Raw genomic sequence first — 72,089 nt, forward strand, 5'->3', positions numbered from 1 at the left:
GTTCTCTCCGAGGACGTAGTCTTCATAATGGAGACCTTCAGACCATTTTGAGTCCACCTCGACAACAATGAAAAACATTCATCCTTTGAATGGTCTGCATAATCTGTATGAACTCTTTGCCATGGCCTTTTTGGCCAGTCCCATGGATGGAATGATGCTAGGGGCAGCCGGTTTCAAACCTTTGCAAAAGCTGAACACATGCCTGTCTTCTCCTTGATTTCACTATCGAGCCATGCCCAGCAAAAATAGCTTTTGCCCATCTCCTTCATCTTTACTGTCCCAAAATTACCGTCATGAGATTGGTTTAGGACATGTTTTCTCAAAAATAGAAGAGAGATGACTCTCATACCCCAGAGGAGAAAAGCAGTCTGTACAGATAGTTCAATCTTCGGGCAAAATATGGTTTCAATTCCAGATTTCCTCTCTCGATCTTGCCACAAAGTATTCAGTCCATAATTTCTGACAGAAGTGGATTATTTCTGGTATACTTCTTATTTTTTCCTGTGATTACAGGAGTGTATGACTTTTTCAAGATAGAAAATATTACCACTCAAACTATTCATTGACGACTCGTTAAGTGAAGGTAATCTCGAGAGTCCGTCAGTATTTCTGTAGAGATTTGATTGACAATATTTTATCATGTATCTATGTGCTAACACCAGCAATGCCCATCTCTGCATCTGGCTTGCTGCTAGAGGTGGAATGCTGCCTGAGTATCATTGTCAGTGGTCGATGACCTGTGAGTAAAATAAATTTCCTTCCATGTTGGTATTGGTAAAAACATTTGATTCTGGAAATGATGCCTGGAACTTCCTTCTCTACCTGTGCTATTATGGGCCAGGGTTTAGAGAATCCCAAAGTGTATCAGTGAGTTCACCTGACCCACAACTTTTAATAGATTGTGGTATGGGGAGCACACGGCCCATTCTACAGGTGTGGTAGAGCAGAAATGGAAAAGTATTTTTTTAAAGCAAAACAATGTTTATTCTATGGACTCAAGTTAACCTTTTTAAAACATACAGTGAACATCTTAGCAATCATTAATTCAAATACAACCCTCAAAGAATACATCGCTAAGTCATCCTTTAAGCTTTCCTTTTAACATTCATAAGACTGAAAACACCTTTAACCAGAAGCACATCCGGTTACAGTCACTACTGTTATTAGTTTTAAATGACCAGGATCGATTTACAGTCTTTAAATATCAGAGAGAGACACTAATACACCTTCTGGCTGTGACTGCAGCTATCCAGCTCTGAAAATGAAACTAAAACACACCCTGCAGCAAACAGCCTAAAACGAAAGTAAAAAGCTGACAGAGAGCCCAGCTCCACCCCCTCTCTGACATCACTGCAGTAATAAACACCCATTTCTTAAAGGTACTCTCACTACAGATATTTCGATATATACCCATTTCTAAACACCCATTTCTGAAAGGTACTCTCGCATGACAGTGCATACTTCATTTCTGCTTTGTTCAGGGATCTTGATGCAAACGCTGTTGGCTTCTTTTCACCACTGGGAAGAAACCACTGCTCCCACCCCATAAGGTTACGCCTTGCAAGCCAGCTGCAAGGGTGGCGTTGGATCAAAATGTGTCAAGATTTCTGATTTAGTAGTCCCTCTTTAGATTGACTGAAGGCCTTCTCGCACTGATCCACCCATTTATATTTCCTGTTTTGTCACAATAAGTTGTGTAAAGGAATGAAAATAGTTGTTAGACTGGGAATAAACCTTCCATAATAGTTTAATAAACCTAAAAACGATCAAAGTTGATTTATGTTCTGAAGTGCAGGTGCCTCAGTTATGGCTTTTTCTTTTGAAGACCATTTGTGCAGTCTCTTTGCATCTGTGACATGCCCCAGGTATTCAATAGAAGAATTGAAGAATTCACATTTATCCTATCATACCTGTGGTCCATAATCTTTGAGTTTCTGGAGTTTAGCATCTAAATATTGAAGATGCGCTTCTTCATTCTTTCCAATAAGTAAGTATCTAAGTAGCACTTAACTCCTTTTGGTTTGCTTAGAATTTGATCCATGGCACAACACAGGTAAGAACATATGCTTTTGGTATTGTCTTTGAGGGTTTTAAGGTGATAATTTATACTTTCACTTGGGAAACAGTTGCGGGCACCAATGATGGCTGTGCCAGTGTCCACCTCCAGTTGTCTGTCCAGTAAAGGAGTGACCTAGTCACAGTATGTTGCACCTGTAATGGCCAGTACATTCAGCAATATTTAGTCATCTGATGTGACTCTGGACATTTTATGTGCCTCTTTTGGATCACACGGATCTTTTTCCCTCTATTTGGTCTTCCATTTGATATACTTGGTTTTTGATTTTTACAATTCTTGTTTGAAACTTTTTGTCTCTTTACCCAACACGCGCATTCTGGGTGCCCCCTTTTGACCACAATTCCTGCATTTTGCCTCTTTGCGCCAGCAGTCTGCTGCTGTCTGCCCAGTTTTTGCATGTCTATTCATGTCTGATCTGACATTTTATGGATTCTAGTGCTCAAATTTAATTGCTGTGCTTCCTTAGCTGCTAATTCCACAGAGATCATGACTTCTAAACCCTTCTTTAGGTTTAAATTACTTTCTGTTAACAGCCTCCAAATTCTCAATATTCAGCTAAATTTTTCAAAGTAGCTTGTAGCAAAGTGGTCGGAGCCCTAACTGACCCCAAACCTTAAAGTCAGGGGGCGGTATTCTCCCAGTCCTGGGCCGGGCCGGAGAATCCCCGCGAACGGGCAACGCGGCCGGCACGCGATTCTCCGCAGATCGTAGAATCGGTGCCATTGGCGCCAGCGAGGTTGGCGCGGCGCCGGTCACGGGCTGATCTCCGCTGCTGGCCCGCCGATTCTCTGGCCCAAATGGGCCCAGCGGCCGGAAGAAAAGAGCCGAGTCCCGCCGTCGCCGTTCTAACCTGCTCTGAGCCAGCGTGACCTCGCCGTTGAAGGATCGGGTGGCGGCCTGCGGGGAGGGTGGGGGGCTGCAGGGGTGCAGGGGTGTCTGACCCCGGGTGGGGGGTGAGGGGCGGGGGCCTCCGATGTGGCCTGGCCCGTGATCGGGGCCCACCGATCGGCGGGCCGGCCTCTGTGGCTGGGGGCCTCCTTTCCTGCACGCCGGCCCCTGTAGCCCTGCGCCATGTTGCGTCGGGGCTGGCTCATTGAAGGAGGCCACTGCGCATGCACGTGTTGGCGCCGGCGCAACTGCACATGCACGGATCCCGCGGTGTACAGTTCACGCCGGGGTCAGCAGCTGGAGTGGCGCGAACCGCTCCAGTGCCGTGCTGGCCCCCTGTAGGGGCCAGAATTAGTCCTGGGAGCGGCCCATTTTACGACGGTGTTTACGACGGTATGGACGCTCTACCGTGGGATTGGAGATCCCGCCCAGGATTTACTGTGGTCCGTCGAACCTGATGCACCCAACCTCCAAATCAAGATTGTTAAAGCATGGCAGCCAATTTTCAAACTTAATCGGTAACATGCCTCCCAATTCTCGCAAGAGTCTGGACTCTCGAGCATTCCTTGCCCGGCCCCCACTTCCCGAGTCGGTCAGGATAGATGACACACCATGCAATAGGATTGCTAAGGACCGAACACGTGCCCTAAACACGGAAATCGCTCTATCAAGTACCAGGTTTCTTTTCTGTGCTTGCACCATTTTCTCAAGGATATCATCATCCAAAACATCATTTGGAATGACAGTCATCATCCAGATACCTACAGCACCTCCGAGGCATAGGCCCGTTCACCAGCAAAATCGCTTCAGCATTCTGCACCCACCCCAGCCCTCTCCGACTGCCTCAGTTAAACAAGGATTCTCTTTGATCCCACTCGGCTCCCATTCCGAAACTCCAACCAGGACCATCCAGGGACATAGTGCAAGACATATATCCTAAAAAGGATAATTATGCATTGTAGAAAAGGATTAAAAGACGAATACAGCCAGAGCTCATGATAACGCAGCCTCTCCCGTGCTCACGTCACATTACCACACCCGTTCGTTTTCAGTGGGTATTACTGCAGATTAGATATTCATTCAACCATTATAGTTGATCCAGTTTTCTGCTCATAAACTGCACGCACATTGCCACATTAGGAAGAGCAATTTGCCATTCAGACTCTCTAGACTGCTCTGTCATTCAGTTAGATCTGTACCCGCCTGAGTCAAGTTATCAGTTGTGTAAACTTTAATTGTCCCAGCCTCTAACTAAGAGAGTTCTACAAATCTGTGACTCTTTGTATGAAAATGTGTTGAAGGGTCATTACCGAAAAGTGATTCGGAGCTGGAACCCAAGCTGATTCTGCCTTTCCCTGGGCCCAGAGTCCTCTCTCTGTATTCAGCTAACTCAGATAGCAAACCTGGAAGCTTCCACGTGGTTCTCAGGCATCACTGACACTGAGCACTGGACTCCCGTAAACCACACAAAAGTGCGGTTTTCTTTTTCCGTAACCAGGTTGAATCCAGCGCAAAATTAAGTTGAGTCAGATCGAAAAATGCCACTTTACAAGAAGACATTTTATAAATAGCCAATTGCGTGAGGTGAGGTGGAGCCTGCAAGGATATCAGAATCTTTTGCAGTGATGAAAATACTGCCCACAAAGGATGCTTGCACAGCTGCAGCAGGTTTAGCCCTCGGGCAGAAGTCCGGCCTAGCTCGCCTCCTCGCGAGGGTCATAAATAAATTTTAAATAAATGTTCAAGAAATCTTCAATGCCCGAGTGCAAAACCATGTTACTCACAGAAAAAAGAAGGCACACATTTTCTCAAACCGCATCGCAGTCTGCATGTTAATGAAAAGCGCTTGTACACTGCAGCATCCCGAGATAAGCAACTTTTGCATGACCTGAGTGGTTTTCATGTCTAAATATACTCATTGTGCACACTCAGCGTAAGGTGCCAGGGTGATTCATAACCACCACATTCATCACCATAGGGCAGGCTCAACGACGGGCCTTTGAGCCTTATTAGGCTGCTTGTGCATCACCACACCATTCACCACATGTTTGGCTTCCATGCCTCCTGCCGTCTATAGGCCCAAAGCTTTGGCATTCTATATTCCCCTGGCTCTCCTGTCCATTCCATTCATTTAAAGACTTTCCTCAAACCTGCCTGTTTGTCTCTGTTATGGGCAGCCTTCCCAAACTTTCCATCCTTCTGCCTCCCGCCCCACCCGTAAAGCATCTTGAACATTTCTCTAATTTAACATGTATATAAAAATTAAGCTTCTAATCTTTTGCAGCTGTTAAAATCTTTTTATTTCCCTCATGCGTGCTTTCTAAGACAAGATAAATTTTTAGCTCAAGTGACAGGTTATTTTCTTTGAGACCAGTTACTATGTTTTGAGTGAGGATAATGTTCCCTACAATTGGCGGGTTTTGTTTTTGCATTCTGGCCACTGGTTTCCCAGGATTTGGCGATGCTGAGTAGTACTCAGTCGGGTTTTTTATATTAGAAAATAAATTAATGTTTTACAGTTCTGAACGATAGTGACTTACAAAGGTGGTGGGCGACAATATCTGGCTATGGTCTGTAATCTTCATTTGATTGAATTTCATGGTGACGAGGTTCCCCTGCTAGTTTGCAGAAAGAGGGGTAACGGCATTACTAATTACAACAGAGTGGACAGCATCTGCGTGGAAGTATGAAGAGTGGCATAAATCAGTACAATAAAAATAGATCGCAAACCCCAGGAGGGTGGCACAGTGGTTAGCACTGCAGCCTCTCAGTGCCAGGTACCCAGGCTCAATTCCGGCCTTGGGTGACTGTCTGTGTGGAGTTTGTATGTTGTCCCCTCCCAATGACCAGGGGCGGGAATTCTCCGACCCCCCGCCGGGTCGGAGAATCGCCCAGTGGCCAGCGTCAAATCGCCCCCGCCGTGTCCCGAATTCTCCGCCACCCGAGATTCGGCGGGGTCGGGAATCGCGCCGCGCCGGTCGGCGGGCCCCCCGCGGCGATTCTCTGGCCCACGATGGGCCAAAGTCTCGCCGCTGACAAGCCTTTCCCGCCGGCGTGGATTAAACCACCTCCCGTACCAGCGGGATTGGCGGTGCGGGCAGGAACCGTGGTCCCGGGGGGGGGGGGGGGGCACGGGGCGATCTGACCGCGGGGGGCGGTGCCCCCACGGTGGCCTGGCCCGCGAATGGGGCCCACCGCCTCCCCTGCTCATGTGCCAGGATGACATCAGCAGCCGCTGACGCTGCGGCGCATGCGTGGACTTACGCCAGCCGGCGAAGTCCTTTCAGCCCCGGCTGGCGTGGCGCCAAAGGCCGTCCACACCAGCCGGCAGAGCCGGAGCCACACCGGCGCGGGCCTAGCCCCTCATTGTGAGGGCTTGGCCCCTAAAGGTGCGGAGACTTCCGCACCTTTGGGGAGGCCCAGTGCCGGAGTGGTTCACGCCGCTCCAATACGCCGGGACCCCCCGCCCCGCCTGGTGGGGGAGAATCCCGGCCCAGATGTCCATTTTCCCGCAGAATCGCAACCACCCCCACCCTCCCTTTCCAAGAGAACTGTGGAGGAGAGCTCCGAGGATGCCACCATCATTGCATCACGACTGACATCCCGACCCTTCACCAGCGCAGAGACACAAACCTCGGTGGGTGAAAGTAATGGACAGGATTCTGGGGCACATTGTGATGAGCAGATGCACATCAGGGGGAGGCAGGAACGTCCAGGGTAGGCAGCAGTCAGATGCTGAGCCTCTGGACAAGGCTATCATAGAGCAGATGCAGTCAATAGGGTGCAAACGGGGATGTCAGCAACACTCTAGCAGGTCCATAGCCAATTAGAAAAGTCCCAAAGGCTACAGGTGCAGGGGATGTGTGACACCGAGGCCAATGCTGCTAGGGCGGTGACTGCATTGGAGAGCCTGGAGCACGATGTCGGCAGTAAGACTGGTGGTTTGCAAGGAGTAGTTCAGTCAGAGAGGACCATGTCTGAGGGCCTCGACACCATTTCCCAGTCGCTAGGGGACAGTTCCCAGACACAGGTGGACCTTTCCAAGGCGCTGTGGAGCACGTGCCTGTCTCAGGTCGGACCTGAGCGTGTCCTGGTCACTGAGGACAGTGTCCCAGACATTGGTGCGGCACTGCAGAACATGGTCCGTTCACAGAGGAGCATCACAGCAGCATCGTCACCAGGGTGCAGACTTTAGGGAGCCACCAGGGCTGGCAGAACCAGATGATGCAGGGGAAGCCCAAACCCAATCCAGCTGCCCTTCCATCCCAAGATGACCCCGCAAGGCCCTACAGGCACCAGTCGGGAGGAGGGAGCACTGGAGGCCAACCCAGACCCCCCCTCTACAGAGAGAAGACAGCCCTCCTAGGTCCACCCTCCCCCTCGTAACCCCCCCTCCCCCCCCCACTGACAATGGCACATCTCAGGGTCAGCGTGTGGAACAGAGTGGTATGGCAAGGCATGTGCCACCAGCAAACTCGGCAGGGGCACTCTGGCCCCAAGCTTTCCAGAGGATGCCTGTCAGGGGCATCAAATGCCAAGAACACGATGGGCAGCAGGCTGCCTGCACCTCTGATGTGCATCGTAGGGAAACACCTAGATATAACAGCAGAGCTCAGAGGGTGTGGCGCTAACAATTATACTCAAAGCCGAGAGACTAGTACAATAGAGGCTTTATTGCTGTACGATGTTGTCCCTCCATCCGCAACTGTAGACTGAGGGTCTGAGCAGCTCTCATACATATTTATACACAAGCTCCCTGTGGGCGGAGCTAGCCGGCAGGGGCTGACCGGAGGAACCTGTATTACAGGTACAGGCATACATCCCCCTACTGCAGTACACATAACTACAGTGGTTATCTCACCACATTCACCCCCTGTAAAAAATGAGTCCGGCGGGGGTGACATGTAACTCTAATACAAAGGATGCTATTTACAAGAGGGTCCAACAAGGGAAATCAAGAGTCCATCCGGTTAGCAGGTTACAGGTTGAGCCGAATCGGTGGTTGGACGTTCCGCTGTGATCGGCGTAGCTGTGGTGGTGACGTCGGCACAGGCGGTGATGGCCCCGATGGTGCAGGTGCTGGCGGTGTTGGTGCTGGCTGCTGGCGGGATGACTCCGAGCGCAAGCCGAAATCTTCCATGTCCTCCAGGGTGGGCAGGGGGATGAGGGATGGACCTGATGGGGACGAATAGGGTGGCGCTGGGGTTGGCGCAGGAAGGGGTGTGGGCATGGGATCGGCACCTGAGGGAGCCAGGTCCCGGAGCGAGACTGTGTCCTGGCGGCCGTCGGGGAACTCCACGTAGGCATACTGAGGGTTGGCGTGGAGAAGGCGTACTTTGTCCACCAGAGGTTCCGCCTTGTGGTGCCGTACATGCCTACAGAGAAGGACTGGGCCCGGAGTCGTGAGCCAAGTCGGGAGCGACACTCCGGATGTGGACTTCCTCGGGAAGGCAAAAACACGTTCATGGGGTGTACTGTTAGTTGCGGTGCACAGTAGCGACCGAATGGAATGGAGCGCGTCAGGGAGGACCTGCTGCCAGCGAGCGGCTGGGAGGTTCCTGGACCGTAGGGCCAACTGGACGGCCCTCCATACCGTCCCGTTCTCCCTCTCTACCTGCCCGTTTCCCCGGGGGTTGTAGCTGGTCGTCCTGCTGGAGGCGATACCCCTGCTGAGCAGGAACTGACGCAGCTCATCGCTCATGAATGAGGATCCCCTGTCACTGTGGATATAGTCGGGGAAACCGAACAGGGCGAAAATGGAATCCAGGGCCTTGATGACGGTGGCAGACGTCATATCTGGGCATGGGATGGCAAAGGGGAACCTAGAAAATTCATCGACCACACTAAGGATGTAGGTGTTGCGGTCGGTAGAGGGAAGGGGCCCTTTGAAGTCCACGCTGAGGCGTTCACCAGGCGCGCGCGATCTGGCCGGTAGAAGTGCGGCTTGCACTCCGCACAGATCTGGCAGTCTCTGGTGACTGTCCGTACTTCCTCGACGGAGTAGGGCAGATTGCGGGCTTTGATCAGATGGTACAAGCGGGTGACCCCCGGATGGCAAAGGCTGTCGTGCAAGGCACGGAGCTGGTTCACTTGTGCACTGGCACATGTACCTCGGGAAAGGGCGTCTGGGGGCTCGTTGAGCTTGCCGGGGCGATACAAGATCTCGTAGTTAAAGGTGGAGAGCTCGATTCTCCACCGCAAGATTTTGTCATTCTTGATCTTGCCCCGCTGTGTGTTGTTGAACATGAAGGCTACCGACCGTTGGTCAGTGAGGAGAGTGAATCTCCTGCCGGCCAGGTAATGCCTCCAGTGCCGCACCGCTTCAACGATTGCCTGGGCTTCCTTTTCGACAGAGGAATGCCGAATTTCGGAGGCGTGGAGGGTGCGTGAAAAGAATACCACGGGTCTGCCGGCCTGATTCAGCGTGGCGGCAAGGGCGACATCTGAAGCGTCGCTCTCTACTTGGAAAGGCAGAGTCTCGTCTACGGCGTGCATCCCCGCCCTGGCTATGTCAGATTCAATGCAGGCGAAGGCCTGTTGTGCCTCGGCCGAGAGGGGAAAATGTGTGGACTGGATAAGTGGCCGGGCCTTGTCTGCGTATTGCGGGACCCACTGGGCGTAATAAGAGAAAAACCCAAGGCAGCGTTTGAGGGCCTTGGGGCAGTGGGGAATTGGGAGCTCCATGAGGGGGCGCATGCGGTCGGGATCGGGCCCCAGTAGTCCGTTTTGGACTACGTAGCCAAGGATGGCTAAGCGGTCTGTGCGGAACACGCATTTCTCCTTGTTGTACGTGAGATTAAGGAGAGATGCGGTGTGGAGGAATTTATAAAGGTTGGCATCATGGTCCTGCTGGTCATGGCCGCAGATGGTGACATTGTCGAGGTACGGGAAGGTGGCCTGCAATCCGTACCGGTCAACCATTCGGTCCATTTCTCGCTGAAAGACCGAGACCCCATTCGTGACGCCAAAGGGAACCCTCAGAAATTGGTACAGACGACCGTCCGCCTCAAAGGCAGTGTAGGGACGGTCCGATTTACGGATGGGGAGCTGGTGGTAGGCGGATTTCAGGTCAATAGTAGAGAAGACCCGGTACTGTGCAATCTGATTGACCATATCAGAAATGCGGGGGAGGGGGTACGCGTCGAGCTGCGTGTACCGGTTGATGGTCTGGCTGTAGTCCACGACCATCCTGTGCTTCTCCCCGGTCTTAACCACTACCACCTGGGCTCTCCAAGGGCTGTTGCTGGCCTCGATGATACCCTCCCGAAGCAGCCGCTGGACTTCGGACCTGATGAAGGCCTTGTCCTGGGTGCTGTACCGTCTGCTCCTGGTGGCGACGGGCTTGCAATCCACAGTCAGATTGGCAAAGAGGGAGGGGGGCTCGACCTTGAGGGTCGCGAGGCCGCAAACGGTGAGGGGAGGTAGGGGTCCACCGAATTTGAGGGTGAGGCTCTGGAGATTGCACTGGAAATCCAGGCCTAGTAGGAGTGAAGTGCAGAGGTCGGGGAGAATGTACAGACGGAAACGGTCGAATTCCACACCCTGTACAGTGAGTTTAACCAGGCAGAAACCCCGGATCGGGACAGAGTGGGAACCGGAGGCAAGGGAGATCTGCCGGTCGGCGGGATGGATCGCAAGGGAATAGCGCCTTACCGTGTCCGGGTGGACGAAGCTCTCGGTGCTCCCGGAGTCGATGAGGTAGGAGGTCACATGGCCGTTGACCAGCACCGATGTGGAAGAGGGTGCCAAGTTGCGAGGACGGGACTGGTCCGTAAATCGGACCGTCCCTACACTGCCTTTGAGGCGGACGGTCGTCTGTACCAATTTCTGAGGGTTCCCTTCGGCGTCACGAATGGGGTCACGGAGGCGAGCAGTGGTTGGTGGGTGGTTGAGTCAGATGAGTCCGACGAGGAGCGGTAGCGACCCGTGTCCCGTGATGGCGGCCCCTGGAGACGAGATGGCGGCATCCGCAGTACCTGTGGGTAAGATGGCGGCGTCCATGGCGCGCACGTTATGGGGTCGGAACAAAATTGCGGCGCCCATGGAATGCACATGGCTGTGGTGGATGAAGATGGCGGCGCCCATGGGGCGCACATGGCGGGGGCGGCAAAAGATGGCGGCGCCCACTGATTGCACGTGGGGTCGGGGGAAGCGGACGGCGGGGCCCATTGAGGGAGCGGCTGAGGCGTGGGGACCGGCGGCGCGATAGCGGCGACCATCCGGGACTGACACACCACTGCAAAGTGGCCTTTCTTGCCACAAGCTTTGCAGGTCGCTGTGCGGGCCGGGCAGCGTTGGCGAGGGTGCTTCTGTTGGCCGCAGAAGTAACAGTGGGGACCCCCAGGGGGTGCGGTGCGGCGGGCAGCGCAGGCATAGTGCGCGGGGGCGGCTGCTGGGGGGGCCGTTTGCGGGGTCCACGAGGGGTGGGACGGATGGGCCTGGGGAGCCGTTTGCGGGGTCCGCGAGGGGTAGGACGGGTGGGCCGAGTGGCTAGCGGAGTAAGTGTGCGCACTACGGGAGGCGGCCGTCATGGAGAGAGCCAGGGCCTTTGCGGCCGCGAGGTCGGGGGCAACCCCTTCCAGCAGTCGTTGCCGGATGGGGTCCGATGCAATGCCTGTAACGAAGGCATCGCGCATGAGTAAATCAGAATGTTCCGTGGCTGTGAGGGCCCGGCAGTCGCAGTCTCGTACCAGAGGTATAAGGGCCCTCCAGAAGTCCTCAATCGACTCACCCGGCTGCTGGACGCGAGTAGAAAGTTGATGCCTTGCAACCAGGGTGTTCGTCGATGGTGCATAGTTCTCCTTGAGCAGTTCCATAGCTGCGGTGTAGTCGGTCGCATCTCGAATGAGCGGAAAGACGCTGGAGCCAAGTCTGGAGTACAGGAGTTGCTTTTTCTGAGCCTCCGTCGGGGGAGGGTCTGCTGAAGAGATGTAGGCCTCTAAGACTGCGAGCCAGTGATCAAAGTCTTTTCTGGCGTGAGGCGAATGTGGATCCAGCTGCAGACGGTCAGGCTTGACTCTGATGTCCATGGTGACTGGGAAATCGTACAGCAATAAATTGTGGCGCTAACAATTATACTCAAAGCCGAGAGACTAGTACAATAGAGGCTTCATTGCTGTACGATGTTGTCCCTCCATCCGCCACTGTAGACTGAGGGTCTGAGCAGCTCTCATACATATTTATACACAAGCTCCCTGTGGGCGGAGCTAGCCGGCAGGGGCTGACCGGAGGAACCGGTATTACAGGTACAGGCATACATCCCCTACTGCAGTATACATAACTACAGTGGTTATCTCACCACAGAGGGCAAAGAAGATTGAGGATCATTGAGAGGGCACTGTTGGGGAGAGTGGTGGGGGGGGGGGGGGGCAGCACCATCAGTAGCTAGGGACCGTTGGGGTCACTATTGCACTGGTACACCATTAAACATACATTGCACCGAGATATGTGAAGCCTCTGTCGCGTTATTTCTCATTGCGGGCCGTCTGCACCCCCCTCCCTTATTTGCCTTCCGCCCTCCCCGGCACCAGCCCCTGAGCTCCTTCTATGAGACCTGTACACCCCCCTGAAATCCCAAATGCAGTTGATGGGTGTGAGTGAGCACTCAACAGACAGACATGAGTCAGACTATAGCATAGATTGAGGAGTACCAGAGCTCAACTCACAGTGGTTTATCATCACGCTCCTGCCTTGTATCTTAACCCACTAAAAGTGCCAATGCAGGCCCATCACTCTGGAGTGATGTAAAAGACCCGGGGAGGGTGGAACAGGGCAATGGGGTCGGGGGATGGGTGACCACATGGCCTCATTATAGCAGGTCTCTACAGTGGTCACCGGCCTTGGTACTGGCGTCATCAGCCAGGACCTAAGCGGGTAGCCCGTATCTCCCAAGAGCCAACCGGTCACCCTGGGGTGTCCCTTGAAGATGCCGGGGATGTCTGACTGCCCAGGATATAGTCGTCGTGCACACTCCATGGGAAACGTGCACACAAGTGCATGATCTTGTGGTGGCACACAAGCTGGATGTTCAGGGAATTAAACCCTTTCCTGTTACTGAAGGATGTTCCCAGACCACCTAGTGCACACAACACAACATGTGTGCCAATGTTCTATGTTCTATCTATTACCCCCTGGATCTGGGGCATCCCGGAGATGGCGGAGAATCCTGTTGCCTGGGCATCTTGTTGGGCTTAATCCATATCAAAGTTTATGTAGTGGCTGCAGGGGCAAGGATTGCCTGGCAGTTGTGTAGAACAAATGTAATTTACCACCTGTCAGCCCAAGCCTGGATATTGTCCAGGCCTTGCTGCATTTGGACATGGACTGCTTCATTATCTGAGGAGATGCAAATGGTGCTGAGCATTGTGCAGTCATTCACAAACATCCCCATTTCTGACCTTATGATGGAAGGGAGGTCATTGATGAAGCAGCTTAAGATGGTTGGGCCTAGGACACTATCCTGAGAAACTCCTGCAGTGATGTCATGGAGTTCGAATGATTGACCTCCAACCACCACAGCCATCCTTCTTTGTGCCAGGTATGACTCTAACAAGTGGAGAGTTTTCCCCCTGATTCCCATTGACTCCAGTTTAGCTATGGCTCCTTGATACCATACTTGGTCAAATGATGTCAAGGGCAGTCACTCTCACCTCCCCTCTGGCATTCAGCCGTTTCACAATGTCATGTGGAGTGAATCGTATTTGCTAAAGAATGACATCTGTGATGCTGGGGACCTCCGGAGGAGACCGAGATGGATCATCCACTTGGCACTTCTGGCTGAAGATTGTTGCGAATGCCTCAGCCTTGTCTTTTGCACAGATATGCTGGGCTCCTCCATCACTGAGGATGGGGATATTTGTGGAGCCTCCTCCTCCAGGGAGGTGTTTAATGGTCGACCACCATTTATGGTTGGATGTGGCAGGACTACAGAGCTTAGATCTGATGCGTTCATTGTGGAATCGCTTAGCCCTGTCTATTACTTGCTGCTTATGCTGTTTGGTACACAAGTGGTCTTGTGTTGTAGCTTCACCAGGTTGACACTGCATTTTTCGGTATGCCTGGTGTTGCTCCTGGCATGCTCTCTTACACTCTTCATTGAACCAGGGTTGACCCCCTGGCTTGGTGGTAATGGTAGAGTGGGGGATATGCCGGGCCATAAGGTTGAATACAATTCTGCTGCTGCTGATGGCCCACAGCGCCTCATTGGATACCCCATCTTGAGTTGCGAAATCTGTTTGAAATCTGTTTGATTTAGTACGGTGATAGTGCCACATAACATGATGGAGGGTATCCTCAGTGTGAAGACAGGACTTTGTCTCCACATGGACTGTGCGGTGGTCACTTCTACCAACACTGTTGTGGACAGATGCATCTGCAGCAGGCAAATTGATGAGGATGAGGTCAAGTATGTTTTTCCCTCTTGTTGGTTGCCTCACCACCTGCTGCAGTCCCAGTCTAGCAGCTATATCCTTGCCCCAGGGCACAGAGAAAGAGACAGTAACAGCAATGCATGACGTGAAACAGTGACTAGGCAGCTGTACCGTTAAAAGCACCAGCAAGCTGCAAAGCAGACTGCATACTTTCAGCAAGTCACTCAGGTAAAACAGCCGTCAACCATTTCCACTTCCTTCCTCAATTCAGGCAAAAGGAAAGAGGTGGCAGCAAGCAGACTCACAGGAACAGTAGTCCTCCAAGTAAGCAGACAGGGAGGCAGGCAGTTTTTAAATCCGGCCTCAGGATGAAACTCAGGCCAGGGCCTTCCCTGCAGAATGGCCTGTCCCTCTCTCTCTCTCCTCCCAGTAGTAGTCTCTCAGCAAATGGAATTGAGAGAAGGGAGAGAGAAAGAACTCCCCTTCCCCATCTCCTTGTTCAAAAACAGGCATCAGCAAATCTCTTCTTTCTTCACTATCTGTTTTCCAGGCTGTAGAAAACATCAGCTTGCAAACAGTTTGCAACCCCCCAGACATGAGCAGTCAGCAGACCCACCTTGTACAACCATTTGGGAGCTGTGAAGTGCCTCGTATTACTGGAATTGCCAATTTTCCATTAGTAATAACCTTCAGTTGAGCAGCCAGAGGTCGCCAGGTTCAATGGGAGTTAAAGGACGTATCGCCACGGGTAGGGCTCTGTTCCGAGTACGTTCGGTGGGACAGACAGGCAGCAGCTGGAGCTGCCCCCATTATGGGTATACACAATCCGGGTGGGCAGCATGCTAGGCCCATGGGCGCTGGGCCACCTGCCCCCCCCCCCTTCCCCACCCCCAGCCCAGGGACGACCCCCAAATGTTGGCCCACTGACCAAGCCTCCACCCCCCCTCCCCTCCCAGAGGTACCCCCACCCTCCTGCGCACCGGGGCAGCAGCACCAGTGCTCCTAGAATGACATTGAATTAGCTTTACCTCTACAGAAGCTACTTAAAAATAAATAAAATTATTGAAATCTGTCTCTCCCCAGCCCAGTCAATTGCCCTATTTGCCACTTCTATGCTATCCAAGATAGGAGCTGAGATGATGGTGAGTCAGTTGTGACTTAGAATGTGTTTGCACACAAACTCTACCCTCTTATCCATTCCTGAGTTCCTTCGACCCATTCTTGGTGACTGTGCTAGGTTCGCCTCAGGTCCCTATGGGCTAAGCCCTCGATCCTGAGAGGGAGTGCAGCATAGATTCAGTGAAATGGTACCTGGTCTCCAAGGATGAAGTTACAAGAAAAGATAAAACAAACTAGTGTTGTACAGGGTATTCCCTGGAATGTAGAAGGTGTGATAAAGGCTTTGCAATCTTAAAGGGAACAGATAGGAGGATATAAGGAAACTATTTCTATTGGTTCTCGGACTAAGAAATATAGTCAAAAAGAGTAGTGGCAGTCCTTCCAGGAGTGGAGCTGGGAAACAATTCTTCACACCAAGCTTGGGAGACGTTTCAGACTCTTCCACAAGAGGCAATTGATGTCAGATCAATTGTCCATTTCAAACCTGAGAATGGTAGGTATTAAGGGATTTAGAGCGAAAGTGGAAAATTAAGTTAACTTGCAGATCAGCCTTGATCTCATTGAATGACAGAGCCGACTCAAGGAACCATGGTCTACTCCTGTTCCGAAGCTCCTTCCTAAACATCTCTCTGCCCCTCTACATCTCTCTATTCCTTTAGGATGCTCCCAAAAACCTACCCCATTAATCCAGCACAAGTTTGTAGAGTTGAAAGAAAATATTTATTTACAATTTTATATATATAGCAGAAGGATTACTTCACCACTGCTTTACTCCTCTAGCTGGTACCACACTGCCCAGCTCTATTTATGGAGGTGAAACTGCTAACGATTTTCCTGTTACCCACCCCCCGCTTTATTGTGGGAGCTCATACTCCACCTGAGTAGCTCATGCCCAGAGGTGCAGGAGGGGATTCTGCCTCTGAGCTCCTGTTGCCTCTGCCTGTAACCCTGCTTCTGGACCTGGTGTACTATTCTGTATCCTGGCTGCCTTTTCTGGACATTGAAGCCTGGACTATGATGTACCATCTATTGGACGCGAGACATGGTGAAGGTCCAAACTTAGGCTTTAATCAGCTAGATGTTAGCCCGGTGGTCGACTACAGTGAAAGGCCGACCATCGGGACCTCTGGGTACTTATACCCCGCATTGGAGGCGGGGCCTACATGCCTCTCGACCAATTGGTGAGCAGTCACATGACTAGTCTCAGCCAATCAGCCGAGAGGCACATGACCAGCCAGAGCCAATGGGAAACCGGTGCTCTGCACCAATGGCAGCGCTCCTAGTCATACCACCACATTCACCCCTTGTGGAGAAAAAAGCCGGGGGGGGTAAGGGAAAAGAGGGGGGGGGTGCCGAGGACTGGTGGTATGAGTTGGGAATACCGAGATAAACGGTGGCTGCCCACTGGCTGGTGGGAAATGCGAACAGAATTAATCACAGTTGAATGCAAAAAAAAATGGTCCAATAGAGTTCAATGAAGTCCAATGGTGGCATCAGATGAACTCGATCAGCCTGTCGGGTGCCCGTGGTGTTCTGGCGGACCGCCGCAGTGGAGCCGGTGACGTCGGGCCGGTGATCATCCTTGACTCTGGGAGTGTCGGTCGTAGGTCTGCGTCCGTATCCCGGGCCGGTGGTGGAGATGCTGTGATCGGGGAAGGGGGGGTCTGTGCGCTGGGTCGTGGGGGCGCAGGGGGCGCTGGGAGGGAATCGGGATAGGGAGGGGGGTGGCGATGTGGGGGGGGAGGCCGCACACCGGCGCGTGCCAGATCCCAAAGCGAGACCGTATCCTGCCGACTGTCGGGATACTCCACGTACGCATACTGCGGGTTGGCGTGGAGTAACTGGACTCGCTCAACCAACAGGTCGGACCTGTGCACCCACACATGCTTCCGGAGCAAGATGGGCCCAGGGGTAGCCAGCCAGGTCGGGAGAGGGGGTCCTGAGGACGACTTCCTTGGGAAAACAAGAAGATGTTCATGAGGTGTTTGGTTAGTGGTGGTACAGAGGAAAGACCGGATTGAATGGAGGGCGTCGGGGATGACCTCTTGCCATCGGGAAACCGGGAGATCTCTGGACCGTAGTGCCAGTAGGATGGTCTTCCAGATGGTGTCATTCTCCCGCTCGACCTGCCCGTTACCCCAAGGGTTATAACTGGTCGTCCTGCTAGAGGCGATGCTCAATCTTATGTTTGACTGGATGGGGGCAGCACGGTGGCCTAGTAGTTAGCACAGCTGCCTCACGGCGCTGAGGTCCCAGGTTCGAATCCCGGCTCTGGGTCACTGTCCGTGTGGAGTTTGCACATTCTCCCCGTGTCTGCGTGGGTTTCGCCCCCACAACCCAAAAAATGTGCAGAGTAGGTGGATTTGCAACGCTAAATTGCCCCTTAATTGGAAAAAATAATTGGGTAATCTAAATTTAAAAAAAAAAAATGTTTGACTGGATGGACGGGGAGTGCGCAGCATCTTACCGTGTCGGGGTGGACGAAACTCTCTGTGCTCCCGGGGTCCAGCAGGCAACTCGTCTCGTGCCCATTAAGCTGGATCTGCGTCGTCGTCTTGGCGAGCGTGCGTGATCGCGACTGGTCGAGGGTGATTGAAGCAAGTCGTGGCGAGAGTTCCTGGTCGTCATCACTGGCAGAGTAGTCGCTGGCAGGGCCTTCTGTGTCGGCCCAAGATGGCGGCGCCCAGGACCCGCACGTGGAGCCGGGGCCCCAAAATGGCGGCGCCCGAGACCCACACGCGGCGTCTGGGGCCCAAGCTGGTGGCGCCCGTGGGACCCTCGTGGCAGTTGGGGGCAGGGTCAGCGGTGTCTGCAGGCCAATCGGGGCAGCCTGGAGCGGAGGCAGGGCGGCCCATGGGCCAGATGCGGGTGCCGGGAGGCAGGGTGGAGAGGCCTGTGCGCCGCGCTGGGCCCGGGGGGGCGGTCCGCGGTCGCTGCGCGGGGCAGCAGCGACCGACTTGGTCTGGCAGACCACAGCATAATGGCCCTTCTTCCTGCAGCTCTTGCACAGAGTGGAGCGGGCCGGACAGCACGGGCGGGGGTGTTTAGCTAGGCTGCAAAAATAACAGTGGGGCCCCGCAAGCTTGTCAGGGCGTACCGCAGCGTAGGCCTAAGGGGGGTCGGGGTCAGCGGAGGACGGGGAGGGTGCTTATAGGGCGGGGTCTACTTGCCTCTCGACCAATTGGTGAGCAGTCACATGACAAGTCTCAGCCAATCAGCCGAGAGGCACATGACCAGCCAGAGCCAATGGGAAACCGGTGCTCTGTACCAATGGCAGCGCTCCTAGTCATACCACCACAGACTACATCAAGGGGGAACAGTGCTACGACCAATTGAATGGTGGGAAAGGCGAGGCTGTTGCTTGCAAGAGGGAGAGTGGAGACTGCTTGCCTGCAGTTGCCACGCCTGGGACTCGTACCTGTCACTGGCTGCCTCTCTGCTTATTGGCTTGGAGTGGAGCGAGAAGCGGATCTTGGTTGGCCAGCTGACGGGCTGAAAGTGGATTGGAACGGACTCGCTTTTGCAATTCTGTACTGGATGGTATCTGGAGATCAGGTGCTGGGACTGTGAGAGCAGTAGGGCGGTGGCCCAATTGACTACGTGTACTGTCTGTACCAATTGGTACAATTGGTTGTGTTTTATCGTTGGGCAATTGTATGGTTATTATTGTATTTTTGTTGAGTATTGTTAGTTTGGGCTTAGCGCTGGGTGCTCGCCAGTTGTGACCCTCCTGCTTCTGTGCATTGAGGGTTGAGGGGCCCTTCCTAGTGTTAGTGAGGGGGAGGGGTGTTCTCCCTCTCTTTCTCTCTCTCTACTCATTCATGCACTGCCTGTCCCTTTATGGTGAACTGAGCTGCTTGCGGGCTCCTCTTCACCGACATGGGGATGTTGCTGGAGACAGAGGGGTGGGGGGGGGGGGGGGGGGCAGTAGCATGCACTGGCTTGAGTGCTGGAAGCTTTGATTTGTATTTAATTGTTTGTTGGGTGTCTTGTGGTTGCTCTGCATTTGTTTTTGTGAAGGGAAATCCCTCTCTCTCTCTTCTGCCATGCCATGTATCGGTGTGTTCTTTTCTGGTGGTCTGGGCTGTTGTTTTGGGTGCCTTTCCACCGATATGGGGCTACCATTGAGGAGGGCTGAGTGAGGGGGGTCGGGGGGGAACTGGCCATATGCACGCTTTGTCACTGGTGGCCTGTTTAAAGGAGCTGTTTTGGATTAAACTGTGGCCCCTTCTTGGGAGGAGAAGGGTGTTTTCTCTCTACCTCAAACTATGCCCTATGCCGGTGTGTCCTTTCCCGGTGGTCTGTGCTGCTCATTGTGCGCCATTCCGCCAATGTGGGGCTACCGTTGGGGACAGGGGGTGCTTGTGTGTATGTGCTGGCTGGAGAGCTGGTGGTTTTTGTATCTTGTAAATGCTTTTGGCATATTACTGTTTTTCGTGACTATGTTGTTTTTGCATGTTACTGACTCTTTTCGAGGCAACAGTATTCAGGCAGGTTCTAACACTTCTGTTATATTCTTTGTTGTAGCCACAAAGAGAGAGAATCAGAGATGGCACACGTTGGATTCATATAACATTGTGCAAGGGGTTTATTTACACGATTCTGGTCAGAGTAATGTGGTGAGCTCCTCAAAAGCCGCAAAATGCTCCGTTGACATCATTGCGTAAAACATGACATTATACCAGCCAATGGTGTTACTCTTACATCAAACCCCTCCCACTTTACTCCTTTAGTCTGCCCGGCATTTTTGCTTCAGCAAACACTTTAACACAGATCAAACACATTATGTCCTAACTAACATTGTTAAGTTATGGATACATATGGTCATGAGGCAGTCTCGTGGGTGTCTCATTTTGGCAGAATACAACATTCAGGAACTTGGCTCTGAGAGGGTTGCTAGGAGTGTCTTCCTGTCGGAGTTACATCAGGAGAAAGCAACTCAGGAACTGCCTCTGGCTGTGTGGATGATTCTGTCATTTTTGTTTTATAAGTTTAGAGTGCCCAATTGATTTTTTCCAACTAAAGGGCAATTTAGCGTGGCCAACCCACCTACCCTGCACATCTTTGGGAGCGAAACCCATGCAAATACGGGGAGAATGTGCAAACTCCACACGGATAGTGACCCAGAGCCGGGATTGAACCTGGAAACCCGGTGCCGTGAGGCAGCAATGCGAACCACTGCAGATGATTCTGTCATAACAGATTCCGTAATTGCGGCATTTGTAGTCATTTGTAAGTTAAGCTTGTCACTGTTCATACCCTCCATACACTCTGTGGTGAAACTATTTGGTACCAATTTTGCACTGTCTCTATGTGTAGAGAATAATTGGTCAGCGCGCTGACAGCAAATTTGTTCATCATCAGATTGAACAGTATAAGGAATTGGACTCATTTTAGCTATTCAATTGCCTGAGGTGTAATCTCTCGCAAGAACACATTCCACACAGACAAAGACATTGGGAGGGATTCTTTGTCCCGCCATGCCAGATTTCTGGTTCAGCACACCGGCGGGATGCTCCATTTCGCTGGCTGGTCAATGGGGTTTCCCATTGTGGGGCAGCCTCACGCCGTCGGGATATCCCCGGGTTGGCGGCAAAACACAGCATCCCGACGGTGGAGAATCCAACCCCTTGCTTTTGGAATGTTGTTCCTTTGTAGCCACTTGCATTTGATGTTGTTGCCTGACTATCTCTAGACTTGAAGAGAGTCAAAAGGTCGAACTGTGTGCGTAGTTTATTTTTGTACATCAGAATAGCCGGTGACCTTTGTGCTGTTGAATGCGCAATGTTTCTGTATGTCATTAGAAAACTACTCACACATTTTGGTAAACGGTCATTATCCCTCAACCTTCACTGCGTGCTTGAGCGATTGTACAAAATAGTCAGCTGAGCCATTGGTAGCCGGATGGTAAGGGACACATGAGATATGTCAGATTCCACACCCCTTCAGGTAGTCCTTGAATTCGGCCGATGTGAACTGAGTATCATTACCACTCATGAGTTGTTCAGGTTGTCTGAATCTTGCAAATACCTCCTCAAGCCTTTCTATGGTCTATTTCATAGTTGTCGATTTCATGATGGCAACCTCCAGCCACATCGAATGCTTGTCAACCATATTCAAAAACATGTATCCTTCGACTTGTTCTGCATAGTTGACGTAGATTCTTTGTCATTGCCTGGTGAGCCATTCAAATGAATGATTTAGCTTTAGTGTCATGCGGACCGAGGTGCAGTGAACAGTATTATTCTGTGTACAGTCCAGGCAGATCATTCCATATATGAAAAACATATATGATGAATACACAATGTAAATACATCGACATAAACGTCGGGTGAAGCATATGGAGTGAAGTCTACAACAGTAGAGATGTGTGAAGAGATCAGTTCAGTCCAAAAGAGGGTCATTCAGGAGTCTGGTAACAGTGAAGAACAAGCTGTTTTTGAATCTGTTGATGCGTGTTCTCAAACTTCTAGGGCAGGGCAGTTGCACAGTGGTTAGCACAGTTGATTCACAACTCCATGGTCCCAGGTTTGATTCCCAGCTTCGGTCACTGTGCGGAGTCTGTACGTCCTCCCCGTGTTTGCTTGGGTTTCCTCCGGGTGCTCCGGTTTGCTCCCACAGTCCAAAGGTATGCAGGTTTGATGGATTGGCTATGCTAAATTGCCCTTTGTGTCCAAAAAAGGTTAGGTGGGGTTACAGGGATAGGGTGAAGGTGTAGGGATAGGGTGGAGGTATGGGCTTAGGTAAGGTGCTCTTTCCAAGGGCCGGTGCACACTTGATGGGCCGAATGGCCTCCTTCTATGATTCTGTATCTTCTGCCCGATGGAAGAGGTTGGAAGAGAGGAAAACCCAGGTGGAAGGGGATCTTTGATTATGTTGCCCCCTTTCCCAAGGCAGCGGGAGGTGAACATAAAAATGAATGGATGGGAAGTGGGTTAGCGTGATGGACAGGGCTATGTTCACGACTCGCTGCATTTTCTTATGGTCTTGGGCTAAGCAGTCACCATACAAAGCTGTGATGCAGCCAGATAGAATGCCAAAAATTGGTAAGAGTCAGTGTGGACATGCCCGATTTCTTAGCTTCCTGGGAAATATTGTCACTGTTGTGCTTTCTTGGTCGCGTTGGGGCTGGAGACAACTGCTCCAACCCTATAGGATGATGCATTGCAAGCAAACTGCAGCTTCAATTTTGGGTTATAGTGGACCTATAACTCCGATTCCTGTAATTTTGTTTTTGACATTTTGGTAAGCATCCTCACAATCTTTCACCCAGAGTCAAATTTGTTTGTTACAAAGCAACGTGTGTAAGTGCGATACAAACTTTTCATATTAATTTAATAATTCTAGAAACTACCTAACTTCTCTGTAACTACCCACGTTCTGTGGGCGTAGAGCATCCAGGATATTCGACATCTTCTTGGGTTCTTGTGAAGACCCTCCTGGTCAATGATGTGTGCGAGATAATGAATAGAAGATTTAAAAAATTCGCACTTCTCTTTCTTGACCCTGAGATTATGTAGTTGCAGTCTTGTAAGAGTAGCTTCTAGGTTCTTTACATGCTCTGCATTGTTCGCATCTGTAATCAAAATGTCATCCAAGTAGCACATCTGATAACCGACTCAATTTCTGATCCAGAGATTGTTGGAAAAGAGCCAGTGCTGACAAACAGAAGCCTTCAATACTGAAACAGATACTTGTGTGTTTCTATGGCCAGAACAGTTCAGACTCAATTTCTACATTCATTTGCAGATAGGCTGGGAGAGATCAATTTTGGTGCATTTCTGGCCGTCTGGGAGGCCTGTAAAAAGATCTTTGATAAGTGGTAGAGGGTATTGATTAGCACATAATAAAGGGTTGATAGTTGCTTTGGAATCCCCGCATATTTGTACTGGACCATCCTTTTTTAAGACTGGGATGATTAGGGCTACCTAATCACTGGTGCCGACGGCCCCACTGCCACTCGCTCTGGGGAAGTATATGGGGTGCCCAGTGGTACAGTCAACAGTCAGGGTGTGGAATCAGCTGCGGAGACACTTTAAGTTGGAGGGGATGTCGGTACTGACACCGCTGTGCGGGAACCATAGGTTTTTAGCCAGCGGTGATGGATGGGATGTATGGGAAATGGAGGGTGTTGGAGCTGGTGAGAGCGAGGGACTCGGAAGGGAAGTTTTCAGATCTGGAGGAGTTGTGGGAGAGGTTTGAGCTGCTGAGGGGGAGTGAATTTAGATATATGCAGGTGAGGGACTTTGCACGGAAGTAGTGGAGAGCGTTTCCCAGGTTGCCAGAGTGCACTTTGCTGGAGCAACTGTCCCCTCAGGAGGGTTGGGAGTGAGTAGGAATGGGGATATATATGGGTGATTGGGGGATGCAGGTGGTGAGGATCAAGAACAAATGGGAGGAGCTGAGGGGGGGGGGGGAGAATTAGGATTGGGTCTGTGGTGCGAGGTGATGCGCAGGGTGAATTCAACCTCCTTGTGCGCGAGGGTGAGCTTGTGTGGGCGAGCGCTGGCCAGTCATGCGCACATGTTTTGGGGTTGCAGGAAGCTGGAGAGATACTGGGAGGTGGTGTTTGGGACGGTGTCTAAGATTGTGGGGGTGGAGGTCTTTGGGGTATCGGAAGTGCCGGAGCTGATGGAGGGGAAGGGGGCCGCTATGGTCGGAAAGATGAAGTTTGCGTTGAGGCGGTCAGTAGAGAGCTTCAAGACACGTTGGTAAGGGGGGAAGGTGTTCATGACAATGTTTGAGGAACTGTTTGTCGTGGGGGGAGGGGGTAAAAAGGAGAAAAATTGTACAAACTGTACACTGAGTATGTGGAGTGTCTTTTGGGTGTTGCTGTTTTTTACACGTTTGGAATAAAATACATTTTAAAAAAAACAACACTGAGCTTAAGTTCCTTCAACTGACTTGACATGTTGGTACTCGGTGAATCTTCAGTTGGATCACTTAACTGGTAAACTTACCTTTACTTTTGTGCTGATGAAGGTTGGTGTTTCTAACATGTTTTGGCAATGTGACTAACTTTTACCACAATCTTTGCATTTGTTCTCCTTGTTCCCAACAATCTCTAGCCATGTGTCCCACTTAGTTGCCAAGCTAGGTCTTTGTGGACTGCTTCTAACAGACTCCACCTTATGGACTTTAGCTCGATCTCCAATCAGTGAAGCTTCTCCGACAGCAAGTTCCATAGACATTGCGATTTCTATAGCGGATATTCAGCTTAATGCATTTTCAGTCAACAATTGCGTTTGGATGGCTTAATTCCTGAGGCCACAAACTAATCGGTGGCAAAATGTATCATCCAACGATTGGCCAAATTTGCAATACTTTGCTAGCTTTTACAGTGATGCAACAAATTGTTTCCCTTCCTCCTGTGCATAATGGTGAAAGCGGAATCGTTCAGCTATTAATAGGGGACAGGGAGAGAAATATTCTTGCAAGACCGTCATTAAATGAATTCTGTACTAACATAAATGTTTTGGCCACAACTGCGCTGAGAAAGCTCACAGTATTCAGGTCTGCTGATGTCTGATTGGCTTTAAGGACTGACAGGAACCTTTCCTCATAAGAGTTCCATGTCTCCTCCTCCTTATCAAACGTGTCCATTGCGTGTTTTCTTCCTGTCACTTTTGGATTTCAGCTCCCTAATCTGTGTTACTCAGCCTTCAGCTGTTTATTTTATTTTCTCTGCTTAAAGCAGACAAACTTATAGCGCACAAACGGATGAGCTGGATCTGTCCCTCACTATCGATCCCCAGGCAGTAGGTTGCAGAGTCGGCAGCCCCATAGATTTACGTTCCCATGGCCCTTTACAGTGCCTTATGTGTGGTGTCTGCAGCTCTACCCAATACAACGGTAAGTGTACTCAAAACTTCGGTCCTCCATTTGAGATAAGCCCCCGATAACTTGCAGTTGTCTGATAGTGTTTCTCCTTTTTTAAAACCCTTTCACTTGCACTAGTGGCTGTTGTGATCAATCAGATGGTTCGCTGACACCCCACTACAAATTGTACGGTGTCCAGGTATTTACCTGAGATTTGTTTTTACTTGCCACAATGAGATTTCGCCTTGGAAGTCGATGACATTTCTCCCGAACTCACTCCTGATGATATATGGGTCTGGATCTCCGTCGATGAATCCTTCTGACTCACAAAATCAGCGTTAAAAGTTGTTTTCTCCCTTTTTTTAAAAACGGCCCAGATCTCGTCGCCAGTTTCTCTTTTGTTATGTTCTTTGTAGTTGCCGCAAAGATAAAAAATCAGAGGTGACACACATCGAGTTTATATAGCATAGTGCAAGGTGTTAATTTACAAGATGCTGCTCCAACAGGGTACAATGGTGAGCTCCACAAAAGCCCGCAAAACACTGTGATGATGTCATTGCATAATGCATGACCATTACACCAGCCAATGGTGTTACTCTGATACACTTTAGTACATCATTGTATTCCATTTCAATGATTAAATATTGGGTATTCATACAGTTTATGACAAGTTCAAATCCCATTCATTGTGTTTACATCTCAAGCTAGCCAAAAAATATTTCATAACTCCTCTGTTTGCCCTTTGAGTGGGAGACGTTTCAACAGATTTATCCGCCCTTTAAGCAATGGCAATGATATAATTTCCGTTTGCAAGCATGAGAGTAATCCAACAATAAAATGATGCCATGCTTTTTATGATGAGTAATGAGCCTGGAAGGCTAATAATGTGGAACTGATCCAAACAGTCTAGTGTGGAAATCGCAAAGAAGTTTATTAACATGTACAGGCTCATCTGTTTTTTTTTTGTCAAAATATTCTTGACTTGGGTAGCTGGAACAATTTGAAGGATTATATCAATTTTCCACTGAGGAACTTTGTAAAAATCGTTATCACAAGTAGGCTTACATTAACACTGCAATGAAGTTACTGTGAAAATCCCCTCATCGCCACACTCGGGCCCCTGTCAGGGTACACAGCGGGAGAATTCAAAATGTCTAATTCACCTAACAAGAACGTCTTTCAGGACTTGTGGGAGGAAACTGGAGCACCCGGAGGAAACCCACGCAGACACGGGGAGAACATGCAGACTCTGTACAGACAGTGACCCAAGTCGTGAATCGAACCCATGACCCTGGTGCTGTAAAGCGACAGTGCTAACCACTGTGCTACCATTCCGCCCTTGTTGATTTCAACTTGGTTTCACCCATTCAAATTCAAAACCATTTCATGCCTCTGACATGGGACAATCATAAATTAGAAAATTAGAGGCAAAACATTGCAGATGCTGGAAATATGGGGTTGGATTCTCCATTGCCTGATGCCGGTATCGGTTTTCCGATCAGGTGGACGATGGATCGCTGGCCAAAAACCGGGACCAGCGGCAGATATTCCGCCCCCCCACCCCCATCACCCAACTGTGGTAGCAAGCTACGCACTCCATCTGATTAATGGGCTGGAAAACCGAGACACCACCACCCCCCCCCCCCCCCCCCCCCCCGGGCCCCATTATGCACTTACTCCCACAGCAGGAAGTCCTCCAGGCAGGAAATGGTGCAAGCTTTCCCAAGTATGTCCCTGATGCGGTGGACCCCGCAGTGGGTTAAGGGGTTCAGTACTTAACTGAAGATTCCCCCAAAAACCCTTCGGAAACTCTCCCCCCATAGCACAAATCCTGTCCCTTCTTTCCAAGCCCCACCACCACCAACCCGCCCGCTCCCTATCAAACTCTGCATGAGGCCCCCCCACATCAAACCATCCCTGCCATCAGACCCCCCCCACCCCCCCATCAGTCACCTCTGCCTGAAAGCTGAAGAGACATCCAGCCAATAGAGTGAAACATCATTTCATTTTCACTTACCCTTCCCTAAAACCTGTTGCCTCAGCCAAACATGTTTTAAACAGCAACTGTCAGAGGTTCTCGCGAAAGCCAAGTACACTTCAAAGGGCTTAATATTCCCGGACAGCTTTTAAAATTCAAACCGTCCATTTAATTTCACATAGCAATATATTACATTAGCTAATGATTGGCAGTTTAATTATTCCGGAAACAGGTGGTTTATTGATCTATCTTACATTTTATGCTTTTTTTATATAAATGTTTTTTATTGGGTTTTTGAACATAGTGGGTGGGATTCTCCGACCCCCCTCGCCGGGTCGGAGAATCGCCGGGGGGCAGCGGGAATCCCGCCCCCGCCGGCTGCCGATTTCTCCGGCGCCGGAGAATTGGCGGGGGCGGGAAATGCGCCGTGCCGGTCAGCGACCGCTCGCAGCGACCCCCCCCCCCCCCCCCAGCGATTCTCCGGCCCGCGATGGACTGAAGCCCCGCTCTTAATGTGCAATCACGCCGGCGGGACATGGTGCTGCGGGTGGTCTCCGGGGTCCTGGGGGGGGGGCATGGGGAGATCTGGCCCCGGGGGGTGCCCCCACGGTGGCCTGTCCCATGATCGGGGCCCACCAATCCGTGGGAGGCCTGTGCCGTGGGGGCACTCTTTTCCTACGTGCCGGCCACGTCAGCCTCCGCGATGGCCGACACTTAGGTGAACCCCCTGCACACATGCGCGGGGATGATGTCATTAGTCGCTGATGCTCCAGCGCATGCGCGGACCCACGCCGGCTGACGGAGTCCCTTCGGCCCCGGCTAGCGCGGTGCCAAAGGCCTTCCACACCGGCCCCAAACCACTCCGGCACCGGCCTAGCCCCTGAAGGTGTGGAGAATTCCGCCCTGTATATTTACAGTTATGTACACAGATTAAAATATATATATAAGGAAGAAAAAAAAAACTGGTATGATATTGTACACTAGCACAAAAACAACAACTCTGCATAGTCAGCAATTGTGGCCGGGATTCTCCCCAAGCCAGCGGGGTGGGCCACTCCAGTGCCAAAGAGTGGCGTGAACCACTCCGGTGTCGGGCCACCTGGAAGGTGCGGAATCCTCCGCACTTCCGGGGGCTAGGCAGGCGCTGGAGTGGTTGGCGCCGTGCCAACCGGCCCTGAAGGGCCTCTGGCGGCCGGCTGGTGTGATTCCTGCGCATGCGCAGGAGGTTTCTTCTCCGTGCCCGCCATCGCGGAGCTTTACACATGCCGGCGGGGAGGGAAAGAGTACCCCCACAGCACAGACCCGCCCGCGAATAGGTGGGACCCGATCGCGGGCCAGGCCACCGTGCGGGACCCCCCTGGGGCCGGATCCACCCGCGCTCGCCCGAGAACTCCACAGGGCGCCCTCAGAGCCAGGCCCCGCCAGTATGGACCTTGTGTATTTCACGCTGGTGGGACCGGCCGAAAACGGGCGGCTGCTTGGCCCATCCAGGCCCGGAGAATTGCCGGGGATGCCATTGCCAACCGGCCCCGAATGGCGCGACGTGATCCCCACCCCACCAAAAACCCGGCGCCGGAGAATTCGGCATTCACGCCGCCCCCCCCCCCCCCCCCCTCCCCCCCCGCGATTCTCCGACCCGGCAGGGAGGTCAGAGAATCCCACCCTCTTGCTCTCTGTTACTGAATTTGCCGAGTTTGTTGTCATTTCCTGTGCTCGCCTTCCGGCCTTCATTCCCTCGCCTCCCCCCCCCCCCCCCCCCCCCATCTCTGGTTCCCCTCTATTGTTCCCTGTCTCCTCCCTCTTCTCTCTTCCCCACCCTCCTCCTGCCCCCTTCTCCTGTGGTACATCTTTCTTTCCTCTTAGGTTTAGCTGTCCCATTTCTCCTCCCCCTCTTTCCCAGTCTATTCCTTCCTCTGACGCCTTGGCTACTTTCCCCTGATTCTTGAGTACTTGGCAATTCTTCTGCTTGCTTGTTGGCCACAAAACAGGTCCCGGAACAATTGGGTGAATGGCTCCCACATTCTGTGGAAGCCGTTGTCTGATCCTCGGATGGCGAATGTAATTTTCTCCATTTGGCAAGATTCTGAGTGGTCGGACAGCCAGTCTGCAGCTCTGGGTGGTGCTGCTGACCGCCAGCCAAACAGGATTCTCCGGCGGCCGATCAGGGAGACAAAGGCAAGGGCGTCCGCCCTCCTCCCCAGGAATAGATCTGGCTGGTCTGATGCCCCGAAGACCGCCACTTTCGGGCATGGCTCCACCCTCACCCCCACCACTTTGGACATTGACTCAAAGAAGGCAGCCCAGTACCCAACAAGTCTGGGGCAAGACCAGAACATGTGGGCGTGGTTGGCCGGGCCTCTTTGGCACCTTTCACATCTATCCTGCACCTCCAGGAAGAAACTACTCATTCGAGTTCTTGTTAAGTGGGCTCTATGTACCACTTTTAGTTATGTCAGGTTGAGCCTTGCGCGTGTGGAGTTGGAGTTGACCCTATGCAGTGCTTCGCTCCAGAGTCCCCAACCTATTTCAATCCCCAGGTCTTCCTCCCATTTCTTTCTTGTTGCGTCAAGTACGGTGTCGGCCCTTTCTATCGGTCAGTCATATATGTCGCTACAGCTCCCTTTATCTAGGCTGCTTGTGTCCAGTAACTCCTCCAGTAATGTCTGTCGTGATGGTTGTGGGTACGTCCTTGTCTCCTTTCATGGTAAGTTTTTGAGTTGCAGGTACCTTAGCTCCTTCCCCCTGGCTAGCTGAAATTTCTCAGTCAGTTTGTCCATTGTTGCGACCCTGCCGTCCGTGTATACGTCCCTAACTGTCAGTGTCCCTCCGTCCTGTCCCCACTTTTTTAAGGGTGTGTCAGTCATAGCTGGTGTGAACCTACAGTTGTTTCAGATGGGAGCTTTGTCCGACATTTTGGTCCGTCCAAATTGCTGCCGTAGTTGGTTCCAGGACTGGAGGGTGGCGATCACCACCGGGCTGCTGGAGTGTTTTTTGGGTGGGGATAGGAGAGCCGCTGTGGCGATGGCCCGGAGGGATGTCCTCTTGCAGGAAGCCTCCTCCACGCGCACCCACCCGGCTTCTTGCTCCTTGATCCATCCCCTTATCACATTTTATGCTTGAGGGCATCTCAAGAATTCTGCTGTGATGCTAATCGCAATGTTTTCAACACTCTTGCTATGATTGACAGCTCCTCACCACATCAAAAAGAGCTAAGTGCATTCTGTTGTGAAAAAGAGTAAGTGAAAGCACTGAGCTGCCTTTTAGAGCAGGCAGCCCTATACTGGGATTCCGCCAAAATCCAGTGAGCTCGCCTCCATTCATAAATTAGTATGGTAAAGAAGAAGGAATTGCATCTGGGCACCGCTGCTAGCTCCAACAAGGACCAATAGCGAGTCTCCACTGACAGGAGCACTTAAATCTGAAGCTGAGGATGTCTAGCACAGGGCTAATTCCCTGGCTTTGAAATTTCTGTAACAGCCTCCCCGAACAGGCGTAGGAATGTGGTGACTAGGGGCTTTTCACAGTAACTTGATTTGAAGCCTACTTGTGACAATAAGTGGTTTTCATTTTTCATTTCATCTCTAGAACAGTTGAAATAAAACTGAAGGTACTGAACATACTCAATGATTCAGGCAGCATCTGTGGAGAGATAAACACAGAGTTAACAGGCAGATTGTCGATCCAGTGACACCGAAATCATATAATCCGATAGGGCAATGAATCGCATGTGAGGTGAAACCCGTGGCTGGCGTCAGGTTCCAACGGATTGCCATGCTTAGGTGCCTCAGCAGTGGCATGAATGCATTCTACTCTGCACACACAGAAAATGCCAGTATTCTCCGGAATTCCCGCGATGCACTACCTCCACCAGGAGGAATTATCGTCAGCGGGTTTCACTTTCACAGAGTAGAATCCCTACAGTGCAGAAGGCAGGCATTCGGCCCATCGAGTCTGCACTGACCTTTTGAACACTACCTAGGTCCAATCCCCAGCCTATTCCTGGAACCCCACCCTAATGGGCAATTTTGCAAGGGCAGTCCGCCTAACTTGCACATCTTTGGACTGTGGGGAATCGGGAGCAACTGGAGGAAAGCCATGCAAACACGGGGAGAATGTGCAAATCTACAGTAACCTGAGGTTGGAATCGAACCCGGGTCCCTGGTGCTGTGAGGGGGCAGCAGTGCTAACCATTGTGTCAACGTGCCGCCCACTGTGTCGTTTTAAAAATCGAGAAACCCAGGCACCATGGCTGCTGAGGGAAAGTGAGGAGGGAGGGCATGTTCCTGGAGGCACATCCGTGGGCTGCCAATCCTAGTATGGCTCGCTGAGGGAGGGCATCTGCCAGGGCGGGGAGGAGCAGCAGGGGGTAACCAAGGAATAGGCTGTCGGGTTGGGCGAACGCCCTGGGACTGGAGTATCCAGGCACAGACAGCTATTGCCTTGACATGCAAGGCAGCCATTCTGCCTTGTACCCCAGTGACCGCCTACCGTGGGTCGTGGCTGTGCAGAGAGACACTGGCCATATGGGTGCCCCCACCACACCACTCCCGCACTTCACCCTCCACCCCACCCACCAAACCCCTCCAACCATGCGCCACCTGCTGGCGGGGCATCAAATGGCCAACCCAAGGGCAATGCCCACGGTAGACCCGAAGGAGGGTGCCTTTTGGTATGGTTGGAGCCAGCTACTGGTACCCTGCTTGCAGGGATGGGTCACGGTCAGCAGAGATGGGTGCTGGTGCCAGAGGTCCCTGCGATGCCAGGCGCTGACGAGGTCAGGGGAGCGGTGCGGAGGGCAGAGTTCCAGGGCGTACAGCTGGTGGTGAGCGTGGGGTGGGGAAGAAAAGTGGGGAAACGCACATGGGGGGGCTGCAGTGTAGACTGTGCCACATCACCCTGTGACTGGCTCAGTTCAACATACGACCAGGCGATGCCGCCGAGGCCCACAGCCATGACCTATTGTGGCTGGTTCAAGCTCTGGAGCACCACTGCAAAGTCCAGATGGCCCTGGTACATGGCTGCCATGCCATGTGTCTCGGCCACCACCCATGGCTGATACCTTCGCCCCTAAGACCTCCACCGCAGGTGCCACCCATGCGGTGTTGGCCTGGGTGGTACGCCTGCTCAGCACCGCCTCCTGTCCCTGCAGGCCATTGGATTCCTCCAACTGCACCTTCGGGTGCTGGATAATTGCTGACAGCCCCTCATGTAGTCACTATTGATGGGACCGCCCTTTTCAGAGGCCTGAAACCAATCTATGTAGCAGCTAGTTCCTGGGGTCGGGCCACCCTCCGATTGTCCGCGCCCTTGGGAATTCCTACCTCCACCTGATGTACCGCTGTATGTTTGTGGTGCACTCCAGATTGTGCCCCAGGAGCCTCTTGACTTTTAGGTTGAGTGTGGGACGGTGGGGGGAGGGGAGGGGGGGGGGGGGCTGCCTTTGGAGAAATGTTGTCTTCTCGCAGCTAAAAGGGAGAGTCGGGCTGGCTCTCTTCTTGCTGAGGGGAGTGTGGGAGTCCATTGTCCCTTGTGGGCAGAGTTCTGATCGGATACGTCATAAACTGTGAGAAGAGCATACTGCACAATCATCATTGTCTATGCTATAAGCAATTTTGTCAAAAGAAAACGCTACAAGTTGAGTTAGGTGCCCTGGACTCTGACATTGGCCCTGTTCCTGGGCCAGAATTGTCCGGCCATTGGGATTCTCTTTTCCCGTCGGCAGCGCACCGCTGCCTAGGGGTTTCCCAGCGTCATGCCGCGTTCAGTGGGAAATCCCATTGAAAAGCAAGCGAATGGGCTACCGCAGAGAAATAGGTGGCTGGGGGACTGGAGAATCCCACCCCTGTTGTTATCCTGGACCTTTGGATGCAGTGAACGACCTTTCCAGCAATCCTCTTATTTCGAAGGGTGGAATGTGTGGAGTACATGATTGGGATGTGAGTGCCCAAGGATGTGCAGGTTAGGTTAGGGTGATAAAGTGGGGTGAAGTGGGAAGCAAACCTTAGTAGAGTGCTCTTTTGGAGGGTCCCTGCAAACCTAATGATCTGAACAGCATACTTCTGCACTGTAGGGATTCTAGACCTGTAATGGTGTAGCAAGCGGCTCAGTTCAAGGGCAATTAAGGATGGGCAATAAATGCTGTCCCAGCCAGTGATAACCACGCCCATAAATAGAACTGAAATATGAATGTATACATGTATCTATGTCATTAGATGCAAATTTATATATTTATTCATTTACGGGATGTGGGCGTCGCTGGTTAGGCCAGCATTTATTGCCCATCCCTAGTTACCCTTCAGTAGGTAGTGGGAGTTGCCTTCTTGATCCATTGCAGTCCTTGAGCTGTATGTACACCCACTGTGCTCTTATGGAGTTCCAGGATTTTGCCCCAGCAAGAGTGAAGGAACAACAACATATTTCCAAGTCAAGGTGGTGAGTGACTTGGAGGGGAACCTCCAGGTGGTGGGGTTCCCAGGTTTCTGCTGTTCTTGTCCATCTAAATGGTAGTGGTTGTGGGTTTGGAAGGTGCTTTCTCAGGAACCTTGGTGAATTACTGCAGTGCACCTTGTAGATGGCACAGATGGCTGCCACTGTTCGTCGCTGGTGGAGGGTTTGAATGTTTGTGGAAGGGGGTAACAATCAAGGGGGCTGCTTTGTCCTGAATGGTATTGAGCCACTTGAGTGTTGTTGGAGCTGCACACATCCAGGCAAGTGGAGAGTATTCCATTACACTCCTTGCGTGTGCCTTCAGGAGGTGAGTTACTCGCCATAGGATACCTAGTCTTTGACATGTCTGGTAGCCACAGTGTAAATAGCTAGTCTAGTTCAGTTTCTGATCAACAGTAACCCCCAGGATGTTGATTGTGGGGCATTCAGCGATGATTATGCCATTGAATGTCAAGGTGCGGTAGTTAGATCCTCTCTTGTAGGCGATGGTCATTGCCTAGTGCAAATGTAACTTAGCACTTGTCAGTCCAAGTCTGGATATTGTCCAGGTTTGCTGTATTTGGACATGGACTGCTTCATTATCTGAGGATTCGCGAATGATGCTGGACATTGTGCAATCATCCACAAACATCCTCGCTTTTGACCTTACGATGGAAGGGAGGTCATTGATGAAGCAGCTGAAGACAGTTGGGCCTAGGACACAACCCTGAGGAACTCCTGCAGCGATGTCCTGGAGCTGAGATGATTGACCTCCAACCACCATAACCATCTACCTTTTTGGCAGATTGTCCAACCAGCGGAGAGTTGTCATCAGGATTCCTATTGACTCCAGTTTAGCGAGGGCTACTTGATGCCATACTCGGTCAAATGCTGCCTTAATGTCAAGGGTAGTCACTCTCACCTCACCTCTGGCATTCAGCTTTTTTGTCCATGTTTGAACCAAGGCTGCAATGGGTTCAGGAGCTGAGTGACCCTGGCGGAACCCAAACTGAGCATCTGTGAGCAGGTTATTGCTGAGTAAGTGCCACTTGACAGCACTGTTGATGACTCCTTCCATCATTTCACGTCAGGGCCCATAGCCTTTGCAGTATTATTGAGGCTGGGAAAAATAACCTTTCAATGTTTTATAAGTTTCTTTTTTTGCCGAGGAGAATATAAGCTGGAATATATATAAGAGAAGGGAGGGCCTGGTGCTTGGGAATGAGGTGAAACAAGTGGACCCGATAAGCAGGATTTTCCGACTCCACACTTTGTGCTTTCCAGCAGCAGAGACTGCTCAGTTTTTGGCCATCGACGGGATCTTCTGGTCCCTCCAAAGTCTACGGCATTTTCCGTGGCTTGCCCGTCCTGCCATTAGGGGTGCCACCACTGCTGGGGAGGTTGTCAGCAGGGCCGGAAGATTGTGCTTGCAGGATGGGCTGGAAAATTCCTCTCAGTATTAGTTGGGGAACATTCAGGGGACAGTGATCGTTGCACCAAACTTTTTAGGTTGGCGAACTAAAAGGTCAAGGAGCAATCCAGAATAAGAATACTTAACTGGGCAAAGCCAATTTCAATGGATCTGGTCCAGATAAAGTGGAAACAAAGATTGGCAAGCTAAACTGAAGCTGAACAATGAGCTAGCGTTAATGACGGGATAGTTCAAGTGCAGGCAAGATATATTCCCTCAAATCCAGAGCTCCCTGGATGATGAATGAGTCAGTGATGAAGATGAGTGGGAAAAGATTGCTAATGACAGATGGCAGATGGAAAATACAATTGAGAACAAGGATAAATATAGGCAGTTCATGGAGGAATTGAAAAAGGTAAATAAAAGAAGCAAACAGAGAGCATGAGAAGAGACTGACAGCCAGCATAACAAAGCCTTATATAGGCACATAAATAGTAACTTGATGCTAAAAGAGGAATATGACTGGTTAGGACACAAAAAGGGGATTTACACATGGTGGCAAGGGACATGATTGAGGCACGAAATGAATAGAACATAGAATATACAGTGCAGAAGGAGAGCATTCAGCCCATTAAGTCTGCACTGACCCACTTAAGCCCTCACTCCCACCTATCCCCGTAACCCAATAACCCCTCCTAACCTTTTTGGTCACTAAGGGCAATTTAGCATGGCCAATCCACCTAACCTGCACGCCTTTGGATTGTGGGAGGAAACCGGAGCACCCGGAGGAAACCCACGCAGATACGGGGAGAACGTGCAGACTCCACACAGACAGTGACCCAGCAGGGAATCGAACCTGGGTCCCTGGCTCTATCAAGCCACAGTGCTATCCACTTGTGCTACCGTGCTGCCCCTCTTTGCATTTGTGTTTAAAAAGAAACAAGATACTGCCCAGTGGATGGTGAAAGAAAAGGCAAGTCAGACATTTGAAGGGTTCAAGCAAGTTCCAGGATTTTGACCCAATGGCAGGAAAGGAAGAGTCATATAGTTCCAAGTCAGGATGGTACATGCCTTGAAAGGGAACTTGCAGGTGATGGTGTTCCCGTGCATCTGCTGCCCTTGTCCTTCTAGATGGTGGAGGTTGCAGATTTGGAAGCTACTGTTGAAGGAGCCTTGGTGAGTTGCTGCAATGCAGCTTGTGGAAAATACACGTTGCTGCCGCTGTGTGTTGCTTGTAGCAGGAGTAAACGTTCAAGGTGGTGGATGGGGTACCAGTCAAGCGAGCTGCACTTTCCTGAATGGTGTTGAATGTCATGAGTGCTGTTGGAGCTACACTCATCCAAACAAGTGGAGAGTATTCTATCACACTCTTAACTTGTGCATTGTAGATGGTGGACATAATCCAGTTCTGTTTCTAGTTTATTACTGACCACAATTTGCTTGTTAATTCATGTCTAACTTTTGTTGATCGTTTCTTTTAGAGCATGGGTGGTAATCAGTGGCGGACTGGCCAGGGTGTCAGCTTGCCCGATGACAAGTGGGCCCCTGATGAAGTGGGCCCCCTATATCAAATAAAAATGCAATAAAGAAACAAACACAGATAACTGTTTTAGTAATAAAAAGGAATAAGAAAAAAAAGAGAACAGGTCAAAATAAGCAGTGCATGAAAAGGAACGAGGCAGGGGAGGTAGTGGAAGGATGTGGAATAGGTGGGCCCGCGTCGGGCATAATTAAGGAAATCCCATGTTTTCAGCAAGAGTGTGTGAATTTAAAGATAAAGTTACAATCCGTGATTTGAGATGGTCGGCAACTTCAAAGGATATCAAGCAGTAATCTTGGTTCAGCCGGTACATCGGTCCGGGGCCCGGAGAGCCAAGAAGGGGCCCGTGAATTTCTGAAGGGCCCTTCAAAATTATAATTAATTAGATAAATAAATCTCCAACTTCTTTCCTGAGATTTGTATTCTAACTTAATAAAATATAATTGTTTTTAAAAAGAGCAATACAAATAAAAATGCAATAAAGAAACAAACAAATAATCACTCAGTGTGTGAAGGAACAAAGCAGTGTTAAACGGATGTGAAAAGGAGTCGTTGGGGGGAGGGGGGGGGGGGCGGCTGGTTCACCCGGGTCGGACATAGTTGGAAATCCACGTTTTCAGCAAGAGTGTGTGAATTTAAAGATAAAGTTACAGTTCGTGATTTGAGATGGTCGGCAACTTGAAAGGATATCAAGCAGTACATAGGGTCGTGAGGTCACCGAAAAGGAGAAGCGGTACCTTTGCCCGTGAATCATGAGGTCAAAGATATTGAAGTGATAAGCCATGATCGGTAAACTCAAAGGGTTGAGACTTGTAACACTACACTGGTATCAAACTGGACATGTTAACTTTGGTCGTGGGACCATTCTTAATGTCTTACTATAGTCGGACCAAACTTCTAAGTTTCAACAGTTGTCTCAGTTGCTTGCTGGTGTGAACACTGGACAGTGAATTGTCTCCTCTTCTGAAGCTGCATAGGCCACAGTAGTATTGACTAATGAACATAGCCTATTGAAGTGTAAGTAAGTTATTTTATATTTTTTATCAAGTAGGGGTTTATCTGGCGTTCCTTCAAGTTATTCTTGCAATCATCAATATTCATTTTTCCCAATGTGGGCTATTTTTTATTAAGTTTTTATTTCAGGAATATTACCCCTACCAGCATGGAAAAGAAAAAGCATAAATCTGGGTCACTAAAACGCAAAGAACAAAAAGAAGCAGAAAGGAAGGAATCAGCCAAGCGATGCAGGCCTATTACAGAGTTTATAATACCACAAGCACAATCCACATCAATACCCAGTTCTGCAACAAATAATCAAGAAGCAAGAAACAATGCTCATGGTGATGGTGCAATGACATGCGAGTTACAAGAACAGAGAAGAGCTACTTTGAATGTAGAGACAAATGTAAGTGCATCCATTACTAATCAACCCAGGCCCAATATTTCTTCTGGCTTCCTTGTTCCGGTATCTGTACTGCCTGCAGTTGCAACATCTGAACACATAGCTTCAACTAGTGACAGGAAATCAGATATTCCTTCAAGCATAAATGACTTGGTTTCTGAAGCACACCCTGTAAATGAACCTACGCAAGAATATGAAAGATCAATTACTGGAATCTTCCAATATCCATCACAAGCAAAGCTAAAACAGTTTTTTGCTGAAAATCCACTTCAGCCACTTCATGATCTGCCATTTGATGCTTGTTTGTTTGAGAGGAAAATTATGAATGACTCAGTCCCAAGAAAATGGCTAACATATAACAAAGAAAATAGATGCTTATATTGTTCATACTGCTTAGCCTTTGAGTTTCCCAACACTTGTAATCCATCACCCTTTGTACGTGGCTTTAGTCACTACAGGCGTATTAGCCAGAGCTTGACTTTACATGAATCGACAACAACACATGTCAGAAATGCTCAACAATATATCAGTGTGGTTAATGATGGCACCTTAGATACATTTTTTGCAGCATCACTAATTAAAAGGAAAGGAGAAGTATTGAAGCAGAGATGGCAAAATATGACCCCATTATGGCAGCTCACGTTTCTGCAGTGCAAAACAAGTCTAAACAAAGAATCAAACAATTAGAGCAACAAGGGAAGGCTCAAAGTAAAGGCCGTGGTGAACTTGTTACATACCTGAGTAAAACAACTATAAACATGTTAATCAAAATTATGAAGAATATGATACAAGAAAGAATTAGTCATGAAGTTTCTGGAGTATTCAGTTGTGCCAAGTAATGATGATACAGGACAGGGACTTTTTGATCTATTGATTGAAACATTATAGCATCTTAAAATTGACCCCCAAAAATGTTTATCTGACAGCACAGATGGCGCTGCAAGCTACCAAGGCCAGTATAATGGTTTACAAATTGCTGATGTGGCTGATCAACATGTTCATATATGGTGCTATGCCCATGTCTTGAATTTGGTGATAACTGAAACAACAACATGTTGTGTGCCTGCAGTTTCTTTTTTCAGTTTGCTCCAGAATATAGCAACTTTTGTGAAAGCATCATACAAGAGAATGGCTGTATGGATAGAAGTTGTTGGAAAACATCTAGGACAAGAAAAAATTAAACGATTAAAGCTAATTGGTGAGACCAGATGGTCAGGAAAATCCAATGCAGCAACAACTATATTTGGATGTTTTGATGATGCCGCTGCCAGTACTTTTGGAAATCTATTGACATGCTTATCAATGATACAAGATTCAGAAAAGTTTGATGCAAAAACAAAACATGAAGCAAATGTTTTACTTCAAAGTCTTCTAAAGTTTGAAACCATATTGACAGCATTTACTTACTTGTATATATTTGAAACTACAACCCCGTTATCAAGTTATCTACAGACAAGTGGTTTAGATATGTTTACTGCATGGAGTTTGGTAGATTCAGCTACAACAAAGTTGAAGGAACAGACCAGAACATTTGATAACGTTCACAGCAAGGCTTTGGAATTTGTAAATAAATGTAATGACAGGATTTCACAGATGAATATGGATGAAAATCAAACATTGGAAATTGATGCGTTGGAAACAGCATTGCCAGTTAAGAGGCAGAGGAAGAAGAAAAGAATGGCAGATGAGCTTATTGATGATGAAAGAAATTCCTCAGATTGTCTAGCTGATTTTCGAGTAAATGTGTTTAACCTAATAATGGATCGCATTGTCCAGTCACTAGAATCACGCTTTGTACAACACAAACAGTTGTATAAAGATTTGTCCTGCTTGGACCCAGCAAAGTTTAAAACTATTGCAGAGAAGGGCCTTGAAGATGAAGCATTGGAAGGTATTATTAAGCTGTTTCCACAAATCAGCAAAGATCAAGTAATATTGGAATTGTTTTATTTTGCTTCAAACTTTGATGTATTAAAGCTATTGCTTAATGATGGTGAGAATATGGATTCCAGTTGCAACAATTGTAAAATTTGCAGCACTTGCCCATCGTGTGTACTAAAAATTCTGGCATCCAACAGACTTCATGACAAGGCATATGATAACCTTTATGAACTTTATAAAGTCATCTGCACACTATCAGTTACTCAAGTCCAATGTGAGAGGACATTTTCAAAGCTAAAGATCATAAAGACAAGGTTAAGAAATTCGCTGTCTGAGGAGAATTTGGAATCATCCATGTTGCTATCCATTGAAAAGGAATTGTTAGATGAATTGGATGCAGAAGCAATTATTGGCAGATTCGCACAATCATCGAGCGAACACAAACGATTGCTCTTAATATAGTGGAATGCATGCAATGCTCTATTGTGCTTTTGAACTATCTGTTAATGTGTAAATTGTGCAGTAAACTATTTAAAAATATCAACCAATTACTTAAAATTTAAAAAAAAAAAATTCAACTATAACATTCTGTATTTACATTTGGTATCCACTGCCAGTAATATGTACAGTGCATGTACACTGTAATTACTAAGAAATACACATTTTTTCCACAACATTTTTTATTGTACCTTTTTTTCCATATATATTTTTTGAAAATTTTATTTATTCGTTATGAAAATTAAATGATAGCATTGTAGTTGTGGGTGGGCACCCTTGTCTCCTGGCAACCAATATTTTTAGACCCAGTCCGCCACTGGTGGTAATATTTAACATTTGCTTTGTTTGGCCCTTGTATTTCTTTTGCTTTGAACCGTGGAATCTTGTGGCTATATTCTTTCAGTAAATAATTGCGAGTTTAGAATTTGAAAAAATTGTTACTTGTCTAGACTGAGTTCATAACAGTCCTTAGCCTCCTACACTGTTTCAATTAAACTCACCGTCAATTCAAAGAACAGAACATTATCTTTCAATTAAGTTACAATCCTAGTTGATGTTATAACTGGACAGCAAGACCCCAGAATGGAACTCTGCCATAACGTTCATTTATTTTCAGAAAATGTAGAGGAACTGAGTCACAGAATGGCCAATTAGCTTTCAACAACAGAAAAATACATTTGTTAAACATGAAAAGTTTGACTAGAGCACAATACTCCTTCACTCCCCCTTATCTTCAGAAATGCTCCAGGATTTCAAGGATAACCCCTATTTCAGGAAATATCTTATGCCATAATATTCTCAATAAACACACAGGGCGGGATTCTCTGATCCTGAGGCGTTTTACGACGGCGTCAACAGACTTCCAGGAGCAGCGATCCTGAGCCCTACAGGAGGCCAGCATGGCACTGGAGCGACCCATGCCGCTCCAGCTGCCAATACTGGCATCAAATGTGCTGCAGCTAGCGCGAATGCGCACATGCGTGGTAGCTCCCTTCTCCGCGCCAGCCCCGATGCAACATGGCGTAGGGCTACAGGGGCCTGCGTGGAGCAAAAGAGGCCCCCACCACGAGAGGCCGGCCCGCCGATCGGTAGGCCCCGATCACGGGCCAGGCCATGGTGGATGTCCCCCAGGGGACGGTCCCCCCGCCCCCCACAACAGGTCACCCCCCCTGCAGGATGGATGCCGAGGTCCTGTCGGGTAAAACCAGATGTGAATGGCACCAGCAGGACTCGGGCTTTTTAGGGCGGCCACTCAGCCCATCCCGGGCGGAGAATCGGTGGACCGGCGTCGGTGTGGCGTTGGAGATCCGCGCACAGCGCAGCGATTTTCCAACCCGTTGTGGGCTGAGAGAATCCCGCCCACTGTTCCTGTAGCTCAACAGGCTAACTGGCCAAACAACTCCCCACTTTGAAACCCAGTGGCAGACACCACTCAATCGATCTTCTGTGGGTTGCTCCTCAAATATCCCCATTAGATTGTCACATGAGTATTTCCAAACTCCACTGTCAAAAACACACGCTTTTAAATCTTCTTTCAAACAATGCTTTCCCTCAGCTGTTTTCATCAAAGATCCACCTCCAGTTTTCCCAGCTATCCTCTCGAACAAGGCTTTCTCTCAGCTGTTTTAACAAAGATCCGCCTCTGGATTTTTCAATCTCATGTCAGCATTATTTTGTCTTGAATTGCCACATACATTCAAACATCTACACAAAACGTTGGTGACCAGTTCCCAACCAAATATTCTTGTTTCTAAAGGCTGGAAATAAGGACGCCAAACTTGTGATTGCTTCAGATGCCAACTTCACCCGGCTCTGTCTTTAGCTTCAGTAACCTGTACCCTATTCCAATGGGCGTTCCACTTTGTTCCTTTAACTTCAAACTTCCTGCGCACTTCTGGGTTCCAGAACTAACTGCCCTTTAGCTTTTCTAGAGCTTGCTTTCATGCCTAGAACTCAGCAGCCAACTTAAACGAGTATGTAATGCCACCATCATTACAGACTTCATCAGCAAATGAGTAGAAGACGACATGTCAAAGAAGATGTACAAATGAAATGTTTTTTAATAAAAATATGACTATGCACTTTCCCCAACCGGAAACCGTGGTTTGATCGGGAGATTCACTCCTACGGAAGGCCAGATCTGAGGCGTTCAAGGCAGGTGACCTTGAATTATACAAGAAATCCAGGTACGACCTCTGCAAAGCCATCAGAGATGCCAGGAGACAATACCAAAATGAGCTAGAGTCACAGACTAACAGCATGGACTCTCATCGGTTGTGGCAATGCCTAAACAACATAGCGGGCGACAAAACAAAGCTGAGTAGAACCTACTGCAGAAACTCTCCCCTCCCTGATGAACTCAATGCATTTTATACTAGGTTCGAGCAGGAAACCAGCAAACGATTGTCAACTGTCCCAGCAGCCTCGGAGACACCATACCTACCGTCACAGCTTCCGAAGTCAGATTGACCTTGTGGGGCCTCTTCTTTTCGAATAAGAGTCAGGGCTGGTGGTAGGTTGTGATTGAGTTTATTGCAAAACTTGGTTAGTACAGTTTCAAATATAAACAAGAGAAACAAAAGGTCCAGAGGGGTAAAAGAAAGAGAGCAATGAAAGGAAAAGATAAAGCACGACGTACACCAAGGGTTTTATACCTGCACGGTTTTGGTACCTCCCATTCTCTGCCCCCTATTGGCTTACAAATTCTAAATTGTGACTTCTGATTTGCGCTCCATGACAGCATTTACAATTGTATCTAATTTACTGGCTGCGCTTACATTGTTACATTGTCACGTTTGTGGTCTGGATTCTGAAAAGCTGATGTGTTGTCACAGTATATTTTCCCACAGACTCAATATTTTAAATTGAGTTTATGTCATGGGAGTGTATCTTTAAGAAATGGATGTTTATCAAATAGCTGCAGTGATGTCATTGTGTGGGTGGAGCTAGAATGTGATTCTGTCTTTTACTTTTGTTTTGAGCTGGGAGCTGCAGTATGTTTTGTTTTCAGTTGAAAGCTGTATTCAGACTCCAAGGATGTTGGAGTCTCTCTCTCTCTCTGCAGGTTAAAAGGGTGTCTCCAAATTACTTGATAATTTAAAAGTGATACCTGTTTTCTGTAGAGATTTCAAACCTGCTGTCTTTGTTTAAAAAGGGTCTTTTGATTTATGGATGTTAGGAAAGTTATTAAGGGCTACCTATGGAGTACTGTATATATGGGGATTATCAGTGTTGCCACTTGATAAACTGTTTACTGTGTGTTTATAAAGTGTAAACTGAATTCATAAAATAAACATTGTTTTGTTTTAAATATACTTTAGATCTCTGTTGCATCACACCTGTAAAGTGGGCCCGTGTGCTCCCCATAACCAAAATCTATTAAAGATTGTGGGTCAGGTGAACTCTCCATGATATACTTTGGTGTTCTCTGAACCCTGGCCCATAATAGTTCGAATATTTCCCCACAGGCCTTCTAGAAAGTGAGCCTTTGGAATGCCAAGTCCCTGGTCATGCACTCAGATCCTGCACAGACCAACTGGCGGGTGTGTTCACGGACACCTTTAACCTCTCCCGACCCCATTCCGAGGTTCCCACTTGATAACCTTTATGAACTTTATAAAGTCATCTGCACACTATCAGTTACTCAAGTCCAATGTGAGAGGACATTTTCAAAGCTAAAGATCATAAAGATAAGGTTTAGAAATTCGCTGTCTGAGGAGAATTTGGAATCATACATGTTGCTATCCATTGAAAAGGAATTGTTAGATAAATTGGATGCAGAAGCAATTATTGGCAGATTCGCACAATCATCGAGCGAACACAAACGATTGCTCTTAATATAGTGGAATGCATGCAATGCTCTATTGTGCTTTTGAACTATCTGTTAATGTGTAAATTGTGCAGTAAACTATTTAAAAATATCAACCAATTACTTAAAATTAAAAAAAAAATTCAACTATAACATTCTGTATTTACATTTGGTATCCACTGCCAGTAATATGTACAGTGCATGTACACTGTAATTACTAAGAAATACACATTTTTTCCACAAAATTTTTTATTGTACCCTTTTTTCCATATATATTTTTTGAAAATTTTATTTATTCGTTATGAAAATTAAATGATAGCATTGTAGTTGTGGGTGGGCCCCCTTGTCTTCTGGCAACCAATATTTTTAGACCCAGTCCGCCACTGTTGGTAATATTTAACATTTGCTTTGTTTGGCCCTTGTATTTCTTTTGCTTTGAACCGTGGAATCTTGTGGCTATATTCTTTCAGTAAATAATTGCGAGTTTAGAATTTGAAAAAATTGTTACTTGTCTAGACTGAGTTCATAACAGTCCTTAGCCTCCTACACTGTTTCAATTAAACTCACCGTCAATTCAAAGAACAGAACATTATCTTTCAATTAAGTTACAATCCTAGTTGATGTTATAACTGGACAGCAAGACCCCAGAATGGAACTCTGCCATAACGTTCATTTATTTTCAGAAAATGTAGAGGAACTGAGTCACAGAATGGCCAATTAGCTTTCAACAACAGAAAAATACATTTGTTAAACATGAAAAGTTTGACTAGAACACAATACTCCTTCACTCCCCCTTATCTTCAGAAATGCTCCAGGATTTCAAGGATAACCCCTATTTCAGGAAATATCTTATGCCATAATATTCTCAATAAACACACAGGGCGGGATTCTCTGATCCTGAGGCGTTTTACGACGGCGTCAACAGACTTCCAGGAGCAGCGATCCTGAGCCCTACAGGAGGCCAGCATGGCACTGGAGCGACCCACGCCGCTCCAGCTGCCAATACTGGCATCAAATGCGCTGCAGCTAGCGCGAATGCGCACATGCGTGGTAGCTCCCTTCTCCGCGCCAGCCCCGATGCATCATGGCGTAGGGCTACAGGGGCCTGCGTGGAGCAAAAGAGGCCCCCACCACGAGAGGCCGGCCCGCCGATCGGTAGGCCCCGATCACGGGCCAGGCCATGGTGGATGTCCCCCAGGAGACGGTCCCCCCGCCCCCCCCCCGCCCCCCCCCCCCCCCCGCCCCCCCACAACAGGTCGCCCCCCTGCAGGATGGATGCCGAGGTCCTGTCGGGTAAAACCAGATGTGAATGGCACCAGCAGGACTCGGGCTTTTTAGGGCGGCCACTCAGCCCATCCCGGGCGGAGAATCGGTGGACCGGCGTCGGTGTGGCGTTGCGAAATCCACACACAGCGCAGCGATTTTCCAACCCGTTGTGGGCTGAGAGAATCCTGCCCACTGTTCCTGTAGCTCAACAGGCTAACTGGCCAAACAACTCCCCACTTTGAAACCCAGTGGCAGACACCACTCAATTGATCTTCTGTGGGTTGCTCCTCAAATATCCCCATTAGATTGTCACATGAGTATTTCCAAACTCCACTGTCAAAAACACACGCTTTTAAATCTTCTCTCAAACAATGCTTTCCCTCAGCTGTTTTCATCAAAGATCCACCTCCAGTTTTCCCAGCTATCCTCTCGAACAAGGCTTTCTCTCAGCTGTTTTAACAAAGATCCGCCTCTGGATTTTTCAATCTCATGTCAGCATTATTTTGTCTTGAATTGCCACATACATTCAAACATCTACACAAAACGTTGGTGACCAGTTCCCAACCAAATATTCTTGTTTCTAAAGGCTGGAAATAAGGACGCCAAACTTGTGATTGCTTCAGATGCCAACTTCACCCAGCTCTGTCTTTAGCTTCAGTAACCTGTACCCTATTCCAATGGGCGTTCCACTTTGTTCCTTTAACTTCAAACTTCCTGCGCACTTCTGGGTTCCAGAACTAACTGCCCTTTAGCTTTTCTAGAGCTTGCTTTCATGCCTAGAACTCAGCAGCCAACTTAAACGAGTATGTAATGCCACCATCATTACAGACTTCATCAGCAAATGAGTAGAAGACGACATGTCAAAGAAGATGTACAAATGAAATGTTTTTTAATAAAAATATGACTATGCACTTTCCCCAACCGGAAACCGTGGTTTGATCGGGAGATTCACTCCTACGGAAGGCCAGATCTGAGGCGTTCAAGGCAGGTGACCTTGAATTATACAAGAAATCCAGGTACGACCTCTGCAAAGCCATCAGAGATGCCAGGAGACAATACCAAAATGAGCTAGAGTCACAGACTAACAGCATGGACTCTCATCGGTTGTGGCAATGCTTAAACAACATAGCGGGCGACAAAACAAAGCTGAGTAGAATCTACTGCAGAAACTCTCCCCTCCCTGATGAACTCAATGCATTTTATACTAGGTTCGAGCAGGAAACCAGCAAACGATTGTCAACTGTCCCAGCAGCCTCGGAGACACCATACCTACCGTCACAGCTTCCGAAGTCAGATTGACCTTGTGGGGCTCTTCTTTTCGAATAAGAGTCAGGGCTGGTGGTAGGTTGTGATTGAGTTTATTGCAAAACTTGGTTAGTACAGTTTCAAATATAAACAAGAGAAACAAAAGGTCCAGAGGGGTAAAAGAAAGAGAGCAATGAAAGGAAAAGATAAAGCACGACGTACACCAAGGGTTTTATACCTGCACGGTTTTGGTACCTCCCATTCTCTGCCCCCTATTGGCTTACAAATTCTAAATTGTGACTTCTGATTTGCGCTCCATGACAGCATTTACAATTGTATCTAATTTACTGGCTGCGCTTACATTGTTACATTGTCACGTTTGTGGTCTGGATTCTGAAAAGCTGATGTGTTGTCACAGTATATTTTCCCACAGACTCAATATTTTAAATTGAGTTTATGTCATGGGAGTGTATCTTTAAGAAATGGATGTTTATCAAATAGCTGCAGTGATGTCATTGTGTGGGTGGAGCTAGAATGTGATTCTGTCTTTTACTTTTGTTTTGAGCTGGGAGCTGCAGTATGTTTTGTTTTCAGTTGAAAGCTGTATTCAGACTCCAAGGATGTTGGAGTCTCTCTCTCTCTCTGCAGGTTAAAAGGGTGTCTCCAAATTACTTGATAATTTAAAAGTGATACCTGTTTTCTGTAGAGATTTCAAACCTGCTGTCTTTGTTTAAAAAGGGTCTTTTGATTTATGGATGTTCGGAAAGTTATTAAGGGCTACCTATGGAGTATTGTATATGTGGGGATTATCAGTGTTGGCAGTTGATAAACTGTTTACTGTGTGTTTATAAAGTGTAAACTGAATTCACAAAATAAACATTGTTTTGTTTTAAACATACTTTAGATCTCTGTTGCATCACACCTGTAAAGTGGGCCCGTGTGCTCCCCATAACCAAAATCTATTAAAGATTGTGGGTCAGGTGAACTCTCCATGATAACTTTGGTGTTCTCTGAACCCTGGCCCATAATAGTTCGAATATTTCCCCACAGGCCTTCTAGAAAGTGAGCCTTTGGAATGCCAAGTCCCTGGTCATGCCCTCAAATCCTGCACAGACCAACTGGCGGGTGTGTTCACGGACACCTTTAACCTCTCCCGACCCCATTCCGAGGTTCCCACTTGCTTCAAGAAGACCACCATCATACCAATGCCAAAGGAAAAACAGGCAACGTGCCTCAATGACTACCGTCCGGCACACTTGACATTAATCATTATGAAGTTCTTCAAGAGGTTGTCATGAGGCACATCAACTCCATACTCCCGTAATGCCTAGATCCACTGCAATTTGCATACCGCCGCAATCGGTCCACAGCAGACGCCATCTCCCTGGCCCTACACTCAACTCTGGAGCATTTCAGCAAGAAGGGCTCCTACATCAGACTCCTATTCATTGACTTTCTAACCCATAGACCACAATCAGTAAGGATAAACAACAACACCTCCTCCATGATAGTCTTCAATATGGGGCCCTGCAAAGCTGCCTACTTAGCCCCCAACTATACTCCCTATACAGCTCAATCCACAAGTTTGCTGATGACATGACTGTAGTGGGTCGGATCTCGAACAACAATGAGTCAGACTATAGGAGGGAGATAGAGAACCTAGTGCCATGGTGTAATGATAACAATTTCTCCCTCAATGTCAGCAAAACTAAAGAGGCTGGTCATTGACTTCAGGAAGCGATGTTTCATTCACAGCCCTGTCTGCATCAATGGTACCGAGGTGGAGGTGGTTCACAGCTACAAATTCCTAGGTGTGCACATCACCAACCATCTGTCGTGGTCCACCCATGTCGACGCTACGACCAAGGAAGCACAGCAGTGCCTATATTTCCTCAGAAAACTAAGGAAATTCGGCATGTCCATATTGACTTTTACCAATTTTTACAGATGCACCAGAGAAAGCATTCTAACTGACTGCATCATAGCAACTACTCAACCCAAGACGATAAGAAACTACAGAGAGTCGTGAACACAGCCCAGTCCATCATGCAAAACTGCCTCCCATCCATTGACTCTATCTACACCTCCAGCTGCTTTGGGAAAGTGGGAAGCATAATCAAATACTCCTCCCACCCAGGTTATTCTCTCTTCCAACCTCTTCCATTGGGCAGGAGACAAAAAAGTCTGAGAACACGCACTAACAGATTCAAAAACAACTTCTTCCCCGCTGTTACCAGACTCTTGAATGACTCTCTTATGGACTGAACTGATCTCTCCACATATCTTCTGTACTCAGTATGCTTCACCCAATGTCTGTGTCTATGTGGATTGTGTATTAATGTATGTCCCATGTTTTTTCATGTATGGAACGTTCTGTCGTGTCTGTACGCTGAACAATAATTTTCATTGTACCTCGTTTCACGTGACAATAAATCAAATTCAAATTCATATTTAAATTGTATAGATTTTCTGCTTCCAGAGGAGCTAAGGGTTGTTTCTTCTCTAGCGTCCTATCTCCAATTGCCTGTAGCTCCAGTTTAAAACACACTCAAAAATAATCTTTCTTCACGGCGCCGGGAACCCAGGTTCGATCCCGGACCCAGATCGTTATCCATGTGGAATTTGTACGTTCTCCCCGTGTCTGCTTGGATCTCAACCCACAACCCCAAGATGTGAAGGGTAGGTGGATTGGCCACGTTAAATTGCCCCTTAATTAGAAAGAAAAACAGTCTTTCTATCTGACAGTGCCCCTGATTGGCAAGCAACATCTCATTCTTTCTCAAAGCTCAGGAACCCATCGGTAATCCTCTCTCAGCAAAATAGAAACAAAGTTTGAACTGAAACCAAAAATCCCCAGATATGCAGACACCTTGGTCTAACATTTATAACATGGCATTGGGTCCTTTTGTGCTAAGGTGATAAATACTGTAATTGGGCATCATAACGTTTGGTTCAGCGATAATGAATTTCTGTGCTGCCTTGAGTGGTCCAGCAAACAGTCAATACCGATTCCGGCCAGGGCATTATTTGGTAGCTCCTGATTTCGATTGGCATGTCTTGTCCCCTCTGTCAGTCTGTCCCCAGTACCACATTTCAGAGCAATGAGTGACTCAATATCAAGCAATGTGTGAAAACAACATTCATTATTAGACAAACGTTTAATATTATGAATGATTAAAAGGAAAGAAAAATAAGTTGATTAAAAAGAAAGGAAGGAAAAACAGACTGTATATATAGGAAGGACACCTTTTCATGCATACTCAGCGAAATTCTCCATCGGAGGGATCCTGCAGTCCGCCAGCAGCACACCCACTCCCGCAGGTTTCCCGACGGCATTGGTGGCCACAATGGGAAACCCCATTGGCTGGCTGCAGGAGCGGAAAATCCCAATGCACAGGAAAATGTGGCAGTCAGACTGGAGAATACCGCCCACTTTATGTACTATATACAAGTACACCATATTACAAACAGTATCCCCAAATTGGCTTGATGTTGGTCGTCATCGTGATCTTCTGGTCCAGCCACTGCCAATGGGATTTACCACTGAATTCACCCTCCCGCCGTCGCCGGGACACCCATGGTGGGGGTGCGCCTTCGGCGGTCCTGTAATATCCTGTTGACGTGAACCTCCAGATGATCTTGCACGAAATGCCAGCTGTGAACATGGCCAACATAAAAAACAAAGTTGGAGAAAACAAGGCCACAGTTAACATCACTACTGATTACGGTAGATTTAATTGTTTGACTTAAATCACAAACATACTTTTAAATCAAGGTTGAATGAGTAACCTTTATACAGTCAATATAGGCTTAATATAGTATAGGTTCAAGAACAAAGCAGAACTAAAATGCAAAAATATATACAATTTTGAAATTTATTGTCTGCATTTCTCCTGGGACCTTCAGAGCCCAGCTTTTCCAGATAATCAGAGCTCAGTGTCAATCACGAAGCTCCTTCGAAGCGGGGGAAGATATGACACCATTTACAGAACCAGCTTCTGTAAAATAAATGCAAATGCCCTGTTTGAATGTTAGTGAATTGATGTGCGGATAAGTCGGATGATAAGGTGGGTAGATGGGAGAGATACATGAGTAGTTTGGTGGGATTGGTAGGGTAGGTAAGATGGGTGAGATGGTAAGTGAGTAGCCGAATGGGTGGGTGAGGTGGGTAGGGGTTGAGGTTGGTAAGTTAATGAGGTAAGTAGGGTGGGTGAGGTAGCAGGCTGGTGAGATGGGGCGGGGGTAAGGTGGTGTTTGGCTGAGGTGTTTTGCGGATGGGGTGGTAGGTAGGTGAGGTGGCAGGAGGGTGAGGTAGAAGTTGGGTGAGGTCATAGTGGGTGAGGTGGAAGACAGATAAGCGGTAAGGGATGAGGTAGATAGGCTAGGTGAGTTTGAAGGTGGGGGAGGTGGCAGGTGGGTGATGTGGTAGTCATGGCTGGGAGTTAGTTAGGTTGCCAAAGGGTAGTCAGGTCAGGTTAGGGTTTGGGGAAGGTAGTCAGGATGGAACAGAATGGTCGTCAAACGCGCAATAAAGAGGGCTAAAAGGGGTCATGAAATATCTTTGGCTAACAGGGTTAAGGAAAATCCCAAAGCCTTTTATTCGTTTATAAGGAGCAAGAGGGTAACTAGAGAAAGGATTGGCCCACTCAAAGACAAAAGAGGGAATTTATGCGTGGAGTCAGAGGAAATAAGTGAGATTCTTTTTTTTAAATTTTTTTTATTTTAATTTTATTTATTTTTAAAATTTAGATTATCCAATTATTTGTTGCAATTAAGGGGGCAATTTAGCGTGGTAATCTACCTACTCTGCACATTTTTGGGTTGTGGGGGCGAAACCCACACAGACACGGAGAGAATGTGCAAACTCCACACGGACAGTGACCCAGAGCCGGGATCGAACCTGGGACCTCAGCGCCGTGAGGCTGCTGTGCTAACAACTAGGCCACTGTGCTGCCCTATAAGTGAGATTCTTAATGAGTACTTTGCATCGGTATTCACCAAGGAGAGGGACATGATGGATGTTGAGGCTAGGGATGGATGTTTAAACACTCTAGGTCATGTCGGCATCAGGAAGGGGGTGGTTTTGGGTATTCTAAAAGGCATTAAGGTGGACAAGTCCCCAGGACTGGATGGGATCTATCCCAGGTTCCTGAGGGAAGCGAGGGACGAAATAGCTGGGGCCTTAACAGATATCTTTGCAGCATCCTTGAGCACAGGTAGGTCCCGGAGGACTGGAGAATTGCTAATGTTGTCCCTTTGTTTAAGAAGGGTAGCAAGGATAATCCACAGAATTATAGACCTGTGAATTTGACGTCAGTGGTAGGCAAACTGTTGGAGAAGATCTATTCACATTTGGAAGAAAATAGACTTATCAGTGATAGGCAGCATGGTTTTGTGCAGGGAAGGTCATGTCTTACAAACTTAATAGAATTCTTTGAGGAAGTGACAAAGTTAATTGATGAGGGAAGGGCTGTAGATGTTATATACATGGACTTCAGTAAAGCATTTGATAAAGTTTCCCATGGCAGGTTGATGGAAAAAGTGAAGCCGTATGGGGTTCATGGTGTACTAGCTAGATGGATAAAGAACTGGCTGGGCAACAGGAGACAGAGAGTAGTGGTGGAAGGGAGTTTCTCAAAATGGAGAAAGGTGACTAGTGGTGTTCCACAGGGATCCGTGCTCGGACCACTGTTCTTTGTGATCTACATAAATGATCTGGACGAAGGTATAAGTGGTCTGATGAGCAAGTTTGCAGATGATACTAACATTGGTGGAGTTGCAGATAGCGAGGCGGACTGTCAGAGAATGCAGCAAAATATAGATAGATTGGAGAGTTGGGCAGAGACATGGCAGATGGAGTTCAATCCAGGCAAATGCGAGGTGATGCATTTTGAAAGATCTAACTCAAGAGCAGACTATACGGTCAATGGAAGAGTCCTGGGGAAAATTGACGTACAGAGAGATCTGGGAGTTCAGGTCCATTGTACCCTGAAGGTGGCAACGCAGGTCGATAGAGTGGTCAAGAAGACATACAGCATGCTTGCTTTCATCGGACGGGGTATTGAGTACAAGAGTTGGCCGGTCATGTTACAGTTGTATCGGACTTTGGTTAGGCCACATTTGGAATACTGCGTGCAGTTCTGGTCGCCACATTACCAGAAGGATGTGGATGCTTTAGAGAGGGTGCAGAGGAGGTTCACCAGGATGTTGCCTGGTATGGAGGGTGCTAGCTATGAAGAAAGGTTGAGTAGATTAGGATTGTTTTCATTGGAAAGACGGAGGTTGAGGGGAGACCTGATTGAGGTCTACAAAATTATGAGAGGTATGGACAGGGTGGATAGCAACAAGCTTTTTCCAAGAGTGGGGGTGTCAATTACAAGGGGTCACGATTTCAAGGTGAGAGGGGAAAAGTTTAAGGGAGATATGCGTGGAAAGTTTTTTACGCAGAGGGTGGTGGGTACCTGGAATGCTTTGCCAGCGGAGGTGGTAAAGGCGGGCACGATAGCATCATTTAAGATGCATCTGGACAGATATATGAACGGGCGGGGAACAGAGGGAAGTAGATCCTTGGAAAATAGGCAACAGGTTTAGATAAATGATCTGGATCGGCGTAGGCTGGGATGGCCGAAGGGCCTGTTCCTGTGCTGTAATTTTCTTTGTTCTTTTTCTTTTGTCATGGCGTCTGTTGTAACCCTCACGAGAATCACGGGGTGTAGATTGTCAGTTTCCCTGTGACCTCGGAAGAATACAAGCTTCCCCTTTAAGGGGGTGGGGCTTTTCCTAACAAGGGAAGCCAACCGGACATAAGAGCCCCAATCCGGATAGAAGACCCTTTGGGGAGTGGAGTTGTAATTAAAACCTTTCATCATCACTTCTTTGTGCTTGCTCTGTCTGGATCTAACATAGTCAGTGTAAGTGGAGAGGGTAGTCAATTGTGTAGTGTCCCAGCTGTTTGGTTAGGTTTTAATCTGTCTAAAATCTCTTGGGTAACTATCCAGCTGTATGTTTCAGAATTGTTTGAAGTTTCAGATTCTCACTCAGCTTTAACATTTGTGGATGGTCCTGGCAAGCAGGTGAATTGCCCATCAGAAGTTGCAGCTTCCCAGGCAATTCCCACATAGGCCAACATGTTCGCACTTCTATAGGTCCCAGATACACATCTTCAGTCGTAATAATGGTGTCCGACGAACTGGAGACCAGAGAATTTCGGTCCAGTTACACTAAATTCTGATGAAGAATCACCTGAAATGTTAACCTTTTTCCTCTCCACAGATGCTTCCAGCATTTTGTGTTTTATTGATATCAGTTTTACAGCATTCACTGTACTTTATCACAGTAGCAGAACTGATTTCCCGAGAGAACAACGGAGCCAGGGCGTTGAGACTTTTTAAGGCTGGGTTAGATAGATTCTTGATTAACAAGGAAGTCAAATGTTACAGGGGCAGAGAGCGCTGACGTCACAATGAGATCAGTCATAATCTTATCAAATGACAGATCAGCCTAAAGGAGTTGAAAGTTGTACCCTTGCTCCTAACTCATACTTTTACATCTACTTTGCTCTTGTTTTCAACATAATAATTTTATTTCAATAAATTTAGAGTACCCAATTATTTTATTTCCAATCAAGGGGCAATTTAGCGTGGCCAATCCACCTAACCTGCACATCTTTGGGTTGTGGGGGCGAAACCCACGCAAACAAGGGGAGAATGTGCAAACTCCTCACGGAGAGTGACCCAGGGCCGGGATTCGAACCCGGGTCCTCAGCGCCTCCGTCCCAGTGCTAAACACTATGCCGCATGGCGCCCTCAAAATAATAATTTTGCTAAACTGGACTCGACAAGCACGGAAACAAAAGGGGCAGCACGGTGGCACAAGGGGCAGCACGGTGGCACAAGTGATTAGCACTGTGGCTTCACAGCGCCAGGATCCCAGGTTCGATTCTCCACTGAGTCATTGTCTGTGTGGAGTCTGCACGTTCTCCCTGTGTGTGCGTGGGTTTCCTCCAGGTTCTCCGGTTTCCTCCCACAGTCCAAAGACGTGCAGGTTGGGTGGATTGGCCATGATAAGAACATAAGAACTAGGAGCAGGAGTAGGCCAGCTGGCCCCTCGAGCCTGCTCCGCCATTCAATGAGATCATGGCTGATCTTTTGTGGACTCAACTCCACTTTCCGGCCTGAACACCATAACCCTTAATCCTTCTATTCTTCAAAAAACGATCAACTTTATCTTAAAAACATTTTTTTTTTTTTTTTTATAAATGTTTTTATTCAGTTTTCATATTTTATATTGAACAGATTACAAATTGTTAGGAGAAAGAAAAAAGAAAAAAAACAAACACGCAAAAATTAACATACATATTTACAGGTAAGCATCTTCGTAGTAGTAACTGCGCCCCCCCCCCCTACCCCCTCAACATGTTTATTTAGTTTGGTTTTGGGCCTTAGCTAGCCATCGAACCCCCGTAACGAACCTGTAGCCCCCCCCCCCCCACCCGCTACCTTCCCCCAACTATTCTTCCTCTTGTACATTGGCCACAAATAGGTCCCGGAACAGTTGCATGAATGGCTCCCACGTTCTGTGGAAGCCGTCGTCCGACCCTCGGATGGCAAATTTGATTTTCTCCATTTGGAGAGATTCCGAGAGGTCGGACAGCCAGTCCGCAGCTCTGGGCGGTGCTGCTGACCGCCAGCCAAACAGGATTCTACGGCGGGCGATCAGGGAGGCAAAGGCAAGGGCGTCTGCCCTCCTCCCCAGGAATAGATCTGGCTGTTCTGAAACCCCGAAGACCGCCACTATCGGGCATGGCTCCACCCTCACTCCCACCACTTTGGACATTACCTCGAAGAAGGCTGTCCAGTACTCCACGAGTCTGGGGCAAGACCAGAACATGTGGGCGTGGTTGGCCGGGCCTCTTTGGCACCGTTCACATCTGTCTTCCACCTCCGGGAAGAACCTACTCATACGGGTTCTTGTTAAGTGGGCTCTATGTACCACTTTTAGTTGCGTCAGGCTGAGCCTTGCGCACGTGGAGGTGGAGTTGACCCTATGCAGCGCTTCGCTCCAGAGTCCCCACCCGATCTCCATCCCCAGGTCGTCCTCCCATTTCCTCCTTGTTGCGTCCAGTACGGTGTCGTCCCTATCTACCAGTCGGTCATACATGTCACTACAGTTCCCTTTCTCTAGGATACTTGCGTCCAGTAGGTCTTCCAGTAGTGTCTGTCGTGGCGGTTGTGGGTACGTCCTTGTCTCCTTTCGTAGGAAGTTTTTGAGCTGCAGGTACCGTAGCTCGTTCCCCCCAGCCTGCTGAAATTTCTCTGTCAGTTCGTCCAGTGTTGCGATCCTGTCGTCCGTGTATAGGTCCCTGACTGTCAGTGTCCCCCCGTCCTGCCTCCACCTTTTGAAGGTGGCGTCGGTCAGTGCTGGTTTGAACCTATGGTTGTTGCAGATGGGAGCCCTGTTCGACATTTTGGTCAGGCCAAGTTGCTGCCGCAGTTGGTTCCAGGATTGGAGGGTGGCTGTCACCACTGGGCTGCTGGAGTGTTTTTTGGGTGGGGATGGGAGTGCTGCCGTGGCGAGGGCCCGGAGGGAGGTTCCCATGCAGGAGGCCTCCTCCGCACGCACCCACTCAGCTTCTGGCTCCTGGATCCATCCCCTTACTCGCTCGGCTGTTGCTGCCCAGTGGTAGAATTGTAGATTCGGGAGGGCTAACCCTCCCCTGGTTTTTGTTTTTTGTAAGACCTTCTTTGGGATCCTAGCATTTTTACCCCCCCATACGAACGCCATGATGAGTTTGTCCAGCGCTTTGAAAAAGGCCTTGGGGATGTAGATCGGAATGGATCTAAACAGGAAGAGGAACCTGGGCAGTACGTTCATTTTGATCGTCTGAACTCTCCCCGCGAGGGAGAGCGGGAGTGTGTTCCATCTTTGCAGGTCCCTTTTAACTTCCTCCGTCAGGCTGGTGAGGTTCCATTTGTGGATCCCTTTCCAGTCATGGGCTATTTGGATCCCCAGGTAGCGGAATTTATGTCGGGCTTGTTTGAACGGCAGCCCCTTTAGTGCTGCCCCCCCCCCCCCCCCCCCCCCTTGCGGGTGTACTGGGAAGATCTCACTTTTGCTCATGTTGAGTTTGTAGCCCGAGAAGGCTCCAAACTCTTTCAGGAGCGCGATGATTCCGTCCATGCTGCTTTGTGGGTCCGAGATATAGAGGAGCAGATCATCCGCATAGAGTGAGACTCTGTGCTCTCTACCTCCCCTTCGGATCCCCCTCCAATTTTTTGCTGCCCTGAGCGCGATTGCTAGCGGTTCAATTGCTAGTGCGAACAGCAGCGGGGACAGTGGGCATCCTTGTCTGGTGCCCCTGTGCAGCTGGAAGTATTGGGAGTTGGTATTGTTGGTCTGTACACTCGCCATGGGAGCATTGTACAGGAGCTTTACCCAAGCGGTGAACCCTGTTCCAAGCCCGAACCGCTCCAGTACCTCTATGAGGTATTTCCACTCGACTCTGTCGAAGGCCTTTTCTGCGTCCAGGGAGACGATCACCTCTTGTGTTCTCTCCCCGGAGGGGGTCATTATCACGTTCAGCAGGCGCCTGATGTTCGCGGTAAGCTGTCTACCTTTGACAAAGCCCGTCTGGTTCTCTGTGACCACCTCAGGTACACAGTCTTCTAGCCTTTTGGCTAGGATTTTGGCCAGTATTTTGGCGTCTGCATTCAGCAGAGATATGGGTCTGTATGACCCACATTCCGTTGGGTCTTTGTCTTTCTTAGGTATCAGCGAGATTGAGGCCTGTGCTAACGTGGGTGGCAACGTGCCCCTAGCTAGCGAGTCTGTGAACATCTCCCGCAGGTGCGGGGCCAGCGCTGCCGCAAATTTTTTGTAGAAGTCCGCCGGGAATCCGTCCGGTCCCGGCGCCTTCCCCGCCTGCATGGAGCTAATGCTCTCCATGATCTCTCCCAGTGCTAGTGGTGCTTCCAGATCCCGTTTTCTGCCCTCTCCCACAACTGGTATGTTCAGTCCGTCAAGAAACCGGTTCATCCCAGCCTTCCCCGTTGGGGGCTCTGAGGTGTACAGCTCTTGGTAGAAGGCCTTGAAGGTTTTGTTAATCCTCTCTGGTTCTGTTTCCAACGTGCCTCTGGTATCTCTGATTTGCGCAATTTCTCTGCTGGCTGCCTGCTTTCTCAGCTGGTGGGCCAACAGGCGGCTGGCTTTGTCTCTGTGTTCGTATAGGGCCCCGCGTGCCTGGCGGAGTTGGTGTACTGCTTTCCTGGTGGAGAGCAGGTCAAAGTTCCTTTGTAATTCTTTTCTCTCCGCCAGGAGTTCTACAGTCGGGGCCTCGGAGTATTTATGGTCTACCTCCAGTATGGAGTCGACCAGCTTCTGCCTAGCCACCCTTTCCTCCCTATCTCTTTGCGCTTTGTAGGCTATGATTTCCCCTCTTAGTACGGCCTTAAGCGCTTCCCAGAACGTGGAGGGTGAGACCTCCCCGTTTTGGTTGATCTCAGTGTACTCCGCTATGGCCTGCGCTATCCTTTCGCTGAAGGCCTTGTCAGCTAGTAAGGCACCGTCCAACCTCCATTTGGGGCGCTGGGCCCTTCCCGTCTCTAGCCGCACATCCATGTAGTGTGGAGCGTGGTCTGATATCACAATTGCGGAGTATTCCACCTTGTCTATCTCTGGAAGCACCGTTTTCCCCACCACAAAGAAGTCAATTCTGGTGTACACGTTGTGTACTGGGGAGAAGAAAGAGAATTCTTTCTCCCCCGGGTGGGCGAATCTCCAGGGGTCTACTGCTCCCATCTGCTCCATATAGTGGCTGAGTTCCCTTGCCATGTTTGAGGTTCTCCCCGTTCTGGGGTTTGATCTGTCCGTCGTTGGGTCCTGTACACAGTTGAAGTCCCCCCCCATGATTAGTCGGTGCGTCGCTATGTCCGGGATTTCTGCCATGGTCTTTTGGATGAAGCTCGTGTCGTCCCAGTTGGGCGCGTACACGTTAACTAGAACTACCGGCGCCCCATCCAGGGCCCCGCTGACCATGACATACCGTCCCCCTGGGTCCGTAACCGTCTTTGTCGCCCTAAACATTGTCCTCTTGCCAATCAGGATCGCCACCCCCCTGGCCCTTGCCCCATAACAGGAATGATAGGTTTGTCCCACCCAGCCCTTTCTTACCCGCAGTTGGTCCTGCTCCCTCAAGTGCGTCTCTTGGAGGAAGACTATGTCGGCCCTCATGTTTCTAAGGTGGGTGAGGACTCTAGATCTCTTCACTGGGCCGTTAAGTCCCCTTACGTTCCAGGTGACTATTCTGGTGGGGGGCTTCTGCCCCCTTGCTCCTGTGGGGTTAACCATATTTGTCCGGTGGACGCGCCCCTGCCCTCTGGGGTTTCCCTTTGTTAGGGGGCCGTCCAGGATGTCCACTATCATTGCTCTCCCCATGCGGTCGGGTCCCTGCGCTCCGGGGTTCCCCCTTGTCCCGGGGACACCCGCCATGGCCGTCCACTGTGTGTCCGCCACGCGGGTAGTCCCCTGCACTCCGGGGGGCCCCTTCACCCACAGACCGTACTGGGTGGGTGCTTGCAGCAGTTCCCTGTTTCGAGCCCTTGTCTGTGGCACTTTGTGGCCCTATTCCCTTACTGGCCTCCTTTGTCCCTTCGTCCCTGCATTTCCCCTCCCTGGTCTCTCGCCCCCCGAGTGCCCCCCCCCCCCCCCGCTCTATCCCTTTCGGGGATACCCCTGTATACCCCTCCATTGCCCCTCTCTCCCCCATTCCTGTCCCCATTTGCTCTCCCACCTTTGATGGGTGATCCCCCCCCTCCCCTGCCTGGTGCCTTCCCCCCTGTTGGGGGTGCGCTGCGGCCCTGCTCTGTTGCGCGCCCCCTTCGCTAGCTTTTCTGCTAGCACGGTGGCTCCCCTCTCGGAGGTTGCTGTCCCGCTTCCCCTCTCCCCTCTCCAGTACTCCCGTTCCCTCGTGCCGGGGCCTGGCCTCCCACCTGGAGCGGGCCCTTGGGCATTGGGTTGTTTTTCGTTCTAGGTGTTCCTGCCAGGGGGGAGGGGGCTGGCTTTGCCTCGCCCCTCCCCACCCCCCCGTCGGCATGACGTATCTCCTTGCCATGGGCCCCTCGTCCCTACTTCCCATTTATTTTTTCCAGCCCGTGCTCCTCGACGAATCTATTCGCCTCGGCAGGGGCTGTAAAGAAATATTCCTTGTGTTGGTATGTGACCCAGAGTTTTGCTGGGTACAGCATACCAAAACGTACTTTGTTCTTATAGAGAGCTGCTTTCGCTCTGTTGAACTCCGCCCGTCTCTTAGCTATGTCCGCTCCAAAATCCTCGTAGATTCGGATGGCGTGCCCGTCCCAATTGCAGGCTCTATTCTCCTTGGCCCAGCGCAGGATTGTCTCCCTATCCCGGTACCGGTGCAGTCTGGCTATAACTGCTCTCGGTTTTTCCCCTTCCTTGGGCTTCGGGCGCAGTGACCGATGAGCTCTGTCCATTTCCGGTGGGGTGGGAAAAGTTTCCCGCCCCACTAAGGAGCCCAGCATCGCAGCCACGAATGTTGTGGGATTTCTACCCTCTATCCCCTCTGGCAGGCCCACTATCTTAATATTTTGCCTTCTCGAGCTGATCTCCTGGTCGTCTACCCTGCCCTTCAGGCTCCCCTGTGTTGCACTCAGTTTCACCATTCCCCTCTCCAGGGATATGCCCCGGTCGCTCGCGTCAGTCGCTGCCTTCTCCAGCTCTTTAATGGTTGCCCCCTGGGCTTCCAGTATCTTCCCTTTGGCATCCACTTTCTTCTCCAGTCTGGTCAGAACCTGCTGCACCCCTGACATGGCCCTGGTCACTGCTGCCTGTGCGTCTGCTTTTAACTCTGCCTTGATTGCCTGCAGCTGCTCCCTCACCACCTCGGCAAAGGCTTCCTTCCAATTCACGCCCCCCTCTAACCCCAGGGGAGAGGTTGCCCGCCCGTCCAGCTCTTCTGGATGCGGCAAAACATTCTTCCCGCCGCTTCGCGTGTTGACTCGTTCGCCCGAGCTGGCTTGCCCTTTGCCCCGTCTACTTCCGGTGCCCCCTTTCTCTTGGTTCCCTTCTGGCATTTTTTTCTCCCCCTTCCCCTTCATCTTTTCTTCTCTCCTTGTTCTTCTTTTCCCCCTTTTCCGCACCCTATTTTTATTTTATTTATTATTATATATCTATATATATATATATATATTATTTTTTTATTTTTTATTTTTTTTTTTTTAATTTATTTCCCCTACCCCTTTTCTCTTTACCAGTTTTCTTTTGGGTTGAACAGAAATACAAGTCTCTTTTTTTCTTTTGTCTTCTCTCCCCACTCAACCAGGAGAGAGAGAGAGAGAGTCCCTTTGTCTCTTTGTCCTTGCCACGTGGTGGTCACTGCAGTTGGGGGGGGGGGGGGCGAGTGGGCCGGTGGTCGCTGCCGGTTGGGGGGGGGGGGTGTCCCCGCTGCTGGCTTGGGGGGGGGGTGTCCCCGCTGCTTTGGGGGGGGGGTGTCCCCGCTGCTTGTGGGGGGGGGTGTCCCCGCTGCTTGTGGGGGGGGGTGTCCCCGCTGCTTGTGGGGGGGGGGTGTCCCCTCTGCTTGTGGGGGGGGGGTGCCCCGCTGCTGGCTGGGGGGGGGGTGTCCCCGCTGCTGGCTGGGGGGGGGGGGGGGGAGAGAGAAGAGGGGCCGCCGCCGCCGCACCGCTCCTGGCCCGCGTGGGGGGGGGGGGGGGAGAAGAGGGGCCGCCGCCGCCGCACCGCTCCTGGCCCGCGTGGGGGGGGGGGGAAGAGAAGAGGGGCCGCCGCCGCTGCACCGCTCCTGGCCCGCGTGGGGGGGGGGGGGGGGAAGAGAAGAGGGGCCGCCGCCGCCGCACCGCTCCTGGCCCGCGTGGAGGGGGGGGGGGGGGGGGAGGGAGAGGGGTTGGACCTGCTGCTGTTGGGCCCCCCAGTCGCTGCCTCTCCTCTGCCGTCGCCGCTCCGCTGCCGCTCCTCCGCTCCGGCTCCTCCGCTGCGCTCCGGCTCCTGCGCTCCGGCTCCTCTGCTGCCGCGCTCCGGCTCCTCCGGCTCCTCCGCTGCCGTCCTCCGGCTCCTCCGCTGCCGCGCTCCGGCTCCTCCGGCTCCTCCGCTGCCGCGCTCCGGCTCCTCAATGCCGCGCTCCGGCTCCTCCGCTGCCACGCTCCGGCTCCTCCCATCTTAAAAACATTTAATGAAAGAGCCTCAACTGCTTCACTGGGCAAGGAATTCCATAGATTCACAACCCTTTAGGTGAAGAAGTTCCTCCTAAACTCAGTCCTAAATCTACTCCCCCATATTTTGAGGCTATGCCCCCTAGTTCTGCTTTCACCCGCCAGTGAAAACAACGAACCCGCATCTATCCTATCTATTCCCTTCATAATTTTATATGTTTCTATAAGATCCCCCCTCATCCTTCTAAATTCCGAGTACAGTCCCAGTCTACTCAACCTCTCCTCGTAATCCAACCCCTTCAGCTCTGGGATTAACCTAGTGAATCTCCTCTGCACACCCTCCAGTGCCAGTACGTCCTTTCTCAGGGAAGGAGACCAAAACTGAACACAATACTCCTGGTGTGGCCTCACTAACACCTTATACAATTGCAGCATAACCTCCCTAGTCTTAAACTCCATCCCTCTAGCAATGAAGGACAAAATTCCATTTGCTTTCTTAATCACCTGTTGCACCTGTAAACCAACTTTTTGCAACTCATGCATGAGCACACCCAGGTCTCTCTGCACAGTAGCATGTTTTAATATTTTATAATTTAAATAATAATCTCTTTTGCTGTTATTCGTACCAAAATGGATAACCTCACATTTGTCAACATTGTATTCCATCTGCCAGACCCGAGCCCATTCACTTAACCTATCCAAATCCCTCTGCAGACTTCCGGTACCCTCTGTACTTTTTGCTTTACCACTCATCTTAGTGTCGTCTGCAAACTTGGACACATTGCCCTTGGTCCCCAACTCCAAATCATCTATGTAAATTATGAACAATTGTGGGCCCAACACTGATCTCTGAGGGACACCACTAGCTACTGATTGCTCACCATCTCCACCTTGGCCTCATTGATGCTGACAGGGGTGGGTACAGTACTTCCTGAAGTCAATGACCAGCTCTAGGTTTGCTGGCATTGTGGGATAGATTGTTGTCACTGCACCACTCCACTAACTAGGTTCTCAATCTCCCTCCTGTATTCTGACTCGTCGTTATTCGCAATCCGGCCCACTCCGGTCGTATCGTCAGCAAACTTGTAGATGGAGTTGGAACCAAATTTTGCCACGCAGTCATGTGTGTACAGTGAGTATAGTAGGGGGCTAAGTACGCAGCCTTGCGGGGCCCCGGTTTTGAGGACTATTGTGGAGGAGGTGTCGTTATTTATTCTTACTGATTGTGGTCTATGGATCAGCAAGTCGAGTATCCAGTTGCAGAGTGAGGAGCCAAATCCTAGGATTTGGAGCTTTGATATGAGCTTGGCTGGGATTGTGGTGTTGAAGGCGGAGCTGTAGTCAATAAATAGGAGTCTGATGTAGGAGTTATTGTTGTCGAGATGCTTTCTGGATGAGTATAGGGTCAGAGAAATGGCATCTTCTGTGGACCGGTTGCAATGGTATGCAAATTGCAGTGGATCTAGGCGTTCTGTGAGTATGGAGGTGATGAGCTTCATGACCAACCTCTCAAAGCACTTCATTATGACTAAAGTCAGGGCCCCCGAACGGTAGTCTAATGATATGCAAATGGTGTTTCAAGTATGCACGGAGTGGAGCGCAATGATGCCGGTTTTGAGGTGACGGAGAATCGCGATTTGGTGTCAAACCGGCGCCTGTCATGATTTTGGTGTTGGAAGCTATTCTCCGCCAGATTGCACCCCCCGATTTTGCCGTTGCTGTCAGGCTCCAAGAGATCAGATCAAAGAGTATATCAATGGCAGGTGCACAGTTCTCCTTGTAAGGTATGATACAATATCTTAGCAATGAATCATGCCTTGCCTTTCACCCAGATAGAAGTATCCAGCCCCTGTTGGCTGCATTTGAGTTAGATCACATTCAACTGCGTGAGAGGTGAAGCTCACAATCTCCCCATAGTTCACTGCCCACACATACACAAATGGTTTTTGTTTTTCCTTTTAGAGTGTTGCCTGGAGACTTGGCACAGAACTTCTGGGGAATCTGTTCGAACGTGTCTCAGTCCCTGCATGTCCAATTTATTTGTCATATTGATTCTGAAGAACAAAGCACAAAACTTAAAAAAGAAAGCCCTTTGCAATTCATCTTAAAATAATCTACAGTGCAGAAAACTCTGCTCTGCCTTTTAGCAGCACCTTTCTTCTCAGAGGGAGTTGAGTATGATTGGGACACAGGGAGTTGTGAGGGGAAACCCAAAAAGGACATGTCAGCGTGTGAACACAGAGATACATGCAGGGCACCAGAAAGGTTCAGTACACTATTTATCATGATACTGCTTAAATTGCTCATGTCTAAAGGAGAACTGAATTTTCCTGGGTTCACCACAAACTTGTGAAACACAGGAAGTAACGATTTTCCATGGAAAACTGACAGCTGGAGTGAACATGTGATAAACCTGACCCTCTCCGGGTGTTCATTCAATGTTGATTAGTCTATATTCAAATTACTATGTTCAAACAATAACTGGCTTCTTGAATGAACCATGTTTAGCAATCCACAACTGGCTGTTACAATGCTGAGTCCATGGACATTCTCTTACCTCATCATTATGACAGGCTGCTATTTACAAAGTTCCACTCATCATTATGACAGGGTGCCATTTACAAAGTTCCACACATTAACCCTTGCAAACCCTCATACTACAGGGGCATGAGGGCATTTTCACATTTTGTGGAGGGAGTTCTCCCCTATGCCCCAGGTACAATTTGGACGTGTGTGCAAAAAGCAATCTCCACTCAAGTCACCATGCAAACTAACCCCGCTCAGCAATCTTACACTTATCAGATCCAGTGCCTGCTGACTGTCAGATTACTGAAGACTTCAAGAGTGTGAAGAAAGTAAAGCAATTGATCCTGGGGCAATCTTTGGGACTGTGTCCCCTTTTGTTTCCTTTTTTCCCTTTATTCCCGATGTTGGATTGGATTGGATTTGTTTATTGTCACGTGTACCGAGGTACAGTGAAAAGTATTTTTCTGCAAGCAGCTCAACAGATCATTCAGTACATGGAAGAAAAGGGAATTAAACAAAATTCAAGAAAATACATGATAATACATAATAGGGCAACACAAGATATACAATGTAACTACATAAGCACTGGCATCAGGTGAAGCATACAGGGTGTAGTGTTAATGAGGTCAGTCAATAAGAGGGTCATTTAGGAGTCTGGTGACAGTGGGGAAGAAGCTATTTTTGAGTCTGTTCGTGCGTGTTCTCAGACTTCTGAATCTCCTGCCCGATGGAAGAAGTTGGAAAAGTGAGTAAGCCGGGTGGGAGGGATCCTTGATTATGCTGCCCGCTTTCCCCCGGCAGCGGGAGGTGTAGATGGAATCAATGGATGGGAGGCAGGTTCGTGTGATGGACTGGGCGGTATTCACGACTCTCTGAAGTTCCTTGCGGTCCTGGGCCGAGCAGTTGCTATACTAGGCTGTGATGCAGCCCGATAGGATGCTTTCTATAGTGCATCTGTAAAAGTTGGTAAGGGTTAATGTGGACATGCCGAATTTCCTTAGTTTCCTGAGGAAGTATAGGCGCTGTTGTGCTTTCTTGGTGATAGCGTCGACGTGAGTGGACCAGGACAGATTTTTGGTGATGTGCACACCTAGGAATTTGAAACTGCTAACCATCTTCACCTCAGCCCCGTTGATGCTGACAGGGGTGTCCACAGTACTTTGCTTCCTGAAGTCGATGACCAGCTCTTTAGTTTTGCTGGCATTGAGGGAGAGATTATTGTCGTTACACCACTCCACTAGGTTCTCTATCTCCCTCCTGTATTCAGACTCGTCGATATTTGAGATCCGGCCCACTATGGTCGTATCGTCAGCAAACTTGTAGATGGAGTTGGAACCAAGTTTTGCCGCGCAGTCGTGTGTGTACAGGGAGTAGAGTAGGGGGCTAAGTACGCAGCCTTGCGGGGCACCGGTATTGAGGACTATTGTGGAGGAGGTGTTGATGTTCATTCTTACTGATTGTGGTCTGTTGGTCAGAAAGTCAAGGATCCAGTTGCAGAGTGGAGAGCCAAGTACTAGGTTTTGGAGCTTTGATATGAGCTTGGCTGGGATTATGGTGTTGAAGGCGAGCTGTAGTCAATAAATAGGTGTCTGATGTAGGAGTCCTTGTTTTCGAGATGCTCTAGGGATGAGTGTAGGGCCAGGGAAATGGCGTCTGATGTGGACCGGTTGCGACGGTATGCGAATTGAAGTGGGTCAAGGCGTTCCGGGAGTATGGAGGTGATGCGCTTCATGATCAGCCTCTCGAAGCACTTCATTACAACTGACGTCAGGGCCACCGGACAGTAGTCATTGAGGCATGTTGCCTGGTTCTTCTTTGGTACCGGTATGATGGTGGTCTTCTTGAAGCAGGTGGGGACCTCGGAGTGGAGTAGGGATAGGTTAAAGATGTCTGTGAATACCTCTGCCAGCTGGTATGCGCAAGCTCTGAGTGCACGACCAGGGATCCCGTCCGGGCCCATTGCCTTCCGTGGGTTCACTTTCAGGAAGGCCGATCTGACTTCGGAAACTGTGATGGTGGTTATGGGTGAATTATGGGCTGCTGGGGCACTCGACAGCGGATTGTTGATTGTTGGGCGCTTCATTTTGTGGGCAGCATGGTAGCACAGTGGATAGCACTGTTGCTTCACAGCTCCAGGGTTCCAGGTTCGATTCCCGGCTTGGGTCACTGCCTGTGAGGAGTCTACATGTTCTCCCCGTGTCTGCGTGGGTTTCCTCCGTGTGCTCCAGTTTCCTGCCACAAGTCCCGAAAGACGTCCTTGTTAGGTGAATTGGATGTTCTGAATTCTCCCTCTGTGTACCCGAACAGGCGTTGGAATGTGGCCAATAGGGCTTTTCACAGTAACTTTGGTGCAGTGTTAATGTATGCCTACTTGTGGCAATAAAGATTATTGTTATTATATTCTTTTCATGGGATGTGGGCATCGCTGGCAAGTCCAGTATTTGTTGCCCACACCCCATGAAAAGGAATCAATCACATTACAATAGATTTGGAGGCATACGCAGGCCAGACCCGATAAAGAACTGGAGCTTGCTCCTTTGGACAGGTCACTTAGTGGCCCCTCTTTTGGTTAACCTCCTCGGTTATATCTCCAGACTTGTGGCCTGTCTGCCCTTGGGTCTTAAAATTAATCCTGTCTGCAGGTTTCAGTGGGTCAGTGATTTTTCCAGGCGGTCGCCTGAAGTTTTCATTAACATAAGATTGCTTAATGTAGCGTCGGAAATTCGACAAAAATCCAGATGCTGAGAAAACAAAATGTGTTTGAAAATAATGGGCCATCTCCCAGTAATCAGTGACCATTAATAAAATGAGACTTATCCATATGATAATGTAGGATTTTTTCAGTTTTGCCCACTTAAGAAAAAAAAATCTTCCCACCTATTTGGGCAACAAGGTGGTTAGTTGGTAAAACTGCACATTGATTTAAATCACATTTTTGTACAAGCTAGCGATCTTATCAGGATTTAAGTGTAGTCACTATCATGTTAATCAACGGGTATGTGTAGAATAAAAACTCCAAGAAGATCAATTATTTGATATGAAATATTTGCCACGATTTCTTTCTTTGGACACGCAATATAATTACTACAATAACATATGTGGTTTATTCAAACTTTCATAAGTTTGTCAACAAGGTCTCACATAGCAGAATACTATGTAAAATTAAAGCGTATGGGATTGCGGGTAGTGTCTTGAGATGGATAAAAATCTGGTTAGCAGACAGAAAGAAAAGAGTTGGAATAAATGGATATTTTTCAGATTGGCAGGCAGTGACAAGTGGGGTACCGCAGGGATCTGTGCTCGGACACCAATTGTTCACATTATATATTAATGATTTGGACGAGGGAACTAAATGTATTATGGTATGTTGGACTTCATAGCGAGAGGATTTGAGTATAATAATAGAGATGTTTTACTGCAATTGTATGGGGTATTGGTGAGGCCACACCTGGAGTATTGTGCAGTTTTGGTGTACTTAGAACATAGAACAGTACAGCACAGAACAGGCCCTTCGGCCCTCAATGTTGTGCCGAGCCATGATCACCCTACTCAAACCCACGTATCCACCCTATGCCCATAACCCAACAACCCCCCCTTTACCTTACTTTTATTAGGACACTATGGGCAATTTAGCATGGCCAATCCACCTAACCCGCACATCTTTGGACTGTGGGAGGAAACCGGAGCACCCGGAGGAAACCCAAGCACACAGGGGGAGGACGTGCAGACTCCACACAGACAGTGACCCAGCCGGGAATCGAACCTGGGACCCTGGAGCTGTGAAGCATTTATGCTAACCACCATGCTACCCTGCTGCCCCTTGCTACCCTGCTGCCCCTTATCTGAGGAAGGATGTTCTTGTTATGGAGGGAGTGCAGCAAAGATTTACCAGGCTAATTCCTGGGATGGTGGGACTGTCATATGAGGAGAGACTAATTTGGTTAGTATGATATTCATTGGAGTTTAGAAGAGTGAGAAGGGATCTCATGGAAATGTATAAAATTCTTACAGGATTAGACAGGGTAGATTCAGAAAGAATGTTCCCGATGGTGGGGGAGTTAGAACTAGGGGTCATAGTTTGAGGATAAGGGGCAAATCTTCTAGGACTGAGATGAGAAATTTCTTCACCCAGAGAGTGGTGAATCTGTGGAATTCACTACCCCATGAAGTAGTTGAGGCCAAAATGTTATATGATTTCAAGAAGGAATTAGATGTAACTCTTCGGGCTAACAGGATCAAAGGTTATGGAGGAAGGCGGGATCAGGATATTGAACTTGATAATTAACCATGATCGTAATGAATGGTGGAGCGGGCTCAAAGGGCCAAATGGCCTCCTCCTCCTTCTATTTTCTATGAAATGAAATGAAATGAAAATCGCTTATTGTCACAAGTAGGCTTCAATGAAGTTAATGTGAAAAGCCCCCAGTCGCCACATTCCTGTGCCTATTCGGGAGGCTGGTACGGGAATTGAACCTTGCTGCTGGCCTGCCTTGGTCTGCTTTAAAAGCCAGAGATTTAGCCCAGTGTGCTGAACCAGCCCTATGTATATGTATTGAAGCAATTTGGGTTTCCCCAGCTAGTGATTTCTCCATATTGATATTGAGTTCATAAGTATGGCCGAACAGGTGGTAGTCAAGGCTGCAGCATGTGGGAGCTCATGAATACCAGTGTTATGAAGGGCAAAAACATCTGAAGTAAATGTCTGTGGTTTGAGGAGCTTCGACGCAGAGGCTTTGAGCTGGAGGCTGAGCTGGGATACGCGACACATCAGGGAGGTCAATGTGTTCTATGAGATGGTCAGAGCCCTTAGGATAGGATCTTTTGGTCTGGCAAATGGTCAGGGACAGCAGGGTTTGACTGTAGCTGAGGAAGGTAAAGGGACACAGAGAGCAGGAGTTTCGGTGTCTGAAATTGCCCAACAGCGTTGAAGTTTTTTCAGCTTGTTTAGTGAAAGTGGGGGCTGCAGGGTGGTTGACCTGGCTGACTGATCATAGCACTGCCGTGCAGGATGCAGTTCAAGTGGGGAGGACTCAAAAGAATATAATGCTAGTAGGGGACATTATAGTGAGGGAGATTGACACTGTTCCCTGTAGCAAGGAATGTGAGTCCAGAGGGCTGTGTTGCCTGCCGGGTGCCAGGTTTTGTGATACCTGCACAGGGTTGGAGAGGAACTTGCAATGGGAGGGAGAGGATCCATGTAGGTACCAATTGATGTGTTGGGCAGGCTGGGTCTATGTGGACTGTGTTTGATGCAGTGTAGCGAGAGACAGACTTCCAACACTTGATGAGATGCAACACGATTTTATTTAACACCTAACTATTTTACATGTCCAACTGTGGGTTGACACTATGCTAACTTGACTGGAGACCTGATGCTAACCTGACCAGACTTACTGACTACCACATGGTGTTTGCACTGGCTATGCTGATGAGCTCTGAATGTCTCAGAGGCTGCATCCCGAGAGAGCAGGAAAACTGGTGCCCTCTGGCTTTATCGTGGTCGTGTCCTGTCTGGTGATTGGCTGCTGTGTTCTGTGTGCTTACTGGTCATCCTGTGTGTCAATCACTGCCTGTCTGCACTCCATTATATACATGGATGTATATTATGACACCAACAACATAGACGGGAGAAGGAAAGAGGTTCCGCATATTTAGTATGAGAAGCAAGGCACTAAATTAAGAAACAGAACCTCAAAGGTGATCATATCTGGATATTACCTGAGCCACGTGAAAATTGGCATCGGACAAATAAGATTGGAGAACTGAATGCATGGCTCAAAGACTGGCGGAGGATAGCTGGGTGTGGTCTGTGGGCATTGGAACCAGTACAGGGGACAGTAGGGTCTGTATGATTGGACGATCTACACATGAACTGTGCTGGGGCTAAAGTTCCAGTGAGATGCATAACTAGGGAAGTAGAGAAAGATTTAAACTAAATAGTGGAGGCAAGAGATCAAATATCGGAAGATGTGGTACACCAAAGAGTAGAGACAAGGCAAGAGAGAAAGGTACCAACATGATAAACAAAATGATAAACTCACTGTGAAAGGCAGGGACAGAGAGCACAAATCTAAGAGTAAATCAACAGATAAGGCTAGATGCTACAAAAATAATATAAGGACAAAATTTAAGGCTCTATCTATGAATGCACATAGCATTTGAAACAAAACAGATGAACTGTTTGAAACAAACTGATCAACAAATTGAAATTAATGAATACAAAAAAGAAGACAGAATGGGAGCTTGTCAGAAGGGACAAGAATCATGGGTGACTTTAGTCAATATGTAGGGCGCTATCGTATGGCCTTGTTGTGCCCAACTCGGGACACAACAAGGCAGTTCTCGCGAGATTAATGATACTCGAGATGCCTTGTGAAATCTAACAAGACTTCGTGAGATGTCGTGATCTGAATCTTGACCATGCCGGGCGAGATCCAGATTTGCATATTTAAGCTTGCAGTCAGCTTCACTTGAATATGTCTGCACCGGCGTATCCCAAGGCCTAGGATGCGTGCCCGTGCCCGGGAGACTGTACCACGGTGCCATTTAGTATTTGTCCAAACAAATGCATACCAAGCATAACGGTACCTGGGGAGATCTCCCAAGCCATTGGCAGTGCTACCCTGGCAGTCCCACCCTGACACTGCCAAAGTGCCTGAGTGGCACTGCCAGACTGGCTGGGGCACTGCCAGGGTGATAGGCTGGCACTGTCAGGGATTAGTCTGTTGTGTTATGTAATTTGGAATAACACAAATTGCCACTTGATGCAATTTTGAGTAAAAGATGCTCCAGACTTTGAAGTGAATTCAATGTGTTTTATTGAACTATTAGCACAGTTCTCAATGAGTTTGACTCTCTGCTAATTTAAATGTAGTAACTCAGTCTAACTGAACCAGCCTTGCTCTAAGCCATGTGCTGGGGTGTGATGCTGAGGATACACCCTGTCTCACTCTGTAGATGTTGGTCTGTGGAAAGAGGCGGGGTGTGAGTGCCTCATCCCTTTTATAGTGAGATACCACCCCTGAGTGTCCTGACTGCTCATTGGTCGTGTCCTATTCTAGGGCGCGATTCTCCCGAGTCACGAAAACTCGGGAAGCTGGCGTCAAAGATGGGCGCGTTTGACGCCAGCCTCCGCCCCCCCCGACCGGGAACCGATTCAGCTCCCCGGTCGGGGCTAGTATCGCGCGGCCGTGAACTCCGGCATCGCGGGCTTAACGAATTTCGTTAAGCCCGCTAGCCAGAGTTAGCGACGGCTGATGCGTCAGATGACGTCAGCCACGCATGCGCGGATTGGACGACTCCAACCCGCGTATGCGCAGATGACGTCATCGCGCTTGTGCGTGAAACCCGCGCAAGTGCGGGCCGTTATGCCCCGCAGAAGCCCCGCGGATGGATCCATCGGGGCGGTGGAGGGAGAAAGAGTGCGCGGGGTAAGTACCCGCTGCCCGCGATCGGTGCCCACAGATCGCGGGCCCATGGCACCCTTGGCACGGCCGTGGTACTGCCGTGCCAATCGGTGCCATGGTTCCACAGATCGGGACTTTACGGCCGTTTTTACGAACGGTCAGACCAGGTGTGTTTTACGTTCATAAAAACGGCCGTAAAGGCCTTGGAAATCGGCCCATCGGCCAGGGGTGAATAGCTGCTCGCCGTAAAA

Source organism: Scyliorhinus canicula, chromosome 4 (genome assembly GCF_902713615.1).
Source record: "Scyliorhinus canicula chromosome 4, sScyCan1.1, whole genome shotgun sequence".
In the NCBI taxonomy this organism is placed as follows: Eukaryota; Metazoa; Chordata; class Chondrichthyes; order Carcharhiniformes; family Scyliorhinidae; genus Scyliorhinus; species Scyliorhinus canicula.